The sequence below is a fragment of the Eriocheir sinensis genome, chromosome 66 (genome assembly GCF_024679095.1).
Source record: "Eriocheir sinensis breed Jianghai 21 chromosome 66, ASM2467909v1, whole genome shotgun sequence".
Taxonomy (NCBI): domain Eukaryota; kingdom Metazoa; phylum Arthropoda; class Malacostraca; order Decapoda; family Varunidae; genus Eriocheir; species Eriocheir sinensis.
The window spans coordinates 7,161,368-7,224,268 of record NC_066574.1 but is presented as its reverse complement, the minus strand read 5'-3'; the positions used below and the strand labels follow the sequence as shown (position 1 = coordinate 7,224,268).

General features: G+C 45.2%; 5 protein-coding genes across 11 annotated transcripts in view; 2 read left to right on the top strand and 3 right to left on the bottom strand.

The window, feature by feature from the left end:
* Nucleotides 1–11,959, top strand: part of LOC126987800 (uncharacterized) — a 15,626-nt gene extending 3,667 nt beyond the window's left edge. For both annotated transcript variants that reach the window (XM_050845139.1, XM_050845141.1), the window contains exons 2-7: nt 492–645; nt 4,599–5,163; nt 5,778–6,131; nt 6,457–6,568; nt 9,687–10,083; nt 10,596–11,959. In XM_050845139.1, the coding sequence (XP_050701096.1) occupies nt 508–645; nt 4,599–5,163; nt 5,778–6,131; nt 6,457–6,568; nt 9,687–10,083; nt 10,596–10,721 (1,692 nt within the window). In that variant the 5' untranslated portion in view covers nt 492–507 and the 3' untranslated portion in view covers nt 10,722–11,959. The remainder of the gene's footprint in view (nt 1–491; nt 646–4,598; nt 5,164–5,777; nt 6,132–6,456; nt 6,569–9,686; nt 10,084–10,595) is intronic.
* Nucleotides 11,960–15,218: 3,259 nt separating this feature from the next.
* Nucleotides 15,219–26,166, bottom strand: LOC126987657 (uncharacterized). The gene is made up of 9 exons (XM_050844787.1): nt 25,985–26,166; nt 23,514–23,657; nt 22,143–22,266; nt 21,177–21,264; nt 20,213–20,396; nt 18,013–18,193; nt 16,918–17,022; nt 16,533–16,622; nt 15,219–16,166 (listed from the first exon to the last, which is right to left on the bottom strand). The coding sequence occupies exons 1-9, from the start codon at nt 26,164–26,166 to the stop codon at nt 16,035–16,037; spliced, it is 1,230 nt and encodes a 409-aa protein (XP_050700744.1). The 3' UTR covers nt 15,219–16,034.
* Nucleotides 26,167–31,916: 5,750 nt separating this feature from the next.
* Nucleotides 31,917–40,410, top strand: LOC126987799 (uncharacterized). The gene is made up of 2 exons (XM_050845138.1): nt 31,917–33,560; nt 37,281–40,410. The coding sequence occupies exons 1-2, from the start codon at nt 33,528–33,530 to the stop codon at nt 39,375–39,377; spliced, it is 2,130 nt and encodes a 709-aa protein (XP_050701095.1). The 5' UTR covers nt 31,917–33,527; the 3' UTR covers nt 39,378–40,410.
* A 6,075-nt stretch (nt 40,411–46,485) lies between these two features.
* On the bottom strand, nt 46,486–53,797 carry LOC126987796 (c-Myc-binding protein homolog). Of its 6 annotated transcripts, none has more exons than XM_050845135.1 (4): nt 53,641–53,797; nt 50,100–50,288; nt 48,690–48,896; nt 46,486–47,759 (listed from the first exon to the last, which is right to left on the bottom strand). In XM_050845135.1, the coding sequence occupies exons 1-3, from the start codon at nt 53,662–53,664 to the stop codon at nt 48,702–48,704; spliced, it is 408 nt and encodes a 135-aa protein (XP_050701092.1). In that variant the 5' UTR covers nt 53,665–53,797; the 3' UTR covers nt 46,486–47,759; nt 48,690–48,701. The 6 variants fall into 6 exon arrangements, with proteins under 6 accessions (XP_050701092.1, XP_050701093.1, XP_050701088.1 ...); XM_050845136.1 differs by having other exon boundaries at nt 46,486–48,043; nt 53,563–53,686; XM_050845131.1 differs by lacking the exon at nt 53,641–53,797 and adding an exon at nt 53,497–53,586 and having other exon boundaries at nt 46,486–48,043.
* A 1,498-nt stretch (nt 53,798–55,295) lies between these two features.
* LOC126987795 (anionic trypsin-2-like) lies at nt 55,296–60,173 on the bottom strand. Its single transcript, XM_050845130.1, has 6 exons — nt 60,079–60,173; nt 58,507–58,578; nt 57,447–57,678; nt 56,962–57,071; nt 56,324–56,502; nt 55,296–55,616 (listed from the first exon to the last, which is right to left on the bottom strand). Exons 1-6 carry the CDS (start codon nt 60,119–60,121, stop codon nt 55,455–55,457), a joined length of 798 nt encoding a protein of 265 aa, XP_050701087.1. The 5' UTR covers nt 60,122–60,173; the 3' UTR covers nt 55,296–55,454.
* Nucleotides 60,174–62,901: the final 2,728 nt, after the last annotated feature.

Genomic DNA, 62,901 nt, shown 5'->3' with positions numbered 1-62,901 from the left:
GTAGTAGTAGTTTGTAGGTGTTGTTGTTGTTGTTGTTTGTAGAGGTTGTTGTTGTTGTTGTTGTTGTTGTTTTGATGTCTTTTTCATGTTGCTCTCCTTCTTCCTGTTCTTCCTCATTCTTCTTCTTCCTCATTTTTCTTCTCATTCTTCTTCTTCCTCCTCTTCCTCATTTTTTTCTTCTTTTTCCTCTTCCTCATTCTTCTTCTTCCTCATTTTTCTTCTCCTCATTCTTCTTCTTCCTCCTCTTCCTCATTTTTTTCTTCTTTTTCCTCTTCCTCATTCTTTTTCTTACCCATTTCTCTTCTCCGCATTCTTCTTCCTCCTCCTCTTCCTCATTCTTTTATTCTACTTCCTCATTCTTTTTCTTCCCTTTCCTCTTCCTCATTCTTTTTCTTCTTCTACTTCTATATTCATCATCTTATCATTATAATCATTGTTATCATTCTTGCAGTTCCAACAGGATTACAACTAACAACCTCTCCTTTTTCCAGGCGTGGGTGAGGGAGGATGTGGGCGGCGGCGCGGGTGTGGGCGTGGGTGTGGGCGTGGGCGGTGGGCGTGGCCAGGCTGACCAGTGCCATGCCCTCCTGGCAGTCTTGCAAGGAGGAATGCGAGAGCCACTTCACCAACACTGATCTTCTGCAGGTGTGTGTGAGGGGGGGGGAGGGGGGGGCAGGTGTGTTTGTGTGTGGGGGGGTTAGGATGGTGGGGGAGGTATGTTTGAGGGAGGGCAAGGTGTAAGAGTGAGTGTAAGTAAGGGGGGTGGGTGGGGGGTAGGTGTGTGTGTGTGTGTGTGTGTGTGTGTGTGTGTGTGTGTGTGAGAGAGAGAGAGAGAGAGAGAGAGAGAGAGAGAGAGAGAGAGAGAGAGAGAGAGAGAGAGAGAGAGAGAGAGAGAGAGAGAGAGAGAGAGAGAGAGAGAGAGAGAGAGAGAGAGAGAGAATCCAAATGGGCAAAGTTTAAACATACCACAGTTTGGATGTGTTTGCCCCATGATAAATCCTAATGATGATGGTGATGATAATGATGGTAATGAAAATAACGATAATAATAATAATAATAAAAATAATAATAATAATAATGACTCAAACCATAATCTTGACCGAACATTCACCGATACTATTTTTATTTTCGAATTTGAACTCACCAATTTTTAAACTACTAAAAAATAAACATACCAGAAACAACAAAAAAAAAAAACAATAACCGTGGCTTCCTGCATATTGCCCGGAGATTTAGGAGAAAATAACAACCACATCAAGAAACCTCATTATTTTTATCTACTGGCCTTTCGAAAACTGATATCATTGATCTGGAAGTGAACGATTTCCTATTGAAGTGAAGGTCATGGATTCATCTTTTCTTGTGCTCCCACGGGTCCATTTCTCCCCTCTGCTCTGCCACACAATCCCAACACCTAATTTTTCCTCTCAAATGTTACCTCTAGCTTACATATGAGAGGAAGAGATAGGTGTTGGGACGGTGTGGTAGAGAAGCGTTTTTTTATTTATAGCGTTTTTTTTATAGCGGGTTTTTTTTTATAGCGGGCTTTTTTTTATTATTGTTTCCTTTTTTGTGTGTGCCCTTGAGCTGTCTCCTTTGATATAAAAAAAAAAGAGGGTAGGAAAGGACCCGCGGGAGCCCACGCCAGACCGGCCTCGACATATTAGGAAGACTATAGCATATCCCTTAGGGCCAGTTCCACAGTTCCCCATGATGGGTTAGTAAGCTCCCAAACCAATACCAGAGCCTTCGAAATTTCCTTGTATAATGTCTGGTGTTTATATTTAAGCTCACAAATTTGATGAAACTATACAGGAAAAGTCTTGTGTATTTAGTGTGGCATCGAAGACCTCACCGTTTTGGATTGTATGGGATTCTATAGTTTGGTTCGGGCTGTTACGAAGACACTGTGTTGGACTGTGAAATCGGCTCTTAACCGTGTCAGGCTCCCACTACGACGATTTCCCAAGGCCACAGAGAAGATTAACCGGGTTTTGATGGTTGGTGTTTTGCCGTTCATGGTGCAGAGGTCGTGTCAAACTATCACTAGGATCACGAAACCATGGAGGTAGAATTGGTGGAGTCGACATCAGCCAAATTAAGTGAATCCGCCGGAGCTGTCATTTTTATGGCCAAGTAGCAGCGACGGGTCAGATTTGTGGCTTTACCGTGTAGCAGCGACGGGCCAAATTTGTACCCTTATTTTACCCCCCCCCCCCCCCCCCCCCCGGCTTCACCTCAATGAATGGGATTAGCGGGCCGTGTCGACTCCACCAATTCTACCTCCATGCACGAAACATTCCATGAAAAGCCCATTAACTTCTACGAGAGGCTTTTCAACCAGGCGAACTGAGGAGCGCGACGTTTGAACATAGCAACGGGAGATGGACCTCTTACCCTTTATCATCACTAGAAAGAAAAAACAGAATAACAACTTGATTCTTTGACATTTGTGAGTTCTTTCAATTTACCACAACAATCGATTAGGTCAATACCGAGTCCGCATCTCAATAAATAAATAAATAAATAACTATCCTGACATTTCCAACTAACCGCATCGCATCCCAGAGAAAATGAACAACTCTTGGGATTCACGGTCGAACTTTATCTATCTGTCTATCAATTTTTTATATATTTTGTGAGAAAGGGAAACGAGAGAAAGGAAGAAGAATGAGGAGAAAGAGAAAGAAAAGAAAGAAAGAAGGATTGAAAGAAAGAAAGAAAGGAAAGAAGGAAAGAAAAAGAAGGAAAAGAGAGAGAGAGAGAGAGAGAGAGAGAGAGAGAGAGAGAGAGAGAGAGAGAGAGAGAGAGAGAGAGAGAGAGAGAGAGAGATTTACATAGATTTACATAGAAAATCAGACCACACAGACCCCATGGTCCAGACTTGGTGGTCTGTCCTTAAACCTAAGTGATTTTACATTAATCAGAAGACTCCAAAACGTTGCATTTCTACTCGAGTTGATATTAAGTTGAAGGAAGTGACGGTCGAGCTTATTTTTGAAGGAGTCAATCGTGTTACACTGGACCACTGATGATGGGAGCTTATTCCATTCTCGCACTACAACGTTGGTGAAGAAAAATTTGGTGCAGTCTGAATTTACTTGTCTACATCTGAGTTTTACGCCATTGTTCCTCGTGCGCAAAGTGTCATCGATCATAAACAATGTTGATCTGTCTACATTCGTGAAACCATTAAGTATTTTAAAACATTCGATCAGTTTTCCTCGGAGGCGACGTTTCTCAAGAGAGAACATGGGATGGTAGAAAGCCTTTCTTCGTAGGATTTGTTGCGCAAGGAAGGGATAATTTTCGTTGCCCGACGCTGAACACCTTCTAATTTAGCAATATCCTTTGCATGGTGGGGAGACCAAAACTGTACCGCATATTCCAAGTGGGGTCTGACTAAACTGTTGTAGAGCGGGAGTATTACATCTTTATTCTTAAATAAAAAGTTTCTTTTAATGAAGCCCAACATTCTGTTCGCTTTATTTGCTACATCGATGCATTGCTGTGAGAATTTGAGGTTTGACGCGATTTTGACCCCCAAGTCCTTGACGCATTGAACGCTTTTGAGTTTAACGCCGCGCATTTCGTAATCAAACCTCTTATTCCTCGTTCCAACTTGAAGGACCTGGCACTTGTCTACGTTAAAGGGCATCTCCCATCTATCCGACCAAGCTGAAATTTTGTGCAAATCCTCTTGGAGGCTTTGCCTGTCTTCGTCAGTGAGAACCGAGTTACCAATCTTTGTGTCGTTTGCAAATTTACTAATGCGGTTATTGAGTCCAACATCCACGTCGTTGATGTAAATAATGAAGAGCACTGGGCCAAGAACCGAGCCCTGAGGGACGCCACTAGTGACCGGCGCCCACTCTGAGTTAAATCCGTCAATCACTACTCTTTGTTGTCTGTTGCTCAACCAATTCGCGATCCATTGGTTTACCTGACCGTCAATACCTATTTGCTTTAATTTGTAAAGTAATTTATGATGCGGGACTTTATCAAACGCTTTCTGGAAATCAAGATAGACTACGTCCAGTGATTTGGTTACGTCATAAACAGTGAAGAGGTCGTTATAAAAGGTTAATAGATTTGATAGGCAGGATCTTTTGTTTCGGAAGCCATGTTGTGAGTCCCCAATTAATGAGTGGTAGAGAGAGAGAGAGAGAGATACACAAATAGATACACAAATAATAAACGAAATCGGACCAACTCCTAAAAACTTAAACTGCATAACCTTTCCTTGCTCGAACGAATAAAAATTTTGTTTTAATAAAAGAAAACGAAAATCTCATTCCCTGCGGCAACGTCATGACTTATTTAGAGTTTGACCGAGTTACCTTAGAGAGAGAGAGAGAATGAAAAAAAAGGAAGATCGATTAATAGATGCATAGATAAAGATAGATAAGCGAGAGACAAAGAGAGAAAGAAAGAAAGAAAAAAAAAGATAGACAACCAGAAAGACATAGATAGATAGGGAGAGAGGGAGAAAGGTACATAGATAGATAGAAAGACAGCTACATAGATACATAGAGAGAAAAGAAGAAGAAGAAGAAGAGAGATAGAGACAGAGAGTAACCGATCCCTCCTTCCTGCAGGCGGCACTGTCAGCGACTTGCGGGCGGGGCTGCGACATGTTCACTCTGGCTCTCATCACCACGCCGCAGCGGACCCGGGTTCTGCACTTAGGCCCCGTCGCCATGCCCCCAAGACCCCCGCCCCCACCTCCACGTAGCGCCCCGCACGACCTGGTGGTGGAGGTGGAGGAGCAGCAGGTGGTGTCCGAGGCGGGGCATGGCGGGGTAGTACGCGGCGGTGACCACAAGACCCGCCACACGACGACCCAGCCCGCAGACCAGCCCGTCCAGGATCACCCAGCCCACCACCAGCCCACAACCACCCACCCTGAGGAGGACAACGCCCCCCACGACCAGTCCACCACCATGAATCCTTCCTCCACCTCCACCGCCTCCACCTCCACTAGCCTCCTGCCGGCGGTCCCAACACACGGAGACGCTGCCCATCACAACGCCATTATTATCCTTGCCGCGGACAGCCTACAGCAGGAGACGAGCCATGCGGACCCCGCGGCAAGGCAGAAGGTGGGCGAGGCGGTGGGGGAGAGGGAGAGGCTGCAGAAGGCGAAGGACTCCTGCAGACATGGTAAGTTGGCGACACCTCTCTCTCTGCAACCGTTCTCTCTATGAGGTTAGAGTTGAGGGATTCTGAGGACTTTAGGGGAAGATAGCAATCACTCCCACTGCAATCGAGAGGGTGAGGGGGAGAGGGAGAGGTTGCAGGAGGCGAAGGACTCCTGCAGACATGGTAAGTTGGCGACACCTCTCTCTCTGCAACCGTTCTCTTTATGAGGTTAGAGTTGAGGGATTCTGAGGACTTTAGGGGAAGATAGCAATCACTCCCACTGCAATCGAGAGGGTGAGGGGGAGAGGGAGAGGTTGCAGAAGGCGAAGGACTCCTGCAGACATGGTAAGTTGGCGGCACCTCTCTCTCTGCAACCGTTCTCTCTATGAGGTTAGAGTTGAGGGATTCCGAGGACTTTAGGGGAAGATAGCAATCACTGTGATCCCCGAAATCTTTGAGAATTGGGTTGGCGCCATAGCCCTGTGCCACAGCCTCAACGATTGTAAGGACATGGGGTATTTGCAGGGTAATAGTAAGGCGAATGATTACTGTTTCAGCTCCATGTGACACTTCATTCCCAAAACACGATACACGTGCTGAACGATGAATGACTTCGATCCTTCCTCCCTCCCCAGCCTGCGGGACGGCCTACCAGGTGTCAGCAGAGCGCGAGGCCTGCGTCGTGGGATGCCACCTTCAGGCCGCCACAGCCGCAGGAGGGCCGCGGCCTCAGCCCAGGTCACCGCTCGCTTACATCCAGCACGTGATGGTCTCCCTGGCGGGCCACGTCAGCCGTCTGGTGCGGGTCACCTCGGCCTGGACCTCCGGGGCCTCCCAGTCTCGTTACCAGCAGGAAACACGCCAGATGAGCCACCACTACCAGCCGACGCACCACCAGCTGGAGGCCCACCAGGAGGCACACAAGCAGCAAGAAATTCACCACCACCAGCAGCCTCACCACCAGAAGGAGGTTCACCACACACCACCAGGTAAGGTCCATGCAGCGTTGCCAAATTATCGTACTCAGTGCATTGCATTTTTGTAGTTTCTGACCGATAAGTATAGCAAAAAAGAACGAAACCCATAAATATTTAACAGTTTTAACGCTAACTTTAATTTCCTATCGTTATTTGTGAGGTTACGACAGTCTTGGAGCCTAAAAATGATAAATGCAATGTTCAGTGTACGGCAATTTGGCAACGTTGGCTCCATGCATACCTGACTCACGCGGCAGGCAAGTGGTCGCAAGCATGGTCAAGTTAACATGATTTGCCCACGGCCGTAACGACATTCTAATGCTTCCCGTGTTGACAGGCGGCCGAGGCGAGGAGCAGAGGGCACGGCAGGCGGCGAGCGAGCGGCAGCAGGCGGCGGGACCAAGGGTGTACTACTCGCAGCTCCTCGGACACTACACCATTGGAGCTGGGTGAGTCCCGTGCCTGATGGTGGGCAATAGACACACTGCTAGGGAGGAGGAGGGGGGCAGAGACTGAGGGTCGAATTACAAGACATATCGTCACCCAAGAACACATATTTGACAAGGCTTTCGTAGGAGTTGTGGGCATTTCCAGGGGTAGTTTTATGACCCTGGTGGTAGTTTGACCCTTCTTCTGTGCCATGAACCTGAAGAAACACATATTTGACAAAGCTTTCGTAGGAGTTGTGGGCATTTCCAGGGGTAGTTTTATGACCCTGGTGGTAGTGTGACCCTTCCTCTGTACCATGAACCTGAAGAAACACATATTTGACAAAGCTTTCGTAGGAGTTGTGGGCATTTCCAGGGGTAGTTTTATGACCCTGGTGGTAGTTTGACCCTTCTTCTGTGCCATGAACTCCAGGGTAGTTTATGACCCTGGTGGTAGTTTGACCCTTCTTCTGTGCCATGAACCTTAAAAAAACACTCATAAAGACCCGATTGATCCCCTCTTTGACCTTCAGAAATAGGTGATGTGAGAAGCGATGGTGTCTAATTATATAGCCCTGAGTCCCGTGCCTGATGCTGGACGAGAGACACACTGCTAGGGAGGAGGAGGGGGGCAGAGTGAGAGACTATGGCAGAGAGGTAGAAAACGGAGAAGAGGCTGAAGAGAAGTTACGAGCACCGTTGGCAGATGATCGTACTCAGAGCATAGTCTCTACCGGTTTCTGACGCCTAACTATTGCCAAGAAGCATCAGGATCTAACTATTTTAACGATAATTATAAGTGAATCTCCTAATTGGGGTCCACGAGACAGTTTTTGGGTCGGAAGTCGGGAAATATAAGAGGCTGAGTGAGACAATCTGGCAACGTTGGTTACGAGGGAGAAACTATGCCAGACAGGTAAAAAAAAATTAAGGGGGAGGCTGAAGGATCATAGAGGAGTTACGAAGAATCAGACAGACGGGAAGAAAGTCCAAATTTTATCTTCTCTTCCTTCCCCTCAGTTATTTCCATGCATAGGCCTACTGTCTTGCTTTTTTCCTCTCTCATCCTAATTCTCTTTTGTTAATCTCACACTGTCTCGCATTTTGTCCATACATGTCGAGACGGATGCCAAAACCAGGATTAAGGGGCTTTTACACTGGGCATGTTTTCCGTGGATCTTCAGTCAAACCACGATTTCCGCTAACGTGGTTCTCAATTGTTTCTTGTTATTGCTGCTGATGAAGATGATGAGTAATACCATCGTCCTTCAGTGAAATCTACCGTAGCTTTGGAAGATCGTGGACACATCAGAAAACCACGGAAATATGAGAACCACGCCAGCGGAAATCGTGGTTTGACTGAAGATCCACGGAAAATTTGCCCAGTGTAATTGCCCCTTTAGTGAAGTCAGGACGGGTCAGGGGTCGAAAAACAACAACACAGGGAAAAAGAAAGTTGGCGATGGTGATGCCAGACGGAGAGAGATGATGCAAGCCTGGTATAGACGTGGAGGAAAGGTTACGGAAAGAAGAGAGTGACGAAAGGCCAAGGGAACACACGGTTGAAGGGGTGAAGGAAGGGATGATGGATGAAGTGAAAGAATGATTGGGGAAGAAGGAAGGGGATGAAGCGGGCGAGGGAGGAAGGGATGGGAGGGAACACGAAAAGGATAGCAGGAGGGAGAAGGCGAGGGAGGAGATATATAAATGAATATAAATTAATGTAAAGGAATAGTGACCTAAAGGAATTTAAAGGAGTGTGTTATTAGTGGAGTTTAATGTTAAAGAATTATTTGAGGTGTTTATCTTCCTATAATCAATAATTTGACCTGATTTATGAGTGGAAATAAATGAAAAGAGGGACTGGGGACGAGACAGGAGGAATAACAGAGAGGGAGGAAGCGATGAAAAGGAAGGAAAAAAAGAAAAAAAAGAGGATAGCAACAAAGAGGGTGAGGGAGAGAAAGACGGGAGATGACAGAAAACACAAAAAGGATAACAGGAGGGAGAAGGGAAGGGAGGAGAGGGACTGGGGACGAGACAGGAGGAATGACAGAGAGGGAGGAAGCAATGAAAAGGAAGGAAAAAAAGAGGATAGCAAGAAAGAGAGGAAGAGGGAGAGAAAGACGGGAGATGACAGGAAGTATGTAGCTTTAAGACAGAGGGTCCGAGACAAGACAGAACATAATTTTTTTTACAACAAAGGAGACAGCTCAAGGGCACAAAAAAAGGAAACAATAATAAAAAAAGCCCGCTACTCGCTGCTCCTAAAAAAAAAAAATCAAAAGAGGTGGCCGAAATAGAGGTCATTTTCGGGAGGAGAGGTGTCCTGATACCCTCCTCTTGAAGTGAAAGGTAAAGTAACAGGTACACACACTCAAATAAGTATCGTTACACATTCAGTACGATACAAACTGACACCAAGGACGAAGCCACTGATAACAGGCTACTCGTGTAGGTATCACTACGTGTGTTGGGTGTAGTGAGCGGGTCTCGTAAATGAAGCAGAATTTGAGTGGCCTGTGACGATACTTTTTTGAGCGTGTGTACATAGAGACCAAAACATTAGTGCTCTTTCGCCCACCTCTTTGGATTCTTTACAGGAGCAGCGAGTAGCGGGCTTTTTTTATTGTTGTTTCCTTTTTTGTGTGCCCTTGTGCTGACAGAGGAAAGGGCGACCAGGGAACACACTAACGATCACAACTACCACTAACAAGGCCATAACATCTTAAAAAAAGGCCTGACATAGGAAAGGGTGACCAGGGAACACACTAACGATCACAACTACCACTAACAAGGCCATAACATCGTAGAGAAAAGGCCTGATAAACGAAAGGGCGACCAGGGAACACACTAACGATCACAACTACCACTAACAAGGCCATAACATCGTAAAAAAAGGCCTGACAGGAAAGGGTGACCAGGGAACACACTAACGATCACAACTACCACTAACAAGGCCATAACATCGTAAAAAAAAGGCCTGATAAAGGAAAGGGCGACCAGGGAACACACTAACGATCACAACTACCACTAACAAGGCCATAACATCTTAAAAAAAGGCCTGACAAAGGAAAGGGCGACCAGGGAACACACTAACGATAACAACTACCACTAACAAGGCCATAACATCGTACAGGGTCGGCGTGGTGCTTCCAGACCCCCATGCCGGCCACCACGACTGCCGCCATCGTCACGTGACACAGCAGGGACAACAACAACAGCAACACGAGCAGCAGGACACGGCACAGCATCCACAGCACGAGAAACACGGACAGGAGCCTCAGCCACAGCACCACCACAGCCACCACCACCAACACCAGCAGCAGCAACAACAGCAGCAGCAGGGGGCGCCACAGACACAGCAGGGCGGGCAGCAGCAGCAACAACTCGACCTGCTGGAGTGCATCTCGCGGAAGTCCGGTTTGCCTCGCTGGTTCATCGCCGTCACCATCTTCACTTCGGCGTTGGTGATTCTGTGGCTCTGCTTTACCCTCACGGCGCCGCCCGAGGACATCAAAGTGGTCAAGACGAAGGTGAGGAACATGACGCGCGAACCTCACTCACTTTCTGTCGCTGTCCCCCGTTTTTAGTCTCCCACTTAAACCCTGTGATCCCGTTTTCTTCATCAAATTGTTTTTATTTTATTCCGTTTTCTTCACTTTTTTTTCAATCAATCCCGTTTTCTTCATCAAATTTTCCTCACTATATCCAGTTTTCTCCACTACATATCCTTCATTAATTCTCGGTTCCTTCACTATAAGTCTTCCTCGTCAAACAATCAGGACAGGAAATTGACCTCTCTTTCGGCCACCTCTTTGGATTCTTTTTATAGGAGCAGCGAGTAGCGGGCTTTTTTTCATTATTGTTTCCTTTTATTTGTGAGCCCTTGACCTCTCTTTCGGCCACCTCTTTGGATTCTTTTTATAGGAGCAGCGAGTAGCGGGCTTTTGTTTATTATTGTTTCCTTTTTTTGTGCCCTTGAGCTGTCTCCTTTGTAGTAAAAAAAAAAAAAAAATCTACAACCACGTGTCCTTGCCTTCCTCAGCCGCCCGAGTTGGAGCTGGAGGAGGACCTGGATGACTACCTGGATGATGACCTGACCTGTGCCGAAAAGAAGCAGCTGCTGGCCCAAGCGGATGACGTCATTAAGATCAAGATCGAGAACGTGTAGTGCGGCGAGAATGAACAAAAGAACGAACGAGAGAGAGAGAGAGAGAGAGAGAGAGAGAGAGAGAGAGAGAGAGAGAGAGAGAGAGAGAGAATCCACGTATGTCTCGCCCCTAAACTATAATGAAACGTCTTGGTGGTTCCGAAGCAGTGCGAGATAAGTTACAGAGGAAGGTGAACTTGAATCTTGAAACTTGAAACGAAACTTGAATATTGAAACTTGAATCTTGAAACTTGAAACTTGAAACGGAACTTGAATATTGAAACTTGAAACGAAACTTGAATATTGAAACTTGAAACGAAACGAAACTTAAATCTTGAAACTTGAAACGAAACTTCCCTTCTCTTTGCGCGTGTTTCTTTTTCGCCCACTTCAGTGCAAAAAAAAAAAAATCACCACTAAGTTGACCTAAGAAATTACTGGTGCTTTAATTTTCTTTAGAAGGGAAGACGAAAAAGAAAATGAAAAGATAAAAAGTTACCAAGAAAAAGAAAATAATGTGTTCGAGGAGTGAAATGACGTCAAATATAGAAAAAAAGAAAAGAAAAAAGAAAAAGAGAATGACATGCTTTTTTTTCTGTTTCTTAAAATTTATTCTTCCTAAACCTCAAGAAAACGAATGATATCAAAGCAATAAGATCGTGTTTGCAGAGAGAGAGAGAGAGAGAGAGAGAGAGAGAGAGAGAGAGAGAGAGAGAGAGAGAGAGAGAGAGAGAGAGAATATACGCACAACTATATGTTCACGACATGCTTAGGAGAAGGAAATGATTGTGATAAATTTAAAGAACAAGTTAAACAGAGAAACTCAAATAAAGAAAAAAAAGGAAAAGAAAAAACACTGAGCTGAAAAAAACTGAAATCATGTGGTGAGAATAGAAAAGAAAATAGGAAAAAAAAGTGGAATATCAATTTAGAAAGACTGGTTTAATTACGGATATGAAAGAACATGGAAGTGAAAATCCTGGAACATTTTACGATTTCGAAGTGAAGAAGCTAAAGTTAAAACCGTTACGTTGTGTGATATCATATGTTATCTACTGAATAATTTTGTTACTTATATTGCGGATATATATTTTACGTCCGTGTGAATAACAGATACAAATAACACGTTCTATATAATTTTGTTACTTGCGGAGATTTAGATATTTTACGTCCGTGCGTGTAACAGACGGAAATCACACGTACGACAATGTAAACACTTCATACGACACTCAAGTCAAGGATAATATCGATAACAACAACCCATAACTACATCACTTGGACGAAAGGAAGATCAGAATAGCACGTTCTATATCATTTTGTTACTTGCGGAGACATATATTTTGCGTCCGTGCGTGTAACAGACGAAAATCACACGTACGACAATGTAAACACTTCATACGACACTCAAGTCAAGGATAACATCGATAACAACAACCCATAACTACATCACTTGGACGAAAGGAAGATCAGAATAACACGTTCTATATCATTTTGTTACTTGCGGAGACATATATTTTGCGTCCGTGCGTGTAACAGACGAAAATCACACGTACGACAATGTAAACACTTCATACGACACTCAAGTCAAGGATAATATCGATAACAACAACCCATAACTACATCACTTGGGAAAAAGAAGATCAGAATAGATAATATCGATAACAACAACCCGTCGACCAGTAACTACATCACGTGGGCGAGAGGAAGTGACGTCGGGCAAACCAGTCAGCCGCCAGCCAGAGAGGAAGGAAAAAGGACCAGGAATGCACGTGAAAGGATATATATTTAAAGAGAGATAAGAAGGACCAGGAGTACACGTAAGACTGGCTATATAAAGAGAGAGAGAGCGACTTCGATGTTGGCGTAAATAATAAATAAATAACCTTAGCGTTAAGTCCTGTAGAGAGCGCAACCAACCCGATGATTTCTGAGACCTGTTATTCCTGTGACCGTACATTCTAGCGCGCCGCCTTTGAGTTGTTTCCGTGTTAGTGGGTAGCGACGCGGCCCTGGGAGGCTCGCGGGTTCGTGGTTGTCCTGTGTTGCCGTCATAATACTCCAAGAACCCCCTCCCTATTATTATTATCATTATACTTTTTATTGATAATGTTGCTATAGGGAACGCGGGAGCTGTGATGATGTATGTTCCTTCCTTCCTCCCTCCACGCGCAACCAAAACGGGCAACTTCATCTCTCACTCCGAGCTCGAAATGTCAAAATAACCATCCCTCAAAAAAGCATAAACAATGATAATCACAAGTCACAATAAACAGCATTAAACTACCTTCCATTTCTGAGCTATTGGAAAGAAATAACAAGCAAAACAAGACGTGATTTGGTGAAGCGAAGAGCCGAGTTAATGATTCTACCGACGGAGGGAAAGAGTGACTCGCTGGTTTTCCGTTGTGAGTGGACGGAGCCGAAGCCGAAGCCGACGTGTAGCCGCCGAGTGCCCGCATACAGCAGCCCGCTACTGTCATTATTATTATTATCATTATAAGTGTTTTTTGCACCTCCGTGGGCAGCAGCGTGACTGAGTGCGTGCGTGGAGGAGTGCGTGAGGAAAGTCTGTGTGTGTCTGTGTAAATTTGCGCTTCTCTCTCCTTCTTTACCGTGTCTGAGCTGGTTTCACAGTCCAACACAGTGTCTTCGTAACAGCCCGAACCAAACTATAGAATCCCATACAATCCAAAATGGGCAGGTCTTCGATGCCACACTAAATACACAAGACTTTTCCTGTATAGTTTCATCAAATTTGTGAACTTAAATATAAACACCAGACGCTATACAAGGAAATTTCGAAGGCTCTGGTATTGGTTTGGGAGCTTACTAACCCATCATGGGGAACTGTGAAACTGGCCCTCAGTCTCTCGTGCTGACCCCAAACAAAGGTGGTCTGTATGACATGTGCTGAGCGCAGGACACGCCTAAAATTAGAAGTCCACACAACACCAGGGAAAGGAAGAGGAAGAAAAGGAACACCAGGAAATTAAAGAAAAAGACCACCAGAAAAAGAATAAAACAGAAAAGAACACCAGAAAAGAGATAAAACAGTAACGGAACATCAAAAAAAGGAATATAAAAAAAAAAGACAAACAAAAAAATTTAGTATGAAGGAGTTTGGTGTTGTATGTAGGTATGGAACAGTATATCTTTGCCGACGTCAGCGAGAGAAAGAGAACGAGAACGAGAGCGAGAGCGAGAGAGAGAGAGAGAGAGAGAGAGAGAGAGAGAGAGAGAGAGAGAGAGAGAGAGAGAGAGAGAGAGAGAGAAGCTGCCCTACCATGTTCATCACTGCACAATTCAATGTTCACATGTTTCATTCAACTTAAAAAAAAAGAGGATGAAACACTGGAATAAAAATAAAAATAAAATAAAGTAATAAAAAACAACACCAGATCGATTTGGACTCATGCGACCCCTACAGGCAGTTCGTCAGCCAAAGAAAAAAAAAATTATGAAACTGGACGTCTTTCAAAACCTATCAATTTATCCTCCTTAATTAACGTAACGCCGAAGCCAATTTAGATTATATCGAGAGAGCGACTGATGTCCTAATGTGTCCTATTGTGTCCTGATATGTCCTAATGTATTCTAGTGTGTCCCGGGGTGCTTTTGTGTATCCCGGGTTGTTCTAGTGTGTCCTCGTGTGTTCTGGTGTGTTCTAGTGTGTCGTGGGGTGTTCTAGTGTGTCGTGGGGTGTCCTAGTGTGTCCTGGGGTGTTCTAGTGTGTCGTGGGGTGTTCTAGTGTGTCCTGGGTTGTGCTAGTGTGTCCTGGGTTGTCCTAGTGTGTCCTGGGTTGTCCTAGTGTGTCCTGGGGTGTCCTAGATAGTCCTGGGGTGTCCTAGAGTGTCCTGGGGTGTCCTAGAGTGTCATGGGGTGTCCTAGATTACCCTGGGGTGTACTATTGTGTCCAGGGGTGGCTAGAGTGTCCTGGGGTGCACTAGATTGTCCTGATGTGTCCTAGAGTGTCCTAATGTGTCATGGGGTGTCCTAGCGTGTCCTGAGGTGTTTTATTGTGTCCTAAAGTTTCATCATGCAGGTACCATCATAATAAGTCACAAGTATATGGTAACTGAAAAATAATTGGCTTCAGAAGTAAAACGCATCGCAGTAAAGCTGAGAAAGGTAAAGATCGCCAGGAAACGGATTCAGAAGCTTCATTATGTTATTATGAAGAAACAAAAAAGATCTATTGCCATTGACATTTCACTGATAAGGAATACAAAACCCTTAAGTTGCTAGATTACATTAGATTTCTGTATAAACTCATCACTCGCGGGGTTCTGTCACTCTCGGGGTTCTGTCACTCTCGGGGTTCTGTCACTCGCGGGGTTCTGTCACTCTCGGGGTTCTGTCACTCGCGGGGTTCTGTCACTCGCGGGGTTCTGTCACTCTCGGGGTTCTGTCACTAGAATAGAGGGCCAAAAAGTTCTGTCACAATTCACTGCGGTTCTGTCAAACCCTCAAGGTTCTAGATTACATTAGATTTCTGTATAAACTCGTGGGGTTCTGTCACTCGCGGGGTTCTGTCACACTAATATCATTCATCAGGTATCATTTTTTATAGCAGAGGGGACAGTGCAAGGGCGTAAAAAAAAAAGAAAATAATGAAAAAAAGCCCGCTACTTGCTGCTCCTAAATAGAGTAGAGTGGCCAAAAATAGATCTATTGCCATTGACAATTCACTGATAAGGAATACAAAACCCTCAAGTTGATAGATTACATTAGATTTCTGTATAAACTCGTCCTTCGCGGGGTTCTGTCACACTAATATCATTCATCAGGTAAGGAAGTCTCTCTGTCCATGAAAAAAAAAGTAGCGGGTATGAAATAAATAAAACTGCCGTGCTCTAAGTAAAAGGACACATTGGTAGGCTTCGTGGGGGCGAGGGAATGAAAGCAAACACCATTAAAAATAAACAAATATAAATAAATAAATAAATAAATAAATAACATAAATAAATAAATAAATGAGGAAAAATATCAACGAACCCCCACAACAGAAAAAAAATCAGCATCACTATAAAAAAAATTCGCCTGCATCAACAACGGACTGGGGCCGATCACATGGATAAATAATGATAAACCAGAAATAAAGAAAAGGAATAAAAGATAAACATAGAACCAGAAAATAAGACACAAAGAAACAAAAGACTAACTACATACACTACAGGTCACCAAATCACAACAATAACAAAACAACAAAACAAAAACAAGCTCACCAGGTCAGAAGGAAGAGAGGGGAGAGGAGGATGCAGGGTCAACCAAACAGCAGGCAGGTTACCAGGTCAAGTAAGGTCAGAAGGTAAGTTCAGGCGAGTTCCTCCGTGTCTATTTCAGGACATCGAGGAGGTAGAGGGATGTCCCCGAGGCGATTGCGATGCGCGTCCCCTGGTGTGGGCGCGCTACGAAGGCGTCCACGCACCACAGGGGTTGTCTGAGGCCACGCAACACGCCCACCGTCTGTAAGGGGGAGGGTGGCATGGGTGAGGGTGGGAGACGGTAAGGGAGGAAGGGAGGGAGTATTTTTTTATTTCCCTTCCTTAGTGACGTCTTGGTATTTCTTTCCCCTTTCTATAAATCATTTCCTTCCCTTTTCTTGTTTACATTTTCTACCCTTCACCTTTTTTTTCATGCATTCCTTTTCCTTTCCATTCCCTCTGTCTCTTTCCTTTCCTTTCTTTCTTTCCATTCCTTCCTGTCTCTCCTTTCCTTTCCATTCCTCCTCGTCTCATTCCTATCCTTTCTCTTTTCTTTCCATTCCTCCCTGTCCTTTCTCTTCCCTTTCCCTTATGCATTCCTCCCTCTCACTTTCCTGTCCTTCCTCACCGTGTTGTCCAGTGTCGCCAGCCGCAGCAAGTTGGGGTCCGCTCCGCCCACCACCACCATGTCCTTCCCGACCCACGTAGCGCAGTACACCTGGGAGGGAAGGAAAGGTGAAGGTGGGAGACTTAAGACAGGGAGTAGATAGAAGACTGGAGGCAGGGTAGTATGGGAAAGCAATGGGTGAAGGGACAGCAGGGGATCATGGGTGGAGACAGTAGTTAAGTGAATGGGGTCATGGAAGTAATATATAGGAATGGGATTAAAGGGATGAGGCAGTATAGGAGAGGATGGGTTAATGGATGGGGCTTAATTAAGGTGAACTTTCTACCACACAAGACACAACTATATCTACTACTTCTACTACTCTGGATGCTGTGGGTGTACTTACCGAGGTGTGGGCTGACTCTGAGTGGAGGACGTGGGTGAGCTTGGCGCTGGATGACTCCCATACCTTGACGCTGTCCTGGCCTCCGCCCCAGTTTCCACTCAACAACTGAAGGGGATAGTAGGGGCCATACAGCATCCTCGGCACTATTTGTCATTCAACAGCACTCAGAAACACACCACACGCTTCTGCTCTCCACCTCAACTCCCACCCAGCCACAGTACTTTAGGGGGAAATAAATAGCAAAGCGTCCTCAGAAATACCCACAACTAAATACTCCGTCTGTTTTTTTGTATTTTTTTAATAGAGATGTTATTTTTTTCTGTCATTATTACTTTAGTCACCAATAAATAAGTCACTTAATAATGTCCTTTCCTCATTCATCACTTCAGTAACACAACTTATGATTCACTTATACCTCAAAACCGTTTTTCTTCCTAACTACACACCTCTCCTCCCGAAATTGACCTCTTTTTCGGCCACCACTTTTGATTCTTTTTTACCAGCAGAGAGTTTTTAATTTTTATTATCACGCACTCCCAACAACACACTTCTTCCTCAATACACATACACACACACTCCCAACCCTCCCCATCTCCTCTCCCCACACTTCATCCCACCATCAACCAAAAAGCCTTTCCTGCCCCCCAACCACACAGACTAAACCAACCCCCCCCATTCATCCACTAGACTAGACTAACTCATCCACACAGTCTCATCTTTTCTCCCCCCCCTGATCTACCACAAAGTCCCTTCCCCCCCTCTCCCTGTAACCACTCCCAACCCCCACAACCTATCCATTTATCATCTATCCACACAACCCATCCTTTCTCCCCCTTTCCGACCTACCACAAAGCCCCACCCACACCCACACCCACAATCACACCCACTCACAATCCCCCACGTCCATCCACTCACCTATCCACATAATCCACCTATCCTCCCTCTTCTTAGCCCCCAAAAGTCCACTCCCATCCACTCCCCTCACCCCTACACCCCACGTCTATCCACTCACCTATCCACCACACGACCCATCCTTCCTTCCCGACCTACCCCAAACTCCTTCTATCGCCCCCCCCTCCACCCCCCAACACACACCTTTCCTGAGTGGGGGTTGGATGCCAGGGCGGGGCCACGCACCTGCACCCCGCCCACACTCTTGGTCGCCGCCCCCGTCCTAGTGTCCCACCACGTTAGCCCACACCCTCCACCCACCACCTCACGACCGCGTCCGCACACCGCCCAGAGGGGACCGCGGCCGACCAGCTGCCCGCCCACTCTGCAAAGGGAAAAGGCCAATGTGAATGTGTCGTTAGTCTTTTTTTTTTTCTTCACTAAGACAAAGGAAAGGTAAGGCTTGAAAGGTATTCCTGTTTTCTTTAACGACACGAGACTGAGCTAGAGTTACAGGGGGGACGGAGGCGGGGGAAGGGGGAGAGAGAGAGAGAGAGAGAGAGAGAGAGACAGAGTGTGTGTGGAGGCAAGTTGTAACTCTTCCTGTCAGAGTGGAGGAAAGTTGTAACTCTCTCTCTCTCTCTCTCTCTCTCTCTCTCTCTCTCTCTCTCTCTCTCTCTCTCTCTCTCTCTCAAAACACACACATACACAGAAAAAAAAACCCGCATCAATTATACCCACCTAAAACATCAAAACAAACAACAACACACACGCTATGTCACAAACCAGTTACCTTCTTTAGCCAGGAATAAAAAAAAACTCTTGCATCATGATCTCAGCACCCATTAATCATACTACGACAACTCAAGTACAAAATTAATTGGTCCATATTTTCCCTTTAATATCTCTATCTACAAACAGGTCTATTGTCTCCCTTACGTATGCACGCCCAGGTAGTAACGATGAGTAATTACACCTGCGCGGGTACAGAGGTAAGGGGCGTGAGATGAACACAGATGAGCAAGTCGTGAGGTAAGTTTTCATTCACTGCACTGCTGAGATAAATAGAGAGATAGAGAGATAGATAGAGAGATACATAGATAGAGAGATAGATAGATAGAAAGAGAGAGAGAGAGAAAGAGAAAGAAAGAAAAAGAAAGAAAAGAGAGAGAGAGAGAGAGAGAGAGAAACAAGGAAAACAAACAAAAAAAGAAACTACAGGTCGTTCTCTCTCTCTCTCTCTCTCTCTCTCTCTCTCTCTCTCTCTCTCTCTCTCTCTTCTCTCTCTCTCTCTCTCTCTCTCTCTCTCTCGTCAAACCTCAAATTCTCACAGCAATGCATCGATGCAGCAAATAAAAGAACAGAATGTTGGGCTTCATTAAAAGAAACTTTTATTTTTAATAAAGATGTAATAGCTCTACAACAGTTTAGTCAGACCCCACTTGGAATATGCGGTACAGTTTTGGTCTAGGATATTGCTAAATTAGAAGGTGTTCAGCGTCGGGCAACGAAAATTATCCTTTCGCAACAAATCCTACGAAGAAGGCTTTCTACCCTTAACATGTTCTCTCTTGAGAAACGTCGCCCGAGGAAAACTGATCGAATGTTTTAAAATACTTAATGGTTTCACGAATGTAGACAGATCAACATTGTTTATGATCGATGACACTTTGCACGAGGAACAATGGCGTAAAACTCAGATGTAGAAATTCAAATGTTTTTCTTCACCAACGTTGTAGTGCGAGAATGGAATAAGCTAAGCCCCATCATCAGTGGTCCAGTCGATTGACTCCTTCAAAATAAGCTCGACCGTCACTTCCTTCAACTTAATATCAACTAGAGTAGAAATGCAACGTTTGCTTCTGATTAATGTAAAATCACTTAGGTTTAAGGACAGACCACCAAGTCTGGACCATGGGGTCTGTGTGGTCTGATTTTCTATGTAAATCTATGTAAATCTCTCTCTCTCTCTCTCTCAGAATATTAGTTAATGTTAAGTCTTAGGAAAAAACACTGCTGGTTTCGCCGTGGGACAGACATGGCGACAGACACAGACAAAAACAATTAGAAAGCATCAAATTCTTCCACCTCATGTAGTTATTTAATTTTCCTGTTTTGAAAAATTAGTAACAAACTTGACTGACGAGGCGGGAAAAGATTAAAAAAAGGAACAAATAATAAAAAGGAAGAAGAGAAGGACTAGCGAGTGATGAGACAAAACTAACACAAACTAAAAAAAAAAAAACGAAAAACACACACACACACACACACACACACACACACACACACACACACACACACACACACACACACACTTTTCCCTTTCCCTTCAACACACCCTCACCCCTTTCACACCCTTTCCCTTTTCCCATCCCCCCCTCTCCCTTTTCTCCCCTACACATACCCCGGATCCAGGGTGAGGGTAGGGCTGAGGGTGGTCAGATCTCTCAGGGTGACTTGCTCCCTCGTGTAGGTGACCAGTTGACCCTCCAGGCCGCCCACCGCCGCCGCCCGCACGTCGACCCCCGCCCCGGACACCTCCACGCCCACCCCCCGCCCGCGCCACGCCACCAGCCGCCCGTCGGAGTCTGTGCACCGCCGCAGATGGGGAAAGAAAGCAACATGGATGATTTGTTCGCATTTCACAGATACTTTTATAAACACACACTGACATATAAACAGCAATTTTTTTTTAACAACAAAGGAGACAGCTCAAGGGCACAAAAAAAGGAAACAATAATAAAAAGAAGCCCGCTACTCGCTGCTCCTAAAAAAAAAAAAAAAGAATCAAAAGAGGTGGCCGAAAGAGAGGTCAATTTCGGGAATCATACACTAGTAAGGAAGGAAAGACAGACAGATAGACAGACAGACAAACATACAAACAGACACACAGAGATAACAGACAAAAAGGACAGCGTCGAAAAATGTATACAGAAATAACAGAAAAAGACAGAAAAAAAGAAGAATTGAGGTTTACTGATTAAATTGTACAGTAGTAAGGACAAAACGACAGCATAGACAAAAATAAACACACAGAAAGGACACACAAAAAGGAGTGTTGGAAAATTATATAGTACAGAAATAACAGATAGATAGATAGAGACAGAGAGGTGGATAAATAGATAGATAGATAGCGAGAGAGAAAATCTAATCACGTAATTGACCTCTCTTTCGGCCACCTCTTCGGATTCTCTACAGGGGCAGCGAGTACCGGGCTTTTTTTATTGTTTTCCTTTGTTGTGTGCCCTTGTGCTGTCTCCTTTGCTGTAAAAAAATAATAAATAAATAAATAAATAAATAAAAATCGTGCACATTTCAACGGAGCAACAGGAAGCTTCATTAGTAGGGAGGCCACGGCGCGTACTCACAGGTAGTGACAACGGTCTGGCTTGGGCCCCCGGGCACCCACACGATGGAGGTGGCGGCGGGCGGGATGCGAGGCGCCTCCCCCGGCAGCTGCGGCGGCCACACACAGGAACAAGATATAAGAACGTAAGAACAGAGGGGGGGGGACTTGTAAGAGACCAATCTACTTACAGGGGTAGGACGCTGGAACACTATCATAATCTATGCTTACCCATTACAAGAAGAAGAGGAGACGAAAAATTAACGCAAGAAGATAAAAAATGGATAAGAGCCAACATCTTAAAACAATGAAGACAAAAGCTATCAAAAAGGACACAATGGAAAACAATCTATCCTCGTAATCCACCATGACTTGCTCTAAATTTTTCTTGAAGATGTCTGTTATGATTTTTTTTACAGCAAAGGAGACAGCTCAAGGCCACAAAAAAAGGAAACAATAATATGAAAAAAAAATTACCCCGCCACTCGCTGCTCCTACATAAAAAAATCAAAAGAGGTGTCACGATAATAAGAGAGCGTACATAATGATGCACCTCAGCACCTATAATTATAAATAAATGATTGATAATAATTATATACAGTGGATATGCTAAAGTACACCTATGGTCATAATTTCTGCCGTTATTTCTTCAGGAGGAATAATAGGTGGTTAATGGATTTACAGACGACACACACACACACACACACACACACACACACACACACACACACACACACACACAGATACGGAGACGGGACCACACGAGCGTAAGCCGAGGCCCTGAAAAACTAAAACTAGGTAAATTCAACTAGGTAAACACACACACACACACACACACACACACACACACACACACACACACACACACACACACACACACACTGCAACAAAAAAAAAATGCATCTACTCCCTATTGCACAACTCCATTACCTGAACATCTCACCTTACTCACCTGTGCCCTAGTTGTGTTGCACCCGCGTGAGCTTACCTGGAAGGTGTGTGAGAGCGTGGCGGCCTGCGTGAAGAACTTGACCTGGCCTGACCTGAGCGCCGCCCCCACCAAGGACCCGTCAGGAGAGAACCGGCAGCCCAGCACGTCACTCCCGCAGTCCCTTGAAAGTACGGTACACCATCTGGTCGTCAATTTACTCCTACTACTACTACTACTTTTACTATTATTACTATTACTGTTACTACTACTACCAGCATAATATTTCTTCTACAATCTCTCTTCTTACACCTTTACCAATCACGATTCATCTCTTCTATCAACCTCCCTTAAAGAAAAAAAAACTTGAAATTACCCTTGTTAGTAGATGTATCGCTTATATCAAACTCATCAATAACTTTCATATTTATTATTATTCCCACTGAGGGCTTCATCTTTCTTATCAACCCAGTAAATACATATGTACCAGGTTAGGTTAGGTTAGGTTAGGTGAGGTGAGGTGAGGTAAGGGTTAGGTTAGGTTAGGTTAGGTTAGGTTAGGTGAGGTGAGGTAAGGGTTAGGTTAGGTTAGGTTAGGTTAGGTTAGGTTAGGTTAGGTGAGGTAAGGGTTAGGTTAGGTTAGGTTAGGTTAGGTTAGGTTAGGTGAGGTAAGGGTTAGGTTAGGTTAGGTTAGGTTAGGTTAGGTGAGGTGAGGTAAGGGTTAGGTTAGGTTAGGTTAGGTTAGGTTAGGTGAGGTTAGATTAGGTTAGGTGAGGTGAGGTGAGGTAAGGGTTAGGTTAGGTTAGGTTAGGTTAGGTTAGGTTCGTTCAACCCTACCAATCCCTATTGCCATATAAAACAATAACCCCTTTCTCTAATAATAAGCCAGTCCAGTCCCTTCACCCTCCCCATCAACCATTCACCCATCCCCATCACCCACAGCAATAACACCCCCTCCCCCACACACCCTGCACCCTCCCCCAATCCTTCAACAATCATCACCACCTCCCACACCAATAACATCTTTCTTTATCAATAACTCTCCAAACTCCGCCCCCTCCCAATAATCACTTTCCATAGCCCATCACTACCGCCCATATCAATAGCCCCTTTACCCTACCCCCCTCCAAAAAAAAAAAACACTCAATAGCCCTCTTACCCTACCCCCCTCCAAAATCCCCCAACCCAGCATTGCCAGACCGCCATCTTCAGGCTCTCATATCTACCGATTTCAAGCCCAAAATCTGTCTCTTGCGCCCCGATAATCAGATTTATTCATAGTTATCGTTGGAATGGTTAATTATCGGTGTTTATTTGCAATAGTCATGGGCCAGAAAACGAAAGATACACAATGCTAGGAGCGATCATCTGGTAACATTGCCCCTATCAACCCTTCAGCAACCACCACCACCACCACCAACATCAACTCACAGCGTGGCGCGTATCCTGAGTTTCCCTTCGAGAGATAAGCTGGAGGAGGGCGGGTGATGGAGCTTGGCCAGGAGGGAGGCTAAGGAGGCCCCCGAGGCTGTACTTGAGGCCGCCGACACTCGCCTTCTGCGTGGGGAAGATGACCTGAAGGGGAAGGCGTGAGGAAGAGCTGTGAGTGGATATTCCTCCTTCTCTTACACTCTTCCGAAGTCTTGCTGGTGGTGTCCTAGAACGTTGAGTTAATGTAAAAAAAGGAGGGATACGAAAGTGTTAAGCAAAAGGGGGTTTGAAAAAGAAGCAAAAGCAGTTGAGTTAGAGGTGCTGAAAGAGGGGAGGAGGAAAAGAGGTTGTGTTGAACGGGGTGAAGGATGGGAGAGGAGTTGTGTTGAGGGGGTTGAAGGAGAGAGGGAAAAGTAGCCGTGTTGATGTGTTGAGTGTTGTTGATGTTGGGAGAAGTTCTGCTGAAGGGTCAGAATGCGGGTAGAATAAGAAGCTGTGTTGAAGGACTTGGAAGAAGGAAAGGATGATAAGTTTTACAGAAGGGAAACGAGGTAGAGGAGAGTAAGCAAGAGAGCAATGAAGGAGTGGAGAAAACAAGGATGAAAGGGGACGAATAGAGAAATGAAATAAAGAGGTAGGAGAGAAATAAAATAGCATGTAAACAGAAAGGAAAATACGGGGAATAGAGGCAAACAATTAAAAGAAAATCAGGAAACAAGAGAGTAAAGAGTGACTGAAGAAAACAAGGCAAAAGGGACGAAGAGGAGAGGGAAATAAAGAGATGGAAAATTAATAAAAACAAATGGATGTAAAAAGAAAAGGAAAAAAAGGCAAATAAATAAAGAAAGAAAGAAAGGGAGATGGAGAGGAATGGAACTGACAAGAATAAAAGAGAGAAAAGGAAGACTTGATGAAAAAAGGAAGAAGGGGAACAACAGAAAAGTGATATAAATAGAAAAGTTATATAAACAGAAAAAAGAAGAAGAGGAATAGAGGTAAATAATAAACAAAAACAGGAAACAAGGGAACAATGGGTGACTGAAGGAAACAAAGCAAAAAAAGGGAACGAAAAAGAAATGTAAAGAGATAGGAGAGGAATAGAAAATAAGTAAAGAGATGAGAAAAGAAGAAAATAAGGATAGCAAACAGAGAGGAGTGGCCGAGACGAGAAAGGCGCGGAGCTAACAAGGCAGAGTGAAGGTGACCAGCGGGCAGGCAAACACGTGGGCATACCTGGAGGGGGCGTGGCCGGGGGAGGGGTCAGGAGGGGTCAAGGAGGGGGTCAAGGGTCAATCACCTCTCCGCCTGACCAACTTTACTGTGCTTGTTTTTGTGCGGGTCGTGAAATACCTGAGCCAGCGCTGACGTGTATATCCCACCTTGTTATCCATGCACTTATATGTTCATCTATCTTGTCAAGTCATAGGTATACTGTTTTCGCTTAAGAATGTACTACTTACATATACAAGTATCTGACTATCAATCTGCTTGCATGTCTATATATCTCACTACCTATCTATCTATATATCTATCTATCTATTTATCTATCTATCTATTAATCAATCAACGAATTACTACATCTATGTATCTTTCTACTTACCTCCAGGTATCCACATATACATACTCATGTATACAAAACAATTACTTTATAGCGCGTGGTGTATATGTTTGCTGGTGATCTCTTCCCCTGAATATGTATTACACGAAAGCGCTCGGGTTTCTCGTGTTGTCGTTGCTTCCTGAGTGGTCATCAACAAATCCATGTATACATAAACATGCCGCGGACGCGGTGATCCCATGGACCAGGTTCGAGTCCCATCCCAAACAGCTGGCCATTTTCAGCCATCGCCGAGTGGCGACATGCTGCCCAGATACTCAACCAACCCCAAACCTCAGCGGCTTTGTTCAAGAGGAACATCAGGGGCAGCATGGGCCCAGCAAGAGTCATACATCACGGCAGCCACAAGAGAACCTAATGGCGCAATGGGCAAATATATATATATATATATATATATATATATATATATATATATATATATATATATATATATATATATATATATATATATATATATATATATATTAATCAAAACATGTTTGTCACTCCTCTCCCCACGCAATTAAATAAAGCTTGCAGTATCCACGCAGCAAGCAGGAAAATACTAGACGTGAGGTGAAGAAAGCTACACAGGTTAATTTGAACACGTAGGCAGAAAAATAATTAGAAAGGTGAACGACCAATAAAAAAGATAAAACATGAAGCTGCTGCTTGTAATACACAGGATGAGAAAGAACAGGAAAATAATTAGACATGAAATTGGAAAAAACACCCACACACAAAAAAATAATAAATAAATAAATAAACATACATAAACAAACAAACAAATAAACACACACAATTAATTATACCACACACCAACAGCGACAAACACAAACGGACCCTCCCATTGCCCTGCCCTGACTTGCCTTACCCCGGGGCGTGCTGGGTCCTCGTGGTCGGCGGAGTGCCGGGCTCTGAGGGTGTCGAGGGCGGGAGAGCAAGACCCTCCCCGCCACCGCCTCCTGCTGCCCCTACTACTGCCGCTGCTACCTCCTTGCCTCCTCCTCCTCCTCCTCCTCCTGTTGCTGGTGGTGTCCCTTCAGAAGCCGCCATCAGTTCTGTAAATATAAAGGATGAGGTGTAAGAGAGATAGATAGATAGATAGAGAGATAGATAGATAGACAGAGAGAGAGAGAGAGAGAGAGAGAGAGAGAGAGAGAGAGAGAGAGAGAGAGAGAGAGAGAGAGAGAGAGAGAGAGAGAGAAGGGGGCTTAGGAAAGAAAGGAAAGGGAAAGGAAGAAGGGAAGAGATCAAAATATGAGCAGAGACAGTAGGAAATAAATGGAAAGGGGGAGAAAATAATAAGAATTAGATAAAAGAAAAATGGAAAGAAATAGGAATGCAAGGATAAAATGATAAGAAGAATTTGTAAAAGTGAAGATTAAGAAACGGATATAGAGAAAGAAATGAAAAAGATGATATGAAAAACAAACAGAAGAACGAGAGAAGCGAAGAAAAATTAGGAGAGAGGGAAGAAGAGACAGGAAAAGTGAAGGTAAAGAAAAACTAATTGACAGATAAAGATAAAATAAATTGACAGATGCAATGATGACCAGATGGAGAAACAAAAAAGAGAAAAAAATATATAAGTGAAAATTTAGAAAGCAATACCGAGAAAAAAAAAGAAAACCTGAAACGTAATAGAAATGAAAATAAAAGGCATAGATTAGCAACACACACACACACACACACACACACACACACACACACACACACACACACACACACACACACACACACGGCCTTTTTTTTCATTATTGTTTTCCTTTTTTTTTACGCCCTTGCACTGTCTCCTCTGCTGTAAACACATACACACACACACACACACACACACACACACACAAACACACACCCCTCCCCCACCCACACGCACACAAACACCCGTCGCTCAGACCTGATTAACCAAAAAAAGAAAAGAAAAAATACAAAACAAAACATATCGATACATCAACTAAAGCTAACGCAAATATTTACTCTCTTAACGAACACTATAATCGGTCAGCTCGAGAAAACACGCCTGCTTGTACGGTCTGCTAACCCGTTCGTGTTTATCTTCCTCGTTAATTTGCATATATTACGCCGCTTTGTTAGACGGGACTCACACTCGCCTCTCTCTCTCTCTCTCTCTCTCTCTCTCTCTCTCTCTCTCTCTCTCTCTCTCTCTCTCTCTCTCTCTCTCTCTGTTTGTATCTTTGCCCGTGAGTCAGGTAGGTAAGCGGACAGGTAGATAGCCAGGTAGATGGATGAATAGGTAAGTAGGTAAATGGGATGTAGGTAGGTAATTACTTAGGCAGGTAGGGCATAGGTAGGTGGTTAGGTAAGTAGGTGAGCAGATAGGGAGGTAAATAGGTAGACAGGGAAGTAGGTAATTAGGAATAGCGGATAGGTAGGAATATAGGTAGGTGAGAAGGTATGTACGGTAGTGAATATAGGTGAATAGAGGTAAACAGAGGTAGGTAAGTGAGTAAGCAGGTGGGCAGGTAAGTAGCAGGGCAGGTGCGCGGGGTACAGTACCGGTCTCACCCTTCACCTCGGGTCGCTTAATTGACCAAGAAAAAAAAGTACAAAAGCTTCATCACATTACATATTCAGAAAGCCGGCCAGGCATCTCCGGTATGTGTGTGTGTGTGTGTTTGTTGGTTACTTTCTTTCTGTGTGTACATGTGTGTGTGTGTGTGTGTGTGTGTGTGTGTGTGTGTGTGTGTGTGTGTGTGTTTTACTTTCCTGTGTGTCTGTGCTTATACTCACACACACACACACACACACACACACACACACACACACACACACACACACACACACACACACACACATGTACACACAGAAAGAAAGTAACCAACAAACACACACGCAAACACTCACACGAGGAAAACAAACAAATAAACAAAAACACACCCACACACGAGGAAAACAAACAAACAAACAAACAAAAACACACAACCACACGCGAGGAAAACGAGGGAGAAAAACAAACACCGCTGTATGCAAGTATCTGAAGCATCCAACTTCCTGATCCCTGACCTTTCCACTAAACACACACACACACACACACACACACACACACACACACACACGTCAGTATTACATAGCTGGAAATATGCAAGTCACACACACACACACACACACACACACACACACACACACACACACACACACACACACACACACACACACACACACACACACACACACACAAGGGACCTTCACTCGAGGAATGTGAGTTGCCTGAACCTTTCACTGGCAGGGACGAGATGACCCCCCCCCTCCCCCCGACCCCCCTTTCACGTGAGAGAGAGAGAGAGAGAGAGAGAGAGAGAGAGAGAGAGAGAGAGAGAGAGAGAGAGAGAGAGAGAGAGCGCGTCATGCTTTTCAACTTATTTCACTTTTTCTCACTTTCTTTTCGTGACTTCCGCTTGGCTGTAGCTCAAGAGAGAGAGAGAGAGAGAGAGAGAGAGAGAGAGAGGGGGGGGGGTCACGTTTTCTTTCCCGTCAGCAAGACAACGTTATCACAAGTCCTCCCCTGACCCCAGCAAGTGACCTCAGAGCCTGGGGTCACACACACACACACACACACACACACACACACACACACACACACACACACACATACACTACTATATATGTTATTATCACCATTGCAATTATTCTTATTTTTATTTCTATTATTATTATTATTATTATTATGATTATTATTAACATTTTCATGAATGCTTCGTTTAATGTATACGTATGATATGGATAATGATGACGGTGATGATGATGATGATGATGATGGTAACAACAACAACAACAACAACAACAACAACAAAAACAACAACAACAACAACTACTACTACTACTACTACTACTACTACTACTACTACTACTACTAATAATAATAATAATAATAATAATAATAATAATACAATTCTACTACTACTACTACTACTACTACTAATAATAATAATAATAATAATAATAATAATAATAATAATAACAATAATAATAATAATAATAATAATGAGATAGTGGTAAACCGCAGCGATAGTATTGATGTTTTTCTTCTTGATGTTGATGTTGATGTCGTAGCAGTAGTCACAGTCGTATCAGTCATAACATCACCACAACCATCATCGTTCCCATTATCACCGCCATTATCATTCTCCCTCCCCGCCACACACCTGCGATCATGAGGCCTTCGGAATCATGCAACTTTCCACCCATAAACACTTGCTGGACGCGTGGAAAGTAGCGTGTTTACAAGCAGCTCGCCGCGTCGCCTCCCATTGGTGGACGCTGTGGGGCAGGCGCGTCACTATTGGCTGCTGAGGCGGGGGCAGGGGGCAGCAGGGGGCTCAGCAGGGGGTTCAGCAGGACAAAGAAGTGATGATACAACCGAGAGAGAATTTGCTAGCGTGTAATTTCCGTTCGTGCATGACTTGGCTTGGTGAGGTTACGAAAGCGTTGTCATGTTAGCCAAAATTACTTCACTGCTTGAACATGTGAAGGAGAATACAGTACTTTATCTTAATGTAGGTTATTTATATCACTTCCTTTACCTCTTCTTTTGCCTCGAGAGAAATTGAGTGACCGTTCGTGGCTTGGTGGGGTTACGAAAGCGGTGTCATGTTACCCAAAATGACTTCGCCCCTTGGACACGTGAAGGAGAATACAGTATTTCTTTATGTAGGCTGTTTATTTATCTTTTTTCACTTCTTTTGCCTCGAGAGAAATTGTGAGACCGTTCGTGGCATGGTGAGGTTACGAAAGCGGTGTCATGTTACCCAAAAATACTTCACCCCTTGGACACGTGAAGGAGAATACAGTATTTCTTTATGTAGGTTGTTCATTTATCTTTTTTCACTTCTTTTGCCTCGAGAGAAATTGTGTGACCGTTCGTGGCTTGGTGGGGTTACGAAAGCCTTGTCATGTTAGCCAAAAATACTTCACCCCTTGGACACGTGAAGGAGAATACAGTATTTTTTTATGTATTTGCTTCTCTCTTTTCTTCTTTTTTTACCTCTAGAGAATATTGGCGACCCTCTAATTACCGTCCGTGGCTTGGTGAGGTTACGAAAGCCATGTTACCCAAAATTACTTCACCCCTTGGACACGTGAAGGAGAATACAGTACTCTTTACGTATTTGCTTTTCTTTTCTTCTTTTTTTACCTCTGGAGAATATTGGCGACCGTCTAATTACCGTCCGTGGCTTGGCGCTGTTTCGAAAGGCCTGTCATATCACCCATAATTATTTAACTTCCTCTACGCGTGAAGAAGAGGATAATGCGGTTTTTTTTTTATATATTTACTCTTTTTTTCTACTGAAGTGATAATTTTCGATCGTGTAATTAGTGTTCGTGGCTTGGTGGAAATTCGAAAGGCCTGTCATATCACCCATAATTATTTAACTTCCTCTACGCGTGAAGAGATAAGGAAATTCGAAAGGCCTATCAGCCAGATCACTTCCTCTACGCGTGAAGGAGAATACGGTACTTTTCATGTATTTGCTGTGTGTGTGTGTGTGTGTGTGTGTGTGTGTGTGTGTGTGTGTGTGTGTGTGTGTGTATTTATCTACCTAGTTGTATTTACCTAGTTGTAGTTTTACAGGGCCTGGGCTTACGCTCGTGTGGTCCCGTCTCCGTATCTGTATTTGTCCAATTTTTCCTTAAGGCTGTGTGTGTGTGTGTGTGTGTGTGTGTGTGTGTGTGTGTGTGTGTGTGTGTGTGTGTGTGTGTGTGTGTGTGTGTGTGGCGCAACGCAACTGGATTCGCACCACGGAACACTCGCGGGCTGGTGTTGTAAAGATATCAGAAAAAAAAATCACCTAATCACGTTATGGATTTGAATGCCCTCTGTGACCCCTGGAATACCGTTTATCCTCTACATCGTCACTTGTGAAATGCGTGCAACACAGTTTAATATCATGCCAACCCACTTGTCTATTAATGCCAGGTATATCAATCACAGGTATACAGAGGTGATGATGGTAATATTTGTGTATACTTCTTCACTCGACTTAACCCGGTAGCTCCAAGCGAGTATAATGAGAAAAAATCATCACTCACGTCAACCATTTCATAATATATATCAACGCATTTGTGATCAGTTTATGCATCATCTATTTTGGGGGTTTATATCATGGCAAAAATTTGGCCCGTCGCTGGTACACGGTAAAGCCACAAATTTGGCCCGTCGCTGGTACACGGTAAAGCCACAAATTTGGCCCGTCGCTGGTACACGGTAAAGCCACAAATTTGGCCCGTCGCTGGTACACGGTAAAACCACAAATTTGGCCCGTCGCTGGTACACGGTAAAGCCACAAATTTGGCCCGTCGCTGGTACACGGTAAAGCCACAAATCTGGCCCGTAGCTGGTACTCGGTAAAGCCACAAATCTGGCCCGTCGCTGCTACCGGGTTAACATCGTTCCATATTCTATCCATTGTCGAAAGAAAAGTATCAAGCAATAAGAGACAAAGAGCGTTACAGTAGTCAAATGCAAGATAAAATTGTTTCTCTAAGACTACAGCTACAAAATTCCTCCTTTCTTCTTCTTTTAGTTTGTCAGAGGATGAGGAGGAGCATGAGGAGCGGAGTAGAAAGCATTAAACACTAGCTGACAAAAACATTAAAGCGGGCAAATGTTGTATAAAATATTTTCATTAAGACCTACAGCTACAAAATTCCTCCTTTCTTCTTTCTCTCGTTTAGAAGAATATGAGGAGTAGTATCAAACAAGTAATCAAAACATCAAACAGCAACGGAAAAAAACATTAAACCAGTCAAATGTTGTATAAAATATTTTCATTAAGAGATACAGTTAACAAATTTCCTCCTTTCTTTCTCTCGTTTTGCAGAAGAGGAGGAGGAGGTGCTGGGGGAGGTGCTGGGGCTAGTGTGCTCTACTCGTACACCTCTCCCGGGGCAGTGTGTCCTATCCCCTGGCTCCTCCTGCTCCTGCTTCTCGCTGGCTCGCATCGAGAGTGAAAGTGTATTTGGCTCAGGATGAAATTGGTGAGGAATTTGAGACTTGATATTCTTTCTCCTTTTTTTTCCCCTACTGCAATAACATCGAGATAGCTTGTTTGGTTTATATACTCAAGTCCTTTTCCTTGTGCGGGTTCTCTAGTGAGGAATCTGAAAGCCGGCGGAGAGGAGGAGGCAGAGGTGAGACAGGGGTGAGGCAGGGGTGAAGGAGAGGGCAGGCCAGGTAGGGTCAGGTATATAAGAGAGCAAGCAACAAAAAACAGTATGAAATGAGGAAAACCGAGGCAATCAGCAGGCCGGGAGTCATGGGGTGGGAGAAAGAGAAGGAAAGAGAGAGTGAAAGAAGGCGCGGGCGGGAGTGAGGGTGTGGGCAGGCGGGCAGGCGGGCAGGCACATCAGCAGCGGGCAACCCTCACCCAACAGTCCGGCGCGGGGCAGCTCACAGTTCGGTACGGTGCCCCTGACAACACCACCACCACCACCACCACCGCCATCACCACCACCACTACCGAGACGCAATCCATAAGAGCCTCACGTCCTTCCATAACGAAATTCCACATACCCAAATTATACAAAGCTAAGAATCATACTTTAGAGTCTTGTTTCGTCGGCGTATGGCTCGGGACTTCCCCGGTAACGCACTCACTGGTCGCCGCTGTGTTGGTTCATCTCTGTTTCGAAGCGCCGCGAACATGAGAGTCCAACACAGAGCCATTGTTAGCGCCCAAACCAAACTATAGTCTACACAGTGACCCGTTATTTCTCCTCAACACCAGATTCTAAAGAGATTTCCTGCGTGGTTCCTAAAATTTCCTCCTTTTTATATCAACGCCAAACAAGGAATTTTCGTCGTGTTTTGTGCTTGGTTAGGGAGCTCACAAACTTGCTGCACCGGACTGTAGAGCTGGCACAAAGACTGAGGGCCAAGCGCCGCCTATCACCAACGCTTTCCTGCCCCCAGTAAGCGACGTGCCTCACGGGACGGACACGCGCGTTAAAGTATAAAGTTTTCCTGACAAAGACATCAAGAGAACCAAATCTGACGGCGGACATGATGGTGAAGTCTGATTGGATCTTTACTGCCGCGTGACCTGAGAGCCGATTTCACAGTCCAACACAGTGTCTTCGTAACAGCCCGAACCAAACTATAGAATCCCATACAATCCAAAATGGTGAGGTCTTCGATACCACACTAAATACACAAGACTTTTCCCGTATAGTTTCATCAAATTTGTGAACTTAAATATAAACATCAGACATTATACAAGGGAATTTCGAAGGCTCTGGTATTGGTTTGGGAGCTTACTAACCCATCATGGGGAACTGTGAAACTGGCCCTTAGTCCTGGAGAGTGGTGAATCACTGAGCCCAAGCCCCTCTTGATCTCACGTGACCTGCGCGCGTGAACTCGGGTGACGGGCGCAGCTGGTGATGCCCCGCGCCCCGCGATGACCCGCCCCGCCCCGCGCCCCGCCCTCCAGGTGAGTCACCCTGACCTGCCACACTGTGACCTTTGTGACCTTCCTGACGTAGTACAGCCGACCAAGAAAGTTAACACTGCCCCAGAACATGAACTTGAAAAGGTAAAATAAAAGGTCAATATTATTAAAGTTAACAAAAGTGTCCTACCTCTGCGTCTCCCTCAGTAGAAATGTTCATGAGTTGGTGGGTAATTTTTTGGTCAGCTGTACAACTTAGAATATAATATGTGTACAAAGTGACCTGAGGATATGACATGCAACCTGACACACAATTAGTAAGGGGAAAAAATCAGATAACCAAAAAGCGTGACTAAAATTTTCACGGTTAATTAAACAAACGTGACTAAAATTTTCACGGTTAATTAAACACGAGCCTGCCTTAAGAGTCCTGCAGGAAGGAAAGGATTAGGTTGACACACACACACACACACACACACACACACACACACACACACACACACACACACACACACACCAACGAGGCTCCCACAACACCAATAACAACCACAACAATGAAGAGGAACACCGCGGCCCTCACCTTCCCTCTCTTCGATCGGCCCCGCTCACCCGCACACACCCGCGGCCTCCACCCTGACTCCCCTGACCCTGACATTCATAGCTGACGACGTGTATCATGTTGAAGCAATATTCCCTCCCCCCCCCTCTCTCTCTCTCTCTCTCTCTCTCTCTCTCTGGACCACACTAAAAGCCATGTAATTCCTTTTCGAATGTCGTCTTTCATTAATCTGTATAACCCGAAAACAGGTGCGGTAAGTACAGGACTATTTCTACCGAGTGCTGCGGAGACACAAACTCTACCTTAACAATGAGGAGTTTGTATACTCAGATCATAAGCCACAGGTTCGAGCCTCCTAAGAATGCAATATATATGTGTATGCAGCAGTTCTCATGGTTCTTCCGCTATTTGGTTGAGGTTCAGAGGTTACAATAAGCATTTCTTCATTCCCCAACACTATCTGTACTAAATTCCTTCGACACAGAAAATACTGCAGGAAAAAAAAAATATCACCTCAGCTATATAGTCCTGGTTATTCTCTCTAAAAGCATAACGAACAAGAATACTGATGACGTGATCTAATTCTCGTACTCACTTGTATATTTAGAGAGGACTGGGAAGGAAGTAATTATTGTAAAACGTTAAGACAAGCAGCGGAATTTAATATTGATTTATGCCCCAAGAAGAACCCGTCAGATCAGTTAATTAAGTTTATTCATATGGTCTATTTATGGTGCAAGACGAACCTGGTATTAACAAGAGAGAAGCGGAAAACTTGTACTTGTGATGATTTCCTCGACCAGTAGCACTACAAATCCACTACAAGCTTGTGGAATGCGTGGATGAGCTAACCACTTCACCACTTCACCCTCCTTCCAGTCTTGCTTTCAAATTCACAACCTTTGCTTCAGCGCCGAGTCGAATAAATTATGTCCAAAGATGACAGCAGTGGGAGCCGAGAAGAATGGATATGATACGCTTTCGTTCTCTATACCTTTCGCTCGCTGGCACTTCCCCCATCCTTCTGCTCTTGGTTTGAAGTACCCAATCTTTACCAGTCTTTACTTCAGTGACCCCAATAAATGTTCAAAGATGATAGGACCAGTAGCCGAGGAGAATGAATGCGTCACACTTTCGTTTCCTCCACCTCGTTCCCTCACACTTCGTCCTCCCCCCACCCTCCACCCTAATCTCCAACCTTTACATCAGCGACTCGACTATATTCAAAGGATGGCAATACTGGTAGCCGAGAAGAAGGAATATGTTAGGCTTTAATTTTCTATATCTCGCTCGGTCGCAGTCCACCTTTCTCCCACCCTTGCTTTGATGAAATTCCCAACCTTTACTTCAGTTACTCAAATAAATGTTCTGGGGTTGTAGTATTGATAGCCAAGGATAGTGGACATGTTAAGCTCTCTTTCTCTCCACCCTCTTCCCACTCTTATATTAAAAATCTCAACCTATACTTCACGAACTCAAATAAACGTTCAAAAGACGGTAATACTAGTAGCCGATAATTAACACTTAAGCGCCAAGTGGTCAGCTCTCCCAACCACTTAATTTTCACTTACCTATCATTTACTACGGCCAGTTTTACGATCCAACACAGCCGGTTTGTAAGCTTCCCAACCAAACACAAAATACGACTAAAATTCCCTGTATAGCGTTTGGCGTTCATATAAAAGAAGGCAATTTTAGGAAACCACACAGGTATTAACTTGAAATAAAGGATCATTGCGAGAAATACAGTTTGTTTTTGGGAGTGATAATGACTAATGGACGGTCGAGCTAACCCATTATATCTCGTTCGCGCTGGATTGTGAGTCTCTGGTGATGCAAGGGGTGGGAGGGGGGGGGGGGGAGTGACTGGCTCGGGGTCGTTAGGGTCGAGACTCGTTCCATCAAGGCGCTAATGATGTGTTGAGCGGTGTAGATTATCGTAGAAAGCGTCGCGTCACCAGAGGGGGCCGGGCAGGTGTCATTAATAGAGGATAGAGTGACTCAGGTAGGCTGGAGGCTAGGAACGGTGGTGCAGGACGTTCTTTGTGGGTGTTATTTTATTTTTTAGGGGGAGGTCTCTCTCTCTCTCTCTCTCTCTCTCTCTCTCTCTCTCTCTCTCTCTCTCTCTCTCTCTCTCTCTCTCTCTCTCTCTCTCTCTCTCTCTCTCTCACACACACACACACACTAAAATAAGTATGATAAATATTAGCGTCCGTGTTTTTTTTTCTGTTCCGGATGAAAGCCTCGCGCCCTGTCCACGGTGACGAGAGAAAGCCGTTATCTTTTTTGTTATTTTTTTGACCCCGAGTTGGCACCGCGGTAACAAAGCCAAGAAAGAAGTCGATGTTGCGTCATAATTTGTACATTTATTTTACGGGAGAGAGGGAGGCAGAGAGAGAGAGAGAGAGAGAGAGAGAGAGAGAAGTGATGTCACCATTCTCGGCCACAACAACAACTTTCAGAACAGGGTTTCGTGGTGGTGCGCGTCAAGTTTTCAATTCCTTCACGTTGCCGCCACCGCGTTGTGGTGACGTCACGCGCTGTTCTGCCCCGCGGCAAGGACGCCCACCCGTGCACGAGCTTTCGAAACTCGAGAGTGCAATCCATATTTCCTTTTAAAGCTTCGAGTATTGCAGAGCCGATATAACTTTTGGTAAGTCACGCGTATCGCTCTTGCAAGGGGGCTAAAGGGCGCTGCTTACCGATGGCGAAAGGGGAATTTAAAATACAACTTCTTCAGATATGCAACCCCGCCATATATACAACCTCTTCAGAAATATATTATGGAAGATAAAAAAGAAAACTTGAGCAGAGACGTGTTCGACAGACTTTCTACCGGAATTGAGGCGAGCGAGTGGCGAAGACCCGCGCTGTGTTATTGTCGCCGCCAGGGAAAGTGGAAGGTGTGGGGTGGCACGAGCCTCCTGGGTGGACCGTGTGGAAGGGACAGGCCACCCTGCATGGCAACCTGCTGCAGGATGTGCCGCGCCTCCGTCCAGGTGTGGCGAGGGAGCGGGGGCGCGGGGCAGCCTGCTGGCTAACTTTCCCCTTCGCTGGGGGAAAAAAAACTTCCGTCGTGACAGGTGGTCGCTGCGCCCACTCTCTTTCCCTTCCTCCTCTCCTTATTCCTTTTCTTGTTATTATGTTATTGTTTTTTCTCGTTCTCCCTGGTAACTAACACTTCACCTAACACTCTCCCACAGGCGGCGTGTGTCCTGCTGCTGCTGACGACTGGGGGCGCCGCCCAAAGCTCGCAACCCCGCCCCGCCCGTGCCGCGGCCCACAGCGAGGGGACAGGTGCCTATGACAAGTGTTCCCACCCGTTCCACGCCTGGATGTGCCAACCCCCGCCCAGGCCCAGAACATCCCCCGTCGTCACCCCGACGCCGCCCCGAGACAATCGGTTCACCGGAGGAGCCGCCCCGACCGCCCTTCCATCCAAGAATCCTCAGCCTGAACCAACACCCTCCAGCCCCCCTCCGACGCCTCAGCGTGGCCAGGGTTTTTTCCCTGAAGCGGCGCCCTCCCGCGTGGCACCCTCAAACCTCTCCCCCTCCCCCTCCCCCGCCCTGCTGCTAACAGAACCCCGGGCACCAAAGCGAGGTAGCATCTTGTTTTCACAACCCGCACCGCCCCCACCACCCCCTCCACCGTCACCACCACCCCCTCCACCGTCCCCACCACCCAGGCCACCTCCGCCCCCGTCCACCACTCCAGCACCGGCCAGGAGTTCGCTGCCCTCAAAGGCGCGCCCAAAAGCCCTATACCAGGGGACAGTCCATGACCAATGCTCGCATCCCTTCCACGCCTGGCTGTGCAGCTCCCCCGGACGACTCCGCCCTAGCCAGCGACGACCCAAAGCTGACCCACGACCTACACCACGACCGACGGCAAGACCCACTCCACGCCCCACAGCAAGGCCCACGCCACGTCCCACACATAAGCCCACTCCCCGTCCCACACAAAGACCCACTCCACGACCCACTCCACGACCCACACCAAGGCCCACTCCACGCCCCACAGAAAGGCCTACCCCACGCCCCACACAAAGGCCTACCCCACGCCCCACACAAAGGCCTACTCAACGCCCCACACCAAGGCCCACTCCACGTCCTGACCCCTTCCCAGACGCTTCCAACCAAAAGAAGGGTTCGCTGCTGCTGCCCCTAACCATCCGACCCACGCCGCCCACCTCCACGCCTCAGCCCTACAACTTATGCCTGCATCCGTTCCACTCCTGGCGATGCGAGGGTCCAAAGCTACGCCCCAAACCTTCCAACCTGGGCAAGGCATTAGCACCTGCCCCTGCCCCGCCCAAGCCCGACACTCCCACAAAGACACAGCCCCTACCATCCAATGACCCTCCCCGCCCCGAGCCCACCTGGGACGGGGCCGACCCCTGTACTCACGCCTTCCACTCCTGGCTATGTACCCGCCCCAGCCCTCGCCCCCACCCCAGCCCCCGCCCCAGCCCCCGCCCCCGCCCCCGCCCTCCCCCGAAGCAAGAGCCGGTTGCTGATCCCGTGCTAGATCCGGCAGCCTCTTTCCCTGTCGGAGCCCCTGCCCTCCTCCCGAACAGCCTCCCTAAACCTACGCCTACTCCCGCCCCGCCCCAGCTCACTACCACTCCGGCGCCACCCAAGGATACCTTCTTGGCCGCGAAGCCCTTTCCACCCCCGCAGGAGGAAAACGAGCCGGAGCCACAGCCGGAGCCGGAGCCCAGCCTGCAGGACGTGTGCAGCCATCCTTTCCACAGCTTCCTTTGCTCCTCACCCCGACCCACCACCACCACCCGAGACCCGCCCCCTGTGAAGGAACCCGTCGCCGCCCCAGCCTTCCTGCCTCCCCCTGTCAAGGTACGCCCGCACAGGGAACGTGGAGGCCTTCCTACACCTCAGCCGCCCCGCGACCCGCAGTGTGACCATCCCTTCCACGCTTGGTTGTGTGACCGAAGGAAAGGCAAACCCAAGAAACAACAGACACGACAACAGGAACACAGCAAGATACTCAACACTGTGTCTGGCCCGGCAGCCTCGTCCCAGAGCCACTCCCCCTCAAACGGGGTACCGCTACGCCCTGTTCCCACCGTGCCGCCCCTGCCACCTGTCAGGCGCCGCCAGGCACCGCTCGCCCTCCGTGCCGCTCCCTCCACGGCGTACTTTGTGTCTCTCCCTGGGCCAGTCACTATGTTCGCCCCTCCCCTCGCCTCGCCCATCGACCTGGTCAGCACGGGGTTCGATTTCCACCCCTCCTCCCGCCCCTCCGCACGGAGCACGCCAACCGCCGCAGGGGCCCTGTGAGCAGCGCCAGGACGCTGCCATCACTGGCCCGGCCACGACAAGAGCAACAGAAATGGAAGCAACGGACCGATCTTGCCGCGAATGCAATATGTTACATGTACACGACAAAATTAGCGGAGCCTCGCCTCAGCGACATGGCCGGCCCTGAAGGCCCGCCACGCTGCTTGCTATGCCCCACTGCACACACGGCTCGGCGCCCGCCATGGCTGGAGCCCCTGACACACGCTGCAGTGCTTCGCTGGGCTTCCCCCAAACACTCCTGGAACGCCTGGGCACGCGTGCTTCACCCCAACGAGATATTACTTACCCAAGCTGGTCTTGGTGACGTTAGGGTTTGTTTACGTATCATTAAGTGAACTTCGGGATAGTATGGATTCGGTTAATTTTTTATACTACATTCTGCTTTCATTTTTTTTGTATGGAAATCATATCATCGATGCAAACTTAATTTATATGATGTTAATTCAAATCAAAGTACAAAAGAATTACTTTTAATACACAAGAACCGAATCCGTAATATACGACGAATCATCCTTCATATACGGGCTGGCTTGTATACTAAGGAGGTTCATTCGTTTGTGGTTGTCTTGTAGCTTATCACTGCTTAACAAGGAATAGCTTTACCTGTTACTACACTCAGCTTGGTTCCCTGAAGATAGCGGTGTCCAGCGAGACACCACCAGTAGCACTAACTGGTAGCCGACACACATGCAACCAACAGTGGCAGGTTAGGACACCGCCAAGCGTAGATAGAGACTATCAGAATAATACACTAGTGTCCCAGTGTTGTAGTAATAGACGCCACGTAGATGAATATGAATGCATTTCATCGAAGTAGAATAATCCATGGCATTGTACAAACGGTATACGAAGGAAACACGTGACCTGACGCTCCATGTGTGCCTCAGGTGGAGTAAGGCGCACACACTATTACATGTTACAGGCCTGAAACACTCTTTGCAAGAGCGTGCTATTTTATGTTTGCCAGACATTTATTACCATTACTTAGGCATAAACTTGATAAACTCTTCAACTCGTGTATCTTCAGTTGTGCCTTTATTCTTGGACTATCTTTGTCTTTAATATTCAAACACTGACTGACCGGCAAGTGTTTGTATAACTGATGGACTGACTGACCGGTTGTGATAACTGACTGACTGACCGGCCAGCTGCATGAGTATATGTGACAGGCTGAATAATCAATGTTAATCACTCTTCCAGTATCATTATCATCAGCAGCAGCAACCGCACGAGCCTGGTGGTGGCGTGAGCGCGGTGCCGGCGGGTGTGGGGGCGGAGGGTGCCACGGCAGGCCTCGGGGTGGTGGTCATGAAGGGAAAGTTGAGGCGCGAGGGAGAGCCCGCCGAGCCCGCTGCCAAGTGCCCGATTAACCTCCCACCACATTGTTCCAACTCCTGGCGCGACTCCGACCTCAGGTGAAGGGTCGCGCTGGGGTCAAGCGGCCCTCCCCCCCCACCCCCCTTCACCGCCCCACCCCCACGAGGCCCCCGGCGCTGTGCCAAGAGCGGTCAACCTGACACGGTGCCAACCCGACGAGCCGCTTATGGCCAAGGGGCACGCTGCAACACCTGCCTGCCACTCACCTCACGACAATTTCACTCCACTCTTTCACAACGGATAGATACGATACACACACACACACACACACACACACACACTCTTACCTACCTACCTACATACATACATACATATACACACGCACACATACATACATAGAGGCCTCCAGTGTAAAGCTTTGAGTGAGAAGAGAGAGGACCTTGCCAGGGGCGCAGCATGACGTCACACAATACGCAGGTGAAAGGTTGGCCCGCGTGAACGCAATCAAAAAGCTGCTTTCTCTTCTTTTTTTATAGCAAGTCGTCTGTGAAAGGAAACGAATAAATAAACTTCAAATCTCCCTGACGTTGGCGCGGATAATTCTTTGGTTTTCAGAGCGTGCCCTTTTAACTGAGTGATTGTATGCCTTTGATTATAACGGACGATCTCTTGCAGGCGTTGGCGGAGGTGCCTTTAAGTCCCCCGTGAGACACTTTGGAATTTACTGACCTGGCGACACACACACTTAGAGACGTGTACAATACCTGTTACTCGAATCTGTTTACTTGGCGTGCGCGGGTGAGAGAGAGAGAGAGAGAGAGCGCGTCATGCTTTTCAACGTATTTCACTGAGGGGAGAGGTGGAAGGAGGAAGAAAAAAATATATAGATAAGAGGTAGGGAAGGAAGGAAGGAGGTCAGGTTGGGAGGAGAGAGAGAGAGAGAGAGAGAGAGAGAGAGAGAGAGAGAGAGAGAGAGAGAGAGAGTCTAAAGGCATGCGTGGTATGTAACAACTTTCTTGCGGTGTGGGGCTACTTTCTGTCTTGGGTACGATTAACGTAATGGCGGCGGCGGCGGTACGTCACTGGCAGGGTGTGGGAATGCAACGCGCCATTGTCGGAAAATGGTAATCAGGACCTAATGAACAATTGTCTATAATATAAATACAAGTAACATGGCAAGGGGCTCTCTACCGCTGTACATAAGGCAGGTGTTTTTATTTAATCAGTGCGTTCTCTCTTCATCATGACATATAGATGAGACATATACACTAACCAAGTCTCTGGATAGGATATTGAGAGGTGCCCAAAGAGTGATGAAGAGGTGTTTTGGGTATCACTATAATGGATAAGAAAAACTGCAAATGGATAAGACAACAGACAAAAGTAGATGACATCGTAAAGGCAATTAAAATCAAGAAATGGTAATGGTCAGGACACATATGTAGGACAGAGGACACCAGGTGGACAACATGAGTAAATGACTGGGAAATAGGGCATAAGGTGTGATGATATTACAAAATGAAAACAAAAACTCATAGAACGTTTACATCGAAAATAGAAATAAGAGGCAGAGAACAGAAACGAATGAAAACGCTGAGTGAAATTATACAGGTTGATAATGATATGTATTAGAGGGAGAGAGAAAAAAAAAAGGGAAGGGAGAGAGAGAGAAAAAAAAAATTGGAGAGGTGAGGGGAGGGGTGGAAGGAGGAAGAAAAAAAGATATAGATAAGAGGTAGGGAAGGAAGGAAGGAGGTCAGGTTGAGAGAGAGAGAGAGAGAGAGAGAGAGAGAGAGAGAGAGAGAGAGAATGTGTGTGTGTGTTCTGCAACGGTATATAATTAATAAGCGACTGTTTGGGGCTAATTTTTTGTCATATTTGACTACTAATGAAATGAGGAGCAAATAAAATAGTTGAAATTGATAGACAAAAAAGAAAAAAATAACGGAATAGACGATCTACCACCATTCTATTATTTTTTTCCTGATATTATTATTGGTATTATTATTATTATCATTACTGCTACTATTATTATTATTATTATTATTATTATTATTATTATTATTATTATTGGGAGTAGTAGTAGTAGTAGTAGTAGTAGTAGTAGTAGTAGTAGTAGTAGTAGTAGTAGTAGCAGTAGTAGTAGAAGTAGTAGTAGTAGTAGTAGTAGTAGTAAAACTTTTTTATTAGTGTTGAGCTTTCTACTTTTTCTTAATTTGGTGTCAGAAAAACGTGTGATGCTGAGTCACGTAATAATTGTTAATATATGTAGGCACACACTAAATTCAGTTAATACGCATTATTGAAAATATGACTCTGCACTTCTGTTGCAACTAAGTTTGGGGCACCAAAGAGATTGTGAGGCAGTGGTTGGTATGCCTGGCTACGAATCCGCGGGTTCGTGTTCGATCCCGGGTTGTGAGTCGACGGGCAACCTACCCAGCTGTCAGTCTCCCCATTCAGAGTGGTCGATAAATGGCTACCCTGAGGAAACAAGGGAAAATATAAAATGTGGTAATCCAGATGTCACGCTGGGCCCGTGTCCTGGGGAATGGCTCCATACTCACCACAGGCTCAAGGCTAATTAATGTTACGAAGATGAGAACTGAGGCCATGCGCATGTGCTCTCAATCTCACCTTTATAGAGACTATCTATAGATAAACATAGTTCAGAAAATGTTAAATTAGATAAGGTTAGTGGAGAGAAATGGAACTTGCAATGGAAGGAGAAGCTACTGGGCTTGAGAGATTTGGGTAAGACTGATTGGTAACTTTACATGATAGTTGGCCTGCACTATTCTCATATAACCCTAAATTTTTATCCAACTTAAAATATCTGCTCTCTTTATGAAACTAATTACATTTACCTCACCCCCTTCAACGGGCAGCTCAGGACACCCAATGCTAGCCTAGCACCCGCCGGCGTCAGGCCATGGGAAGGAAAGGGGGGACGTGGGGGCTTGCTTAACTATAACATCTTCGTACTTATTTCAAACAGTAGCTTACTATTACATTTGTAGCATTACCAAGCCCCAGGCGACAAATATATATTACCAATGAGTTGCATTTTCGAGAATCCCAACGAACGGAAATAACCGCTTTGTGTGCGTGGTGTGTAGGGAAGGGGGGGGGAGGGATGGGGAGAAGAGTAATATTTCTGGGTGAGAATTCCATGATGGGGGAGAAGAGTAATATTTCTGGGTGAGAATTCCATGATGGGGGAGAAGAGTAATATTTCTGGGTGAGAATTCCATGATCTACATTATTTTATATTTGCATTAGATCTCAAATCTATCTAAACCCAACAGCACTTCCTAACTTGGCCTCCCTTCACCCTCTCTCTGATTTCACCCAAACCTTACATCACCAAATGAAGGGTGACTGATTGATTGACTGATAGTTCACCGTAGCAAGTAAGCAACAAAGGAGAAGGGAGGAGCATGCCATCCCAACCCCCAGGCAGTAGTGTGATTATACAAGGGTGCTTAACAAAGGCTTAGACCCCCTTGACAGCCCATTTAACCATTTTCTCAGGAAATGGCTCTAAAGAAAGTTGAATAGTAGGGCAGTGCGACGGATGCTGGCAGGTGTGTGGAAGAGTATCATGTAAATACAACAGCTGGATGTCTATGGACGGTCGGTTAAAAATGTTCAAAACTACCCAACTCTCCTATATGCAAAAGTGGACTTACCCCACTCATTATCCAGTGGCCTGTAACGATCCTGCATGTGTTGAAAGGCTCCCTCTTGATATTATACGCCTGTGTCTAGTCAATACCCCACAGATGACAAGAACACATTCATTTCGCCCAGACAACAGACATGGCTCCAATGTTTACAAGGTCTTGTGAGTTACTGTAAAGCTGTACAACTCGTTTGCCTCGCTTCCTATTTCGGCTTTTTTTTGTTAACCAGACACTGCACATACTGTCATAGCACGGGAAACAACGTGGAATATAACACACAATATTATGAACACCAGCGTGAGTCTGCCCGATAGCGTGAATCAGTGTTTCAGTTGACGTGTGTTGGCAGATGGCGCGCAGATCAGCTGTGCATGTCTCTGGGAGGGTAGAACACTGAAAACCTCCAAGAATGCCTAATATAAAAGCTCATTTCATATTTTTTACGACAGGGTTTTATGGAAGTTATAATACTTTTACTTTCCCTCTATCCCAACGTTGCCAAATTATCGTACTCATCGCATTGCATTTTCGTAGTTTCTGACCAATAACGAATGCAAAAACAAACAAACAAACATCAATAAATAGGAGCTTTAACGCTAACTTCAATTTTCTATCGTTATTTGTGTAGGTACGAGAGTTTGAGGCTTAAAAATAATAAAGACGACGTGGTGAATACGATAATCTGGCAACGCTGCTCTATCCTCCTTGGGTAAAACAAGTGCCGAGCAGGTTACCTTTGTGGCGTCGTCTCATCCCCATCCCATCCTCGTTACCAATGATGGCGATCGCCGCTATAATTGAATTGAAATATTTACTGTAAAATACAACAAAGGGGAATGGTATAGAATTTCCACGTAAAACTAGCCGTTGGGGTAGTGGCGGCTGCGGGGTTAGCCTAGCCCCGCACCTTACCACACACTCAACACCTCTCGCTTCCTCTGCTGCCGCCACTACCCCATAGGCCAGTTTCACGTGGAAAACTATAGCGTCGATCCGCGCCATTGGTAACGATTAAAACAAAACGACTGTGAAAGCGGCCCTTAGTCCATCTGTCGCATGTGCGGGCTTTGTTATTTTGTCCATTTCTGAATTTCACTGCAGTCTTTTAATGACTTACTATTTTTTTTTTTTTTTTTTTACGTCGCGGCCTATTGCGCCGTTTGGCTTTTTTTTCACAGGTGTGGGCCTGATGGTCGGCCCAGCCCGTTGTGGAGCAGGCGACTGTTTATAGTGGCACCATCTTGCTTTGACTCATACTGCCCGCCGGAGCTCATCTTTGAACCTCTCTTTGATCTTGTGCTAGTTTTCATGAAGATATGACCAAATTCCAGGTTGACATGGATCCCATAGTCCACAGATCAGCAACTATTGAATGGAGAGTATCCCATAAACCTGTATGCCAGAGGCTGCGGTAACATCTGCATAACAGAATAGTGGACGCCTCATGGGGCATACTTCCTCTGTCTGTAGTGTTCCTTCAGTAATAAATCTATTGAACTGAATATATCTTTGCGGGCGGCTCCCATTCAACATCTCAGACTTTACGTACTATTCGAGCATTCACGTAAAATAAAATAATCCTACTTCATTCCAGGCAGGCTAACGTGGCGGAGATAAGCACCGAGGCCACGTGCAGCTTTAGTGTATGAACCAAACTTTTCTTTACCATTGCACATATAACACTAGCAAGATAAGACTTAAAACATACACACATATTGCAGGATATTATCATTAATATATAATAATAATAATAATAATATAATGGTTCTGGATCTGGATCTGGATGTTAATGCGCAGGGCACCCATCAGGTGCATAACACGCATATTTGTGTTGGCTGTTGGGGGGACGGGGAAGCCGGGTGTGCAGGGGAGGGAAGTGAGTAAAGTGTAATTGTTGGTGTTGGTGTGTTGTGGTGACAAGTGAGTGTGTATTTGTTTTCTGAAAGAGTCTATTGTACGTACGAAAGTAGGATTATGCTTATATCTAGTTTTCTATGGACATATTGTCTATTAGACATTTGATTATACTTGAATTCAGCTAATCCTTAACTAGGTGCTTCTACAATAATACACTTTGCACAATATACATTTTCATAGTTGGAGAATTTTTATTGAGTTAATCTAATATAATGGTATATAAAAATAAGCCTCCATCTTCCTAACACTTAAAGGTATACAAGTCAGGTGGGATCACACAAAGTACATCCACAGACAGCCTTACCACAAGGGAAAATTTGTCATGAGAAAATGATCACTGATGTGTCTGATATTCATCATGGAGCTTACACTGACTAATGACTGCATTAACAATTCATATTTAATATTTATCATCCTCCTGTTGCAACTATTACTGAAACAAGAAACAAAGATGAATGAATCAATAATTATTGTTAAAAAAACAAATGCCAATACTATTTAGCAAAATTACTTGCCCAACATGATTTTAGGCTGTCACTACATACTATGTTTACCTCTACCAAAAGATGTTTATTCTTTATTACTTTAAAAATGGCAATAATAATTTTACTGTCACTAAATAAATAGAGCATTGGAGGGGGGAGGCAGGAGGGATCAATGCCTCCCACTTTGGAACTGTAAATTTAACACACTACTGAAGCTCCCCAGCACTGAGGTGACTAAACGGGCTCCAGGCAATGACTCCTTCCTTAGACAACTGACTGACCTCGGCCTCAAAAAGCTCCTGATCTTGCCACTGAGCATGACAGAAGACAAGTTGGTAAAACATTCTTACTTACAGGGATTTAAGTGCTTAGATATCCTGTTTTTTTATGAATTTTTAGCACCAGTTTGAACAGTGATGGCATTATTTTTGCAGTCACATCATATTTTACTCCTTTTTCTGTACAACTGATACAATTCTATCCTCTCAAAATTAATTGGTTATTCAACTGCTTGTTTAAGAATAATTTACAATATGGTGAATTATAATATTTACTAAATTCCCAAGGAGTCACTTCAGTTTTGTTCAATTTTATATTTTTCTTTTATTTTTTACTATCTTTGTTTCATTACTTCCTTGATTACAGAGACTGATATGGACCAGTCATGATTGGGAAAAAATTATTACAACAATAACTTGTATTTTGTCTTTTTATGGGCAGTGTATAGCTTTGTGCCTGTGTGTGTGTGTGTGTGTGTGTGTGTGTGTGTAGGTTACTATGTGTATTCTCAACATAAGTAAACAAGAATTCTGTATAATGAGGTACGCATTCTATTACTATCTATCTTAACCATCAAAAAGTAAGTATACAAGTAAACAGATTGAAGCCGTCTGTTTTGTGACTTGACGCTCAAAACAGTTGTGCTGCAGACTGACCAACTGACTGACTGACTGACACTGTAATGAAATAATAATCACATTACTTAACTATATAATCTGTAGATGTACTGATGGTGTGCTCATTTTTTTTAATAGTATTTAAATAGAATGAAATAGTATCAAGTTTGCAAATGACAGTAATTGTGAGGCAATACAGAGAAGTGACAAGATGAAGACAGCCATGTTGACTTTTAAGGGGAAAACACTTAGGCTATAAAAATTACATCGAGACAAAGGAAAATAGAAGCTCCTCCGAAAATTATAGGAAATCCTCTTGCAACAACCTTTACTTCACCACCTGCCTGAAAAAACAACAACAATAATCAGCTATACAAAAGTGGTGATCACAAAAACTGTCAGGGGAATGCAGATAAGCTTTTAAACTAGGCTACCCAGCAGGTTTGTACGCTCCCAAAGCAAACACAAAAGGTCACAGGAATTTCTAGTATAGTGTTCAGTACTGACACAGAAGCTAACAAATTTGAGGAAACTACACAGGGAATCTTTTTAGTATCTGGTGCCAAATAGAAAAAAAAAGTTGGAAAGTTTCGTTCAGTCGGCGCAACATCTGTGGTCATATGCTGGAGAGAGACAGAAGGGGAAGGAATTATAGGAGAAGGGAACAGATCCCAGGAGACGGGAAACAACCCCCGATTAATACCTGGTACCCATTCACTGCTGGGTGGACAGGGGCGTAGGGTATCGGAAAAGCCGCACAAATTTTTCCACTTCGCCCGGGAATCGAACCCGAGCTCTCTCGGTTGTGAGCCGAGTGTGCTAACCACTGCACCATGAAGCCCCCCTGCCAAATAGAAAACCTGTCTATTATGGATATTATAGTTTGGTTTGGAAGATTACAATGACACTGTGTTGGACTGTAGAACTGGCCCAAAGACAAGAAGAAAAGAAGTAAAGAGTGCCATGTAATACGTTTAATTTATAACTCACCTTTAAGAGAGCTCAAGAAGAGTTGCGGGGAGTTTCATTAGAGGGTCTAGAAGGAGCTGTGGTTGCTGGTGGTGGAACTGCTCCTGCTCCTGCCTCAGACCCTCGGTTCTCCAAATGTGGCAGGAGTTCACGCAGGTTCTTCACCTCCGCTGTGAGCTCACTGATCTGGATGTGCTGGTTCTCAATGATGGCTTCCTGCTCCTTGATCTGAATGTTGCAACAATAGAAAAGGTGAGTGTAGTGAGGTAGAGAAGGAGTGAGGCAGAAACACAGGGTGGCCAGGCAGGGAGTAAAGTGTTGTAAGGCAGGGAGAAAGGGTGGATGGTAGAGAGAAGCATTGGGGTAAGGCTGAGAAAAAAAAAGCAAGGCAGAGACAGAGTGATTGGGTGAACAAAACAGTGAGATGAGGTAAGGATGCAGAATGGTGAACCAGGGAATTCACTTAGAACATTCTATTATAATGCAGTACATAGTTGGTAAATTTCTACATTTTACTCACTCCATAAAATATTAATCAGTCATGTACCATAAACTGATATATGGGCGAATGCAGGGACCTCACACACCACACACCCTCCATTCCACTTGTTCAAGAGGAGACAGTCACTGCTCCTTGTCAGCAGGAAGATCTTTCAAGCCTGAGTGAGGCTCGAACTTTGGACTGTCAGAGCAAAGTCATAGTCCACTGCATCAATGGCTCATTATTTTTATTTTCTGTGTGTGTGTGTGGCATGTACAGCCTGTGAGTGTACTGAGGGATAAGCTCTGCCTACCTTGGGCTATGTCATTGTTGGGCACAAGCTGAGATTGGCTGGAATTTCCTGGTGACCAATAGCCTCAAGGCCTACACTCTCATCAAAGGAAAATTCAACCTCCCAATTACTTAGGGCAAAGGGATTATTTGCGTCATTATGTTTATTGATTTCTTCTTATATTATGTACTTTGCAACCATCACAGCAATTTTAAGAAAAAATCACCAGATTTTCAACAATTTTCAGAAATTATATTATACTTTATCAGGCAGTCAACCCTTGCTGGCTTTATGAATGGTGGTGAATCCAATCTGTTTAAGACTGATGACCAATGATACATCACAAACCACAAATAATGTTGCTGAATTGAAATGTCTACAAATAACTTCAGGCTGTACTAGATTCTTTTCCCCAATATTGCTCTACAGAATGGAATAAGCTCCCTCCTCAGGGATTCAGTGCAACGTGATTGATTCATTTATAAAACAAACTAGATCACCACTTCCTACATCCTAGCATATGCTAAGGCAAACATGCAACATATGTGAGCTGTTAGATGTTGTTGTACTTAGATTTTATAGACAGATCACCTATTCTGGACCATAAAGTCTGTGCAGTCTGAAAATTAAAGTAAAAATCTCTCATTTCTTAACATACCGTCTCCTCCAACATATGGCAGTGCTGGATGGAGGGAGTCACGGAACCCAGAGTTTTTTTAATGTGACCCAGGGCATCAGATGGCCGTTCTTGCTCCTCGTACAGCTGCACCAGAGCGTCCGTCAGGGCAGACATCACCCCAGTCTTCTCTATGTAGGTGCGGAACTTCTCACGTTCGGAATCCATGCTCTGAGGAAATGGAACTCATTGCAATAGTTATCATCATGTTTTGCCAGATGTTTATGAAAAGTTTGGAGGTGAAATTAAGCATTGAAATATACTGAATGTGGTGCACCATCAAATACTGTTAAGTGACGTGTGTATAATCTATCTGTATATGTCCCCAATGTTAAAGGGGTGGGCATGGCAGAGGTATCTCCAATTTTCCCCATTCTGACACTCCCTCACAGCACATTCAGTTCCATGCCTCCCAGCTCTTACCAATGCTCGTCCACTCTGTTGACCCATTTCACAGGTGGCCTTCCTTTGATACCCTCCCCCTCATTATGCTCTCTTTACGAAGTCATTCTCCTTCATTATTATCACATGTGCAAACCATCTCAGAGTACCACATTTCACCTTTTAGACACTCCATAATCCACTCCCTTTGCTACTATACCCACACAAAAATACTCCAACATGTCCTCATTACTTCCTATATCATATTTTGACATCCACATGCAATTAGCAAGTTCAGATGAGCAATTAGAAAGTAAATTACAAGAGAAGATACCAAGAGAAGCAATACTGTGCCAGAATTTAAAATTCTGGTAAGAGTAGGGGAGCTTATGAGGTGAAAAGCCTTTGACTCTACTCTGTCCAATAGAGCTGTGTAGGTGGAACCCCCTAAACATGAGATGCATACTCCATACAAGGGCACACAAGGCCCTCGTATTGAGCAAGCAACTGTGAAGGGTAAAAAATTGAGAGGTGATACGGAACACCTACCCTCAAGAAAGCTGATTTAGCACAAAAAAAGGAATTGGCCGACCACTTCCTAAATTGAGTAGGGAGGTGAAATATGGTGAAGAATCAACTTTAAATGATGGCCGAGTGATGGGGAGGCGGTGGCTGAGTGGCCAGCGTGCTGGCGTGGCATCTAGAAGGATGGGGTTCATGTCCCACCCACCGCAACAAGCTGACAATTTTAAATCATCGCCAAGTGGCCTAAGACTACCCACATGCTGTCCTGAAGACTACCTCTCGGTCAGGACTCTAGATTTCCTCAAAAAATGAGGATAAAAACTGAGCTCCGAAGGCAGCATGAGCCAAGCGAGTTGGCACCACTATAAACACTTGCCTGCGCCATAACGGGTTGGAGCTAACCACCAGGCCCCACCGAAAAAAGCCTACCAGTGCCATAGGCAAAACATAAAAAAAAAAAAAATAATAATAATAAAATGCAGGTCCTTACTTGGTAAAGTTGGGGGCATATGCTGAAGTTGCACATGACCTCGATGCTCATCTCTGTCACATTAGACCATGAGCCTGTGGTGGGTAGTAACCCATTACACAAGGACACAGGGCAAGTGCAGCATCTGGATTAAAACAGTTTACCTTTCCTAGGTTTCTTCAGGTACCCACTTATCAATTAGCCTAATTGGGAGGATACATAGTTGAGTGGAGGGCGCACCGACTGCCCGGGATAGGATTTTAACCAAGGCCTGCAGATTCATAGGTGTGCTAACCACTTCACCACAGAGGTACAAATGAACAAAAACATACAGGGCAGAAGCAGGCGTATGTGACTGCCACGAAGGTTAGTTTATAAATAGTTCTGAACTAATTATGAAACAATAGGTTACTACCTTCTTAGCTCCCATTTATCAAGCAGTGTGTGGTAACGGTCTTGCCATCACTATTTCATGGCAGTTTGTTACCATCCTTTACGATAAGGTGGGGTTCTGCCAATTTATAAGTTCTTAACTAAATAACAGTAAGTTACTATTTTGACTGACTGTCAAACTGCTCAGTAAATAACTACACAATAATGAATTATTTGCTGAGCTGCTTGATCAGCAAATAAACACACCAATTAAATGGCATCACTATTTTAGTGTCAACAGGTTACTAAGTGCTAGGTTGCATTGACGGCATAAATAGCATTGCAAGATCAACTTATTTGCTGAGCTTCTCGGCAAATAGCCACGCTTGTTTAGGTCATTTGACAAGATGCTGCTAAGGGAATAACCTCACCCAATGTAAAACTGGACATGGTTTTGCCCAGCCCTTTTAAAGAAATCCACCACACAGCCATCAGAAGAAATAACGTGTTGTGACTTAGGCCAAGCAATGCTAATGTTTTAAATTTGTCTTGTATCAATGCAGCAGACATAACGGTGCAGGGCTGCTGCTACACACTCAAGACATTTGGGGCCGAGCCAAAAATGCTGGAGGGGCGAGTTTTAAGTGAGTGTGGATCTGTACTTTAGGTCTGGAGGCATATTTCCACATGAATTAGTTTTTATTTTGACAGTCTGGCAGTATTTTACATCACCACTATGAACAGTATCCTGAAATACTAACCTGATGCTGCCTGACTACCTATCTACCTAGTAACTACTGGCGAAGCACGAGGCCAAAACAGCCGTGGCCAGGAAGGAGGCCCAGGTGGCTGGCTTGGATTCAATTACATGTACTCATACTTAAGTACACAATATCGTGTACTTGTACTCGGAGTCATAAGTTCCTTAGTAATTGAACTTGTACTTGGAATAAATCCTTGACTATTTTTTTATTACAACCGAGTACAACCAAAACGTGCAAATGTGTGGCTGGTGTGGTGTTTGACGACCTGCATTGGTGGAGGTGAGGTCAAGGTAAGGGATTAACAAGGGTGTGTAATAAGCTTGGGGAGGCCAGGTGGTCTGGTACCTGAGGTCATGTGTGGTGACTCAGGGCAAAGAGGGCTTGGCTTGTCAAGAGCAAAGAAGTACTTGTACTTTAATTCGAATATAGTACAAAAGTACTCGTATTTGAAGGAGTTCAGCTACATAACTGAGTAATTGTACTTGTACTTGGATTTGTGATGCTATGCAATCGTACTTGGACTCGAGTACACAAAATGTACTTGAACCCAAGCCTGCCAGGTGGAGGCGGGGAGCAGCCGACCGTAGACTCGATTCGCCAATGATTTTATGCTTTTTAGACTGTTATTCCCTGCACTTATAACAACACGTGTCTATGGGGTTCTGATGTGTGTGTTGTTGTTAGAGATTTTGTCCCTCCGCGGAGTGCCACGGTCCCTTGTGTGGAGACGGCCTGTGAGGACGGCGTCGACAGGCCGGATTTATCGGCTGGCGTCCCCCGAGCCGATAACGCCTGGGTGTGGAGGCGTGTGGCGGGGGTGCAGGGAAGGCCTCACCCTGCCAGCCAGCCCCGCCGCCCCGCGCCTCACCGCCTCGCCCGCTGCTGCCCCCTCCTCGTGCCCCGCGCCGCCCCCGCCCCGGACAGGCGTGTGCACCTTGTCCATGCTCCGCTGCCCCGGCCTGGACCTGCCCCGCCGCACACCACAACGGCCACAGGGTTAATAGAGCTCTACCTTCATGCCACTCGCTCTCTCCATATCGGCGGCGCGCGGCGGTGTGTGTTGTGGCTCGTGCTGTCACCAGGGAGCCGCCCTATAAATATGTGTACATGTGCTACCAGTAAAGGTTTTAGTACAGCAACTCAGTCCGGAATAAATATCCCAGGTAGGATTCCTGCTTTATGTTTTGTTACGCCGCTGCATTGCACTGGTTCTTCAGGTTCAGGTAAATTGCGGAAGTCCTGCCTTTGAATCGGTGATGTGGTCTTGATAGTGTGGTCTTGTGGTCTGGGTGGTGTGTGGTCTGTGGTCTTGTATATCTGATTTAGCTTCACTATATTGATTTTATCTTTTTCTCTCGTGTTCTCGGGTCATGCCACAGAGTACTTCCAGCCGCGTCTGCCCTGCGCGGCGGTGCTCGGGGCCACGCAGAGAACGGCGGCGCGCAGGGATGACTGACGTGCGCAAGGCCGAGGCTGTCAGGGTCGGGGTCTGAGGGGATAAGTAAGGAGTAGAATCCTTGGGTTCGAGTCCGACTCTGTCAGTCAGTCAAGTCAGTCAATCAGGAAGCAGCCGTAAGACGGAACGTAAAATAGATTAGGAAAGTCCGAAATACTTGGACACCTCCAGACTCTCAAGTGTGTCCGTTGTATTGCTCCAGAAATACACACCATCGTTTGTCTCCCTGCTTCCCATCACTATTTGCTGGGTAGTATACTGTCTCTAGAGTGTAATTATGTCTTTGTTTCCAACCTGTAGAACCCACTGGAAGCAGCTGATGGAACCCGTCACCCACTCAGCAGTGTTACAGGAATGTGGAGAGAAGAATTTATGAAATTAGTGAGATAATATATACTGGACGCCAATAGACGGTGAACACTTTAACAACCTTAGATTCGCAGAAGGATCGAGAAATTCAACAGGGTCAGAAAGTAAGTCTGAAGATGGCCATGAAGAAAGCAAAGCTAATGTTTAATAATCAGCTTTAGTACAGTAGATAGGGGGGACGGGCGTACGTGCCCCCTCCCCCAAAGAATCCGGTGCCCCCTCTCGATCCCCACTGGCCATGCCTTAATTAACACCCATCATTGATCTGATCTTAGAATATGCCACTGTAACCTTCCATGTGGCATCAGAATGCCCCTGAGCTCCACTTGCTTAATGCCCCCCATACTCAGCTGTGCCTCCCCAGGTGCCCCCCCCCCCCTTACAAATATATACGGCACTGTTAATAACCGTTTGCAGGACAACAAATAATGATCGGGGAACAAAATACTTGTGAGAGTAGGGAAATATAAATATCTGATACAAACGATTGGTGAAACAATATTGGATAGATATTTAAACAGGAAGAGAGCGTCATGGATTATGTAACAAAGGTTAAAAACATTTTAATGACGATTAAGAATAAGAAATGGACTTAGCCAGGTCATCTCATGCGCAGAACTGATGACAAATGAATGTCCCAGATGGAGAGACGAAGCTGAACCATTGCCGAAGCAGCGAAGAGTGCACTAACAACAGACAGAAAGAGCTGGCGAACTTTGGGAAAGCCTTTGGAACTCATAAAGGAGCTCTACGCCTCAAATAATAGTAGTATATTTCTAGAAACTTACCTGCAGTGGACTAGGTTTCAGAATATAATGATGATGAAGACGGAACATGCGGAATAGGAATATACATCATTTTTATTTAATCACATATTACAATAATGATCAGAGACTGTATATACACTTCGTAACAACACGTTATTCATATCGACATCTGTCAGGGTAAGAACATGGAGCAAACCAATCATTTTTTCAACACTCTGAAGATTGGTTTTCGCCTCATGCGATGACCCACGAGATCCAGTCCAAGTAATGCGCCACGTTCATGTAGACCCCGGGCTTGTTGGGTTCAGCGCAGCCCGTCCGCCACGACAGGAGGCCGCTTACCACGTATCGGCCGTTCACACCGTCCCAGCACCGCAGACCCCCGCCGTTGTCCCCCTGGCGTGAGGAAGAATCAGGTAAGGGGGTGGGGGGGGGAAGGGTCACCATGAAAAAGAACGTCGTGCTGAATAGTTTTTAAGTGGCTTCCGTTCTATCTTAGGGATCATTAGTATAGGTAAACACGGAATGAGTGAAACCGGAAAACTCAAAATGAATGACTATTGTCCGTATTTTCGTCCTTTACGTAGTCATTAGAGATAGATAGATAGTCAGATAGTTAGGTTGACAGACTCATTTAGAGAAAGATAGACTAATTATTGTCCGCATTTTGTCCGTTACGTGGTCATTAGAAATAGATAGATAGTCAGATAGATAGGTTGACTGATACATTTAGAGAAAGATACTGTGATTATTGTCCGCATTTTGTCCGTTACGTAGTCATTAGATAGATAGATAGACAGTCAGATAGATAGGTTGACAGACACATTTAGAGAAAGATACTGTGATTATTGTCCTCATTTTCGTTCGTTACGCGGTCATTAGAGATAGATAGATAGTCAGATAGATAGGTTGACAGATACATTTAGAGAAAGATAGACTGGATGATTAGTACGCAAGAAGGAGAAAGGGGGTGGAGAGAGTAGGAGGCAAGGATGCAAAACTAACAAAACTGACGTTACGATCTCCTTGCATGCGAGGAGGATATGCCAGTCATTAAACTTAACCCGAGTCCAAACCAACCCAACCCTTCACCACGCACTCACCGTACAGAAGCCGGCGCCACCTTGCAGGAAACCGGCGCACAAGCTGTCGGGGTCCTTGGGTGACGAATAGGCGTTCTCGCAGTAATAGGAAGGCAGAATAGGGACATCAACGTACTTTAGCACACTAGACTCGCCGGTGCTATCGCTCGGCCGCCCCCAGCCAGCCTCGGTGCAATACTCTTTGGTGGAAAAAAGAAGGGAAACAGGAGTAGCGTTACCAAATTACCGTACGCACCCACTCAGTACATCGTATTTTGCGGTTCCTGACTCACAGCTATTGTCAACAAACATCAACACGTAACGCTTTTGACGATAACTTTAACTGGAATCGGTGTGGTAATGAGAGTTCTGGGCCCTGGAACTGATGAATGCGATGTGTTGAGAACGATAATATGGTAACGCTGAACAGAAACGGAATAATGAGAAGGGAATGTTGAATTTTGAGAGGGAAAGTGGGATATTGAGAGAGTTTTGAAATACTACTACTACTACTACTACTACTACTATTACTACTACTACTACTACTACTACTACTACTACTTTTACAATCACCAAAAGAAGAACAACAGTACCACCACCATCACCCCCCACCACCACTACCATCAACGCCTCCGGGAGAATAATAACGTGAGGCGTACCTGGGAGGGAATCGAAGTTGCCGAGGGGCGTTGCCTGCGTGTAGGCGTCCTGGATGAAGGGGCTCGAGACATGCACCAGACCCACATCGTTGACGTACGGCTTCTGGTAGCTGCGGGGCATAAGACAGAGGAGTGCGTTTAAGTGAATAGCAACACTTAGATATAGATACACCTGCACATTATTCTGTTAAGGTAAAAGGACAGCCATTTAGGTTGTTTAAAGGGGCTATTACACTGGGCAAATTCTCCGTGGACCTTCAGTCAAACCACGATTTCCTCTGGCGTGATTTTCATTTGTTTCTTGTTATTGCTGATGATGATGATGGTGAGTAATACCGTCTTCCTTTGATGAAATCTACCGTAGCTTTGGAAGATCGTGGACACGTCAGAAAACCACGGAAATATGAGAACCACGCCAGCGGAAATCGTGGTTTGACTGGAATTTTGAATACCATAAAGGGAAAAAAAGGCAAATGGCGACCTACTAGATATAGTCAGGGTGCTGGATGAAATAGTCAACAGTGCGAAGCTGCTCCGATCCTTCGTGCACGTCCGTCCGATGTTCCCCGCTGACCACGGCCAGCCACTCGGGCTTCTCATGGTCGAGGCAGTGGGCGGCGATGAGCACCCACTGTGAGTTGATCAGCACGCCGCCGCAGAGGTGCCACGTGGTCTCCGTGTTGGTCAGCCGCAGGGACACCAGCCACGGAAACTGACCTGCGGCGGGGCGATAGTTCTTAGGCGAGAGCAATGTTGCCAGACTGTCATACTTTGCCTCATGTTTGCCGATATCCGACCCCCAAAACTACTTCCATCACTCAAATAACTGCCTTCATATATGGTTATCGTTTAAATGGTTAATTATTGGTGCTTCTTGGCAAGTTATGGGCCAGAAGCCGGTAAATATGCGGCACTGAGTACGATAATCTGTGGGCGAGAGGCGTCGTTACACTCCTCGGCAGGTGATGTTTTTGCAGTTATGACGTTTAGGTATTGCAGGGATAATAAAATGAATAGATAGATAAATAGGCTGATAGATAGAAAGATAGAGAGGGGCGATAGTTCTTAGGCGAGAGGCGTCATTACACTCCTCGGCAGGTGATGTTTTCGTAGTTATGACGTATAGGTATTGCAGGGATAATAAAATGAATAGATAGATAAATAGGTTGATAGATAGAAAGATAGAGAGGGGCGATAGTTCTTAGGCGAGAGGCGTCGTTACACTCCTCGGCAGGTTATTGGCAGGTATTGCAGGGATAATAAAATGAATCACCGTTGCCAGATAGTCGTACTCAGAGCACAGTATTTACCGGTTTCTGACGCCTAACTATTGCCAAGAAACATCAGGATCTAACTCTATTAACGATAACTATAAATGAGTTTCGTTATTGGAGCCCACAAGACAGTTTGGGGGTAGGAAGTCGGGAAATATAATCGGCTGAGTACGACAATCTGGCAACGTTGAAATGAATAGATAGATAAATAGGTTGATAGATAGAAAGATAGAGAGGGAGAGGAACACAGACAGACAGACACCATCCTCACCTCTGTTGGCTTCCTGACCCCCGGCTATCCTGGGAGTACGCCCAACCGCCGCTGCCACCGCCGCCCCTGCCACTGTTCAGCCACGGGGAGGGAGAACATGAGCAAAGACACCATTAATAAAACAGAGCTATTTTATCCCTCCACTACCATTCTTAACCTTTTCAGAATAAGATAACATCCGTCCTCCTGGTAGAGCTAGTTGTCGTGGGGAAGAAGTATTGGGAAACAGTCATTGTGAAACTAAAAAGGGGATTAGGGCAAAGTGGTGATAACACTCTGCTATCAGTAACTAAGTCTATATAAACACGGCCGAGGCGTGGTTTATGCGTGACGTTGCTTGGAGCCAAACTAGAGAATGTAGAAACAGAGATTTAGAGAAAACGAGGAAAGGCGGACTAATTTAAATCAATCACTTCAACATGCCCTCCCTCATACCCCACACCACCATTTGTAGGCTTTGAAATTAGTCACGCAATAGCACAATAAACTATAACCTCATTCAGCTATCTATCTATCTATCCAACTTTCTACCTATTTATTTATCTAAAGACACACACAGGACACCTCTCCTCCCGAAATTGACCTCTCTTTCGGCCACCTCTTTTGATTTTTTTTTAGGAGCAGCGAGTAGCGGGCTTTTTTTATTATTTCCTTTTTTTGTGCCCTTGAACTGTCTCCTTTGTTGTAAAAAAAACACCACAACAACACCATCATCATCATCATCACCATCACCAACAATTATCATCATCACATCTCGACACTCCTGTCCAGCTGAAAACCTCCTTGCTGGTGCTCGGTAATGGACCCCGGTGTTTTTAGGGCAGTGTTTGACGTGAATGGCGTAATGCTCGTTAAGGGATTGATGATATCTAGCGGAGTGATAACAACTGATCCCTTAAGCCATGTCGAGTCATACAGAGCTGTGGCTATCAGTGTCGAAACTCCTCTGAATCAGTTCCAACTCCCTTTAGCCGAATATATTTTTATGGTTCTCAGTACTTTCCGATTATGATTTGGTAACTGTTGATGTACCTTGTTACCCGCCAGACATGAACCAGCCGTCACTTGTACACGCGAAGGAAATCAAAGGAATCAGTTCCAACTCCCTTTAGCCGAATATTTTTTTTATGGTTCTCGGTACTTTACGATCATGCTTCGCTAACTGATGGTGTACTTTGTTACCCGCCGGACATGAACCAGCCATCACTTGTACACGCGAAGGAAATCAAAGGAATCAGTTTCAACTCCCTTTAGCCGAATATTTTTTTTATGGTTCTCGGTACTTTACGATTATGCTTCGCTAACTGATGGTGTACTTTGTTACCCGCCGGACATGAACCAGCCATCACTTGTACACGCGAAGGAAATCAAAGAAACGGAACTTGAGGAACTTGGGGGAACTTGATGACGCTGAACATCCTGAGGCGGCGAAAGAGTTCAAAACATTAATGAATACTCTAGAAATAAATAAACTGTACTCCCAAACCTGGCTGATCTCGCTTCGGGACTCCCCATGCAGTCAGCGCCTTGGACAGAACAAGCAACTAAGGAAGACGAGGTTCAGGCACTTACGCAGTATGACCAACGTTGAGAGCTTCATGGCGAACACAAACATACTGAGGGAGGTGAGCGAGTGCCGCTTCTAATAAGGCTACGGCGTGGCACCCAACACACCTGGCACATGCACGGGGGGCTCAGGAAGGATATCCACCCCTGTTGCGATAGAGATAATGAAGTTTTCAGCACCGATCAGATTTACCTATTGTGCGTCAGTAAAAATGTGTGGGCTTGTCAATACTCTGATTCACCCACACAAGTGATTTATCCAGTATTTGGTTTAGTTACGGTGACTCACAGTTTTTCCAATAGTACGATTCTGTCTTACAAGAATACAAGCAGGAAACAGTAGGTGAGTGCTTTAGGGCTGTATTTTAAGACACCATTGCTTCTCACATCAACTATTTCTAAAGGTCAAAGAGGGGATCAATCGGGTTTTCTTGAGTGTTTTTTAAGGTTCATGGCACAGAAGAAGGGTCAAACTACCACCAGGGTCATAAAACTACCCCTGGAAATGCCCACAACTCCTACGAAAGCTTTGTCAGATATGTGTTCTTGGGTGGCGATATGTCTTCCCTCAGTCTCTGCCCCCCTCGTCCTCCCTAGCAGTGTGTCTATTGCCCACCATCAGGCACGGATCAATCGGGTTTTCATGAGTGTTTTTTAAGGTTCATGGCACAGAAGAAGGCCCAAACTACCACCAGGGTCATAAAACTACCCCTGGAAAGGCCTACAGCTCCTACGAAAGCCATGTCAAATATGTGAACTTGGGCGACGAAATGTTTTAAAATACAACCCTTAGACCCTCTTTTACCCGGGTAATTTAATGAAGTGACGGAAACCACAGGAATCCAGTCAATAAATATCAGCGTATGCCACAGGTAGACTAACCAGAGGAGTTGCTATACAAAATGGATATCAGACCACACCGTCAAAGAGTAAAGGTCCAGATCATTCACAGAGGGTGGCTGCGGGAGGTAACGCCCGTCTCACACTGCCATTCTCTGCCTCTAGCGGTCGGCGTGGTGGCCCGCTGAAATCTGACGAGAGGAATTTCTCGACCTCTTGGCGGAATCGTCATGGCGTCTTGTTCTTCGGCTTGTAATTATTCTTTAAGGGGGGGTTGCCTTAAAATTAAAACCTATACATTCACTTATTTTTGAGATGTATAAATAAGGGTTAGGATTTTGTTTTAAGCTAGGGGATGTTAACAGAGAGAAGAACAATGGTTTAATGGAAAAGATACTGAAAGAAAATGGGGTTAGGGTTGCCGGGGGTGAGGTTAAAGAGGGCTACTAAAAAATTAAGGGAAAATGGAGTCAGGGTTGCCTTAAGTTTTTTTTCCTTCGCGTTTGGCATATGCACGTAATATAGTGATATGATATAACAATTGCTAATGCTACACAAAGTACATGGAGTTTATAAGAACGAGTACATGCATGTACGATTAAGGCGGTGTAGCGAGGAATGTTGTTGAAATGACGAAAGTTAAGGCTCCGGGCTGATAAGAAGGGAAGAATTAAGTTCAAAGTGTGATCATTTTTTTTTATCGAAGCCAGGGTACGTGGATTGGCGGATAACAAATATGTGGACAAAAGGACATAGGGCCAGTCTTACAGTCTAGTACAGCACGTTTGTAAGCTCCCCAACCAGGTACAAAACACGACGAAAATTCCTTGTATATATATATTTTTTTTTACAGCAGAGGAGTCAGTTCAAGGGCATAAAAGAAGGTAAGAAATGTGAAAAAAAACACTATACAAGGAATTTTCGTCGTGTTGTGTGTTTGGTTGGGGAGCTTACAAACGTACTGTACTGGACTGTAAGACTGGCCCATACAGACGATGGAAATGTGGATTCAAAGCTGCAGCGAGGCGAACTGAGCCTACTGGTGACGTGACGGCGGGTGTGCGACCGTGTGCGTCCGTCTGAGATTAGATGGAATGACGATAAAGGGTTCCCGCGTGTGAGTGTGGGTGGCTCGGTGGCTCCTGCAGTAAGTCTACCGGTAGTACGGAAGTGTCGTTGCGTATTTAACAAGATAAACTTCTACCAAGAGTATAGATATGCAAGTCTTGGGATTGGCGTCGGTTTCTCGAAATATTCGTGTATAGCAAAATAACGAGGATTCATATGGTTCTTAATGATATCACATGTTAATCTAGGGTATTTTCTGCGTTTATCTGTTGGACTGTTTTTCTTTTACACTTGATAATAAAAAAAAAAGTGTATCGTTTTGATCAAAGTGCCTGCATGAGGGGTGGCCTGAAGTGGTCACCCTCGTAGCTTGTAGGGTTAATTAAGTTAATTAAGCCGTGCCGATACGGAGGTGGCGGGATAACAGAAATGTATATATGATGAAAATACTATAGCTGGTGAAAAAATAATGTGTGTGCGTGTATGTGTTTATGAAGTTATCGGAGCGTGAATGAACACAGCTGAAAGTATGGGACAGTCATCGTAATGTGGGATACTGCGTAAAGCCGAGGGATGGACTCACAGCAGTTGAATGGGATACGATAAGAAAATACTAATTACATCATCATCATCATCAACATCAGCCTGTAGCATTACACTGTTGCCTATATATGGGCCGCTCCGGAAGCAAGGTCGTTAGTTCACCAATAAACGCATTGATTATTATTTTTATTATTATTTCTTCATGAGAGAGAGAGAGAGAGAGAGAGAGAGAGAGAGAGAGAGAGAGAGAGTTTATCGTAGCTTCGTAGGTCCAAAGGTAGCGAGACTCACTTTTCCTGTGGGCTAAGGAAAGTTTGTAGCGGAGTCCAGTCCAGGAGACCGCGAAGTTGTGTTATGTCACTTATGTGGTAACGAAAT

Bases quoted from the DNA above. Each gene is read 5' to 3' on its own strand.
- LOC126987657 (XM_050844787.1), bottom strand. From the start codon at position 26,166: ATGGCGGCTTCTGAAGGGACACCACCAGCAACAGGAGGAGGAGGAGGA. The intron at 18,194-20,212 runs GTATGTGTAGGG...TTCCCTTTGCAG, and splicing joins ACCCTCACCCTGGATCCGGG to AGTGGGCGGGCAGCTGGTCG. The intron at 16,167-16,532 runs GTGAGGAAGGAC...TCCCCCTTACAG, and splicing joins TGGCGACACTGGACAACACG to ACGGTGGGCGTGTTGCGTGG.
- LOC126987799 (XM_050845138.1), top strand. From the start codon at position 33,528: ATGACCCGCCCCGCCCCGCGCCCCGCCCTCCAG. The intron at 33,561-37,280 runs GTGAGTCACCCT...ACTCTCCCACAG, and splicing joins CCCCGCGCCCCGCCCTCCAG to GCGGCGTGTGTCCTGCTGCT.
- LOC126987796 (XM_050845131.1), bottom strand. From the start codon at position 53,571: ATGGACAAGGTGCACACGCCTGTCCGGGGCGGGGGCGGCGCGGGGCAC. The intron at 50,289-53,496 runs GTGAGGCGCGGG...CCATTTCCTCAG, and splicing joins GGGCAGCAGCGGGCGAGGCG to AGCATGGATTCCGAACGTGA. The intron at 48,897-50,099 runs GTATGTTAAGAA...TGCAACATTCAG, and splicing joins GCCATATGTTGGAGGAGACG to ATCAAGGAGCAGGAAGCCAT.
- LOC126987795 (XM_050845130.1), bottom strand. From the start codon at position 60,121: ATGTTTGTGTTCGCCATGAAGCTCTCAACGTTGGTCATACTGC. The intron at 57,072-57,446 runs GTAGGTCGCCAT...TATGCCCCGCAG, and splicing joins CAGCACCCTGACTATATCTA to CTACCAGAAGCCGTACGTCA. The intron at 56,503-56,961 runs GTACGCCTCACG...TTTCCACCAAAG, and splicing joins CAACTTCGATTCCCTCCCAG to AGTATTGCACCGAGGCTGGC.